This window comes from Onychostoma macrolepis, chromosome 22 (genome assembly GCF_012432095.1).
Source record: "Onychostoma macrolepis isolate SWU-2019 chromosome 22, ASM1243209v1, whole genome shotgun sequence".
NCBI classification, from domain to species: Eukaryota; Metazoa; Chordata; class Actinopteri; order Cypriniformes; family Cyprinidae; genus Onychostoma; species Onychostoma macrolepis.
This window is the reverse complement of record NC_081176.1, coordinates 6946830-7018918: the sequence shown is the minus strand read 5'-3', so window position 1 is coordinate 7018918 and position 72089 is coordinate 6946830. Positions and strand designations below refer to the sequence as shown.

The window sequence follows — 72089 nt, the reverse complement described above, 5'->3', positions numbered from 1 at the left end:
GTTAGGACCAGGAAGACGAGCTGCAAAACATGAGAGCATGAACTGAAATATGGATAAATTTACAATTTTCTGTTCAGTGTGTAGAGTGAGTGCTTATATGATCCATCACCTCACACTTTAAAACAAAAATATGTAAAAGACAGCAGAAATGATCTCTACTCACCATAGACAGAAACACTGAATGTTTTTGATGACCTTTTCACACCAATTATGTCTAGTTTATAGAGTCCAGCATGTTCAAATGTGATGTTTGTGATGGTCAGAGATCCAGTTTGATCATCCACCTTCAGTTTGTCTCTGAATTTACCATCAGTACCATTATATGTATAGAAGATTTGTTTCTCTCTACTGATTTCAGCTAAAAGATAGTTGTCAGCATCGAATTTCCACAGTATGTCATCATCTTCAGATATTTCAGTAACATCAGTGTTTAGAGTGACAGAATGTCCCTCCATCACTGACACTGACTCACTAAACACAACTGGAGAATAAACAGATTTTACACAGATTAAGGTAATTACAAAGGTAGAACACTGCATTTAAAAAGCAACATATATTCCATTAACTTTTTTTGAAAGACTAGCAGAAACTTTAAGTACTGTAGATCTTACAGATGAATAAAAATACAATATATACTGCCTTTATAAACTGCTAACATTAAAGAGATACTGTTAGTATAAAGCAGACAGAGAAAAAAAATTAACATCGCAGCAGTATGACGGCGTTTTAGCGCCACGTTAAAAAATGCTAAAAATCTAAGATTACAAGATTAAAGTCGTAATATTTCGAGAATAAAGTCGAAATTACAAGAATAAAGTCGAAATTACAAGAATAAAGTCGAGATACTACTAGAATAAAGTTTAAATATTATGAGAATAAAGTCGAAATATTACATGAATAAAGTCGAAATGTTTCGAGAATTTAAATTGCAGAAATTAAAGTTATAATATTTTGAGAGTATAGCTGTCAGACTTTTGTCCTGTCTTGTGTTTTGTTTTGTTCCTCATGCGCATTCCTTGCCCTAGTTTCTCCTTCTACAGTATGTCTTTATTTGGTTTGTTTCCTGTTTCCTGTTTTCATTTAGTTTACTCCTCGTTTAGTTCTTGTACTTAAGCCCTATGTTTCCTTGTTTCTAGCGTCCGGTGTTGAATGTCATTCTGTGTTTCCGTCGTTCCCTATGTGTTTGGATCAATAAAGTCTGTGTTATATGAAGAGTTCCTCGCCTCCTCGTTCCTTTGCTCCAGAGAATTGTGACAGAAGACCGGACCAAAACCGAAAGTAAGCGGCGCTCCCTCTCTCCCGTGTTTGTTTTCAGGTTTGGAAAGTTTTTTAGTTTTCCTTTTTTTTTTCCCGCGGCTATGGAAGTAGCCGCTCGGTTCATCGCCCTGGCTCGCCGAGATCTCCCGCTGGTGGAGTATTCGCGGGAGTTCTGTGGGCTCGCCGCGGCGACAGCATTCGATGACGCCACCATCAAATCACTGTGCTGGCACGGGGCCAACTTCCATCATTCTATGGACCTCCCAGACACCACAGGAGTAAGCTGGAGGGAAGCGATCCTCCGGTGTCTGGAGAGTGTCCTGCTCCGAGTCAGAACCAGCCCTCCTGATCCCCAGTTCAGCCCAGGGAGGGCTCCTGACCTCCAGTTAAGCCCCGTAAACTCCCCCAAGTATAGTATGGCTCCAGCCGTAGAGGCCGGGGCAGGGGCTGGGGTTGCGGCCTCTGAGGCAGATTCGCAATGGCCACCCAAGTCTCCTGCTCCGCCATGGCCTCCCGTTGGATATTGCACAGCACGGGATGTGCCTTCCGGGAGGGGGGAGTAATTGTCGTACTTTTGTCCTGTCTTGTGTTTTGTTTTGTTGCCCATGTGCCTTCCTTGCCCTAGTTTCTCCCTCTATGTCCTTATTTGGTTTGTTTCCTGTTTCCTGTTTTCATTTAGTTTACTCTTCGTTTACTCTTGTACTTAAGCCCTATGTTTCCTTGTTTCTAGCGTCCGGTGTTGAATGTCATTCTGTGTTTCCGTTGTTCCCTATGTGTTTGTATCAATAAAGTCTGTGTTATTTGAAGAGTTCCTCGCCTCTTCGTTCCCTTGCTCCAGAGAATTGTGACAATAGCCTATTGCGTATGTAAATGGCCTGGATTGAGAGCACCGGCAGAAGTTGCCTGGCCACCGGAATTAATTTGAATATTGTTGCGTCTGATCGGCCGCATCATCTTACTGGGATGAGGAAGAGTCAATTTGATCAATTTTATTTAATCTCGCGGAAACAGCTTAATATCAAGAATATGATATTTATTAACAGAACAGGAACAACTTTTTATCTTAACATCAGCTCACTGATGTCAATTGAACCTCAAACACCAATTATGAATGTTAATATCACAACTGCCGTACCTGAACATGTGTGACAGAGTTCGCTGATGTCCAGATGTCTGGTCTGGTTGCCAACGGGATTGTTGAGCACACAGCTGTAGGTGTTTTTATCCTGATATTCCACCTCCAGAGGTAGAGAGAGACTGATGCTGAGATCAGACACACTGATGCTGGACAATAAACTGTTTCCTTTGTACCAGGAGAGAGTCACATGACTCATATTCACCACTGAACACAGCAATGAACAATTCTGGCGTGATGATGATCCTGATGATGGTGGAGAACCGTCTCTGGTGATGTTAGGAACAGGCAGATGAGCTGAAAAACATGAGAGAATAAACTGAAATAAATAGATTTACAACAATTTTATTTTCTGTTCAGTGTGTAGAGTGAGCGTTTACTTATTCATTTCACTCTTGGTGTGAAAGGGCCAAAAATATAACTTGGGTTTTTTGTTATTGAAACAAATATGCAATCCCAGTAACTAATGTAATTAGGGAACTCTAATGTAATTAGGAAACTCTGTTTGAAAGGGAACTCTGCTTACATAAGTAACCGGAGCGTTATTAGTTACTTTTTTATGGAGTAACGCTCCGGTTACTTATGTAGCCAGAGTTCCCTTTCGAATGGTCTCTGAGGAATACCCACTACAAGGGAGATTAGGTGAATTTAAGCAGACAAAATCCATGCCTGCAAGGCAGGGCTGTCCAAGTTTTAAAATCTGGTGAAGGAGGACAGTGACAACCAGCTGGCGGCCACACAGATATCACCAATAGAAATCCCTCTGGACCAAGCCCAAGAGGAGGCCATTCATCTGGTGGAGTGGGACCTCATTTCTTGCAAGCCTGCTGAGTCGTAAACTAGGGCTATAGCATCGACTATCGAGTGAGATAGTGTCTGCTTCGTAACTGGCAGCCCTTTAGAGTGGCCTCCAAAGCATACAAATAGCTGCTTTGAGTGCCAAAACAGGCCAGAATGCTCAATATACACTCTAAGAGAGTGGATTAGGACCCTGCTCACCTTCTCAATTGGGGAGCTCTAGAAGGGTCAAGTTAAGTCACCATTAGCGCTTTTTACAATGCAAATTGTGTCAAAGCAGCTTTACAGTATTAAATGGGGAAACAGTGTGTCATTATCCTATGGCCAGACGTAACCAGCAGTTTAATTCTAGGCTGCAACAAAGTCAGATTGCACAGAGGACTCATCTGGTTCCCATGGTCCCAATTGCCGTCTAGGTGACGAGGTCTTCGGAGGGGATCATTCTCTGTGGCTCATCTAGTTGTCCGGGTCTCTGCTGACATTCAGGGCTGTAGAGGTCATCTCTAGGTGCTGATCTACCATCTGATCTGGGTACGCACTGTATCCAGGTGGCTGCAGTGACAATCTGATCCGGATACGGTCTGGATCCGGGTGGCTATGGTGGCCTCAGAATAAGAATGAAACAGACTAATATTAGCGTAGATGCCATTCTTCTGATGATGTAACAAGTACATCGGGTGTTATGGGAAGTGGTCCCAGTTCTGGTTAACCTAATTAATGCAGCCAAACAATTCTTTAACGGATTTGAATTATAGAAATGTGATAGTGTATTATGTGTAAGCCAAGTTAAATAGATGGGTTTTTAATCTAGATTTAAACTGACAGAGTGTGTCTGCCTCCAGAACAGTGTTAAGTAGCTTGCCCCAGAGTTTGGCTGCTAAATAGTAAAAGGATCTGCTGCCCACAGTTGATTTTGGTATTGTAGGTATTATCAAATGGCGAGAATTTTGAGATCGTAGTGGACGTGAAGGACTATAATGCGATAAAACCTCACTCAAATACTAAGGTGCTAAACCATTCACGGCTTTATAGGTAATTAGCAAGATTTTAAAATGTATACAATGTTTAATGGTCGTACTTTCTCTAGCTGCTGCATTTTGAACAAGCTGGAGTTTGTTTATTAATCACGCAGAGCAACCACCCAATAAAGCATTACAATAATCTAACCTGGAGGTCAGGAACACATGAATTAATGTTTCTGCATCTGACATTGAGAGCATAAGTCGTAATTTACCTTTAACATTTTTTAAAGGTGCCATAGAATGCATTGATACAATATCTCTTTGGTTTTGAGACTTTAGTCTTTGCAACTTCAGGGATCTTATCTATGCACAAACAGCTCGTAACACTCCAAAGTAAAAGGAAATCTTGAAATCGCATCATAGGACCCCTTTAATACCTCTGAGTTTTTTTTTTTTGTTGTTTTTTCAGAATTTAGCAGTAAGAAATTACTAGTCATATATAGATTTATATCAACTATGCATTCCATTAGTTTTGCAAATTGGTATGTTTCGTCAAGCTGTGAAGAAATATAGAGCTGAGTATCATCAGCATAACAGTGAAAGCTAACACCATGTTTCCTGATGATATCTCCCAAGGGTAACATGTAAAGCGTGAAAAGTAACGTTCCTAGCACTGAGCCTTGAGGTGCTCCATACTGCAATTGTAATTGGAATGATACCTCTTCATTCACTGCCACAAATTGATGGTGGTCAGATATGTATGATTTAAGCCATGCCAATGCACTTCCTCTAAAGCCAACATCATTTTCTAGTCTATTTAAAAGAATCTTGTGGTCGATAGTGTCAAACTTGATGCTAAGATCCAGTAGCACTAATAGAGATACAACCATGATCGGATGATAAGAGCAGGTCATTTGTAACTATGATGAGAGCAGGCTCAGTACTGTGATACGGTCTAAATCCTGACTGGAAATCCTCACAGATACCATTTTTCTGTAAGAAGGAACATAGTTGAGATGACACTACCTTTTCTAGTATCTTTGACAGAAAAGGGAGATTTGAGATCGGTCTGTAATTAATTAATTCTTTCGGGGTTAAGTTGTGTTTTTGTTTTTTGTTTGTTTTTTTAATGAGAGGCTTACATAACAGCCAGCTTGAAGGTTTTTGGGACCTAACAACATATCATAATGACAATGACGAGTTAATAATATTCAGAAGAGGATCTATAACTTCTGGAAGCACCTCTTTTAGTAGCTTAGATGGAATACGGTCTAACATAAATGTTGTTGGTTTGGATGATTTAAGCGACAGGGGCCACAAAACAGCCAATTTGAGCAGCTTGAAGAGAGGGCCCTGTAGGGCTCTGAGGACTATAGATAGATTCCAAGTCGGCACCATGTGAGGGTGAGTTGGATTCAATCTGTGAGCTCCCCTCAGAAACTTAATGACCAGGTCATTTCTGCCGATTGACTGGACAGCCACAAGAGAATGATTTGCCATGATGGCTTCCTCCCATCATTTGAGCATAAACTTTTTGGAAGGGGTGCACCCTTTATCCAGCAGCTCTTGTAGAAAGATTACCACGTAGGACATGTCGCAAGAGGACAGGACCTCCTTCCATGCTGCATGCCAGTCAGAGAAAACCGAATATTTAAGGGCGTAGAGGTGTCTCGTAGACAGGGCCCTACCCTCCACAATGGTATTAGTTGCACAAAGACTCCCAAACATGGAGGCTTCACAGATCTGTCTGGGGATGCCAAATCATGCCCTTCACTTGTGAGAGGATGTCCTTCCTCCAGTGGTATCGGCCAGGGGGCTGCTGATAGCAGCTGAATCATCTAAGGGAACCATATCTGGTAACTCCAGATTGGGGCCACCAGAAGGACCAAATATCTGACTTCCTTGACCCGTCTGATGACCTGAGGAAGTCGTCATCGGATTGGTTAAATTACACAGGATTTCCGGGAGATGTGCGTGTTGCGTTTTTTAACGTTCCACCTGGAAACAAGATGCCATGATGCCAAACCCCCTGATGCAGCGGTTCCCAATCCTAGTCCTTGCGCCCCCTCACTCTGCATATTTTGCATGTCTCTCTTAGTTAACACACCTGATTCATATAACCAGCTCGTTAGAAGAGAGCTATGTGCAAGAACTGTGTTCCGATTGATATGATCGCTACACCGTGTTCATTGTTCCCTACTCCCTGAGCAGGGGAAATCCGTTGAAGTTTACTTCACTTCAGAACATTCATTCGTGGATTTGAGCTGCGCCGCTGCCTACAGCGTCTTCACCCACGGACGAGTGTGACATCAAACAACTCTGTAAATAAATACAATTTAAATTCTCGCCTCACACACTTTAATGCCCTTTGAATGGAACATATACACTCGTTTCGAACTGGAATCATGCTGGAATATTCGGTGATGTCCACTTCGCAGGGCACTTACAGTCGAATAGAACAAATATCATACATGATAAGAGATACTGGGATTGGGAGACGCTGCCCTAATGGAAGAAGAAAGCTTTCGTGTTTACAACTGTGATGATGAGCTCTTTTCAGGATCAAATAAATTCTGGATTTTCAAAAGTTTGTGGAATATTTAAAGTTCGATCTTATTTAAAGTAATGATCTTTGATGTAAGTTATTGAGGCTGAGTTACAACAGTAGACGGAGATCAACTCAATGAATAAATATTACTCTAGACCACAAAACCAGTCTTAAGTAGCACAGGTATACTGTATTTGTAGCAAAAGCCAAAAATACACTGTTTGGGTCAAAATTATCCATTTTTCTTTTATGCCAAAAATCATTAGGATATTAAGTAAAGATCAATGATCCATGAAGATATTTTGTAAATTTCCTACCGTAAATATATCAAAACTTCATTTTTGATTAGTAATATGCATTGCTAAGAATGTCATTCTGACAACTTTAAAGTCGATTTTCTCAGTATTTTGATTTTTTGCACCCTCAGATTACAGATTTTCAAATAGTTGTATCTCAGCCAAATATTGTCTTATCCTAACAAACCATCCATCAATGGAAAGCTTATTTATTCAGCTTTCGGATATTGTATCAAATCTCAAATTCAAAAAAATTGACCCTTATGACTGGTGTTGTGGTCCAGGGTCACAAATGTTAATATCACTTCTGCCGTACCTGAACATGTGTGACATAGTTTGCTGATGTTGAGATGTCTGGTCTGGTTGCTGATGGGATTGTTGAGCACACAGCTGTAGGTGTTTTTATCCTCATATTCCACCTCCAGAGGTAGAGAGAGACTGATGCTGAGATCAGACACACTGATGATGGACAATAAACTGTTTCCTTTGTACCAGGAGAGAGTCACATGACTCACATTCACCACTGAACACACCAATGAACAATTCTGATGTGATGATGATGAAGAACAGTCTCTGGTAATATTAGGAACAGGCAGACGAGCTGCGAAACATGAGAGAATAAAATGAAATATGGATAAAACAATTTACAACAATTTCATTTTCTGTTCTGTGTGTAGTGAGTCTTAACACAAACTGCAAAAGACAGTGCAAATGATCTATTCTCACCATAGACAGAAACACTGAATGTTTTTGATGACCATTTCACACCAATTATGTCTAGTTCATAGAGTCCAGCATGTTTAAATGTGATGTTTGTGATGGTCAGAGATCCAGTTTGATGATCCACCTTCAGTCTGTCTCTGAATCTTCCATCTGGAACATCATCATATGTGGAGAAGATTTGTTTCTCTCTACTGATTTCAGCTAAGAGAGAGTTGTCAGCTCCAAATTTCCACAGTATGTCATCATCTTCACGTATTGCAGTAAGATCAGTGTTTAGAGTGACTGAATCTCCCTCCATCACTGACACTGACTCACTAAACACACCTGGAGAATAAACTGATTTTACACAGATTATGGTAATTACAAAAGTAAACCACTGTAATTAAGAAGCAACACATATTCCATTTTCTTTTTGACTGACTACACTGTAAAAAATTGCTGTAAAATTTACAGTAACTTACTGGCAATTTTGGTTGCCAGTAAGACTGTAAATTTACAAGAGTACTGTAAATCAATAATTACAATTGTACTGTAAAAATACAGCAAACTCTTGCATGCTGTAAAATTGTTATGATGGTGTGTAAACATTTGGTAAACTTATTTCATTTGATTCTACTAAGAAGGAACATTTCTTAATATAAAACTGCAAACACTTAATTTGTAACAGTAAAGTTACTAAAAACATGACTTTAACTCAAATTGTTGCAGTTTATCATCAGCTATAGCACACACGCATGTGGTAAATCACTTAACAAAGAGATCATCACTGTATCAGCAACTCTACAGTTACTGTCTTTAAATAAAGCAACAGAACATCAGAATTTGTGGCTCATCATTGACTGAAGCACAGGCTCTACTCTCCACCACAATGGTGACCCACAAAACTAAATTAGATCTCTCTTGTGCAAAATAATACAGTTCAGTTAAAAATTTACTCTCCTTATAGATAACACCTGCTGTTAACAAGCAGAATCACTGAATGAAAGAGAAACAAGAACTACAACTGTCTTCAGCCACAGCCTTAGATGAACTCAGCTCAAATTTCCACAGTATGTCATCATCTTCACGTATTGCAGTAAGATCAGTGTTTAGAGTGACTGAATCTCCCTCCATCACTGACACTGACTCACTAAACACACCTGGAGAATAAACTGATTTTACACAGATTATGGTAATTACAAAAGTAAACCACTGTAATTAAGAAGCAACACATATTCCATTTTCTTTTGACTGACTACACTGTAAAAATTGCTGTAAAATTTACAGTAACTTACTGGCAATTTTGGTTGCCAGTAAGACTGTAAATTTACAAGAGTACTGTAAATCAATAATTACAATTGTACTGTAAAAATACAGCAAACTCTTGCATGCTGTAAAATTGTTATGATGGTGTGTAAACATTTGGTAAACTTATTTCATTTGATTCTACTAAGAAGGAACATTTCTTAATATAAAACTGCAAACACTTAATTTGTAACAGTAAAGTTACTAAAAACATGACTTTAACTCAAATTGTTGCAGTTTATCATCAGCTATAGCACACACGCATGTGGTAAATCACTTAACAAAGAGATCATCACTGTATCAGCAACTCTACAGTTACTGTCTTTAAATAAAGCAACAGAACATCAGAATTTGTGGCTCATCATTGACTGAAGCACAGGCTCTACTCTCCACCACAATGGTGACCCACAAAACTAAATTAGATCTCTCTTGTGCAAAATAATACAGTTCAGTTAAAAATTTACTCTCCTTATAGATAACACCTGCTGTTAACAAGCAGAATCACTGAATGAAAGAGAAACAAGAACTACAACTGTCTTCAGCCACAGCCTTAGATGAACTCAACTGAAATACAAGACATCATTAAATCTCTCAAGATCTGATTAAACAACTCCTCAAACAGCATTACCAGCTTCACACATTACAATTTGACTTTATTTCTGTCATATGGCTATAAAAATTATTTGAGAATTAACAGAAGTTTAGTTGTTTTATTGAAAACATTTAGTTTGACCTCACCATTGTGGCGGTCAGGGTTTGCTTTACTTGGGCTCTTGACCATCAAATTTTAGTCTTAGCTTTTTTCTGGCTGCTGTAACTGTGTTTGTAAAGCACATTTGTTATAACATGAAAAGCCAGAAAAATTTGTGTTTACGTTTTTTGTTATGCTTTTTATTGATAATGATATAATCATTATCTAGAGGCCTGATTCACTGATCTCATTCAGAGCCTGATCTTTAAAAACATGGTGTGGATATCTTTTTTTTTTGTGTGTGTTTACAATCGCTATATGACCCTGAATGAGACAACAAACTGCTAATGAAAAATTTTAAAGATGTCTTCTGCACAAAACTTTTAGTACTACGGCAACAGCTAGACACACACAGACATCAAGAATCAGTGTATGAATCTCAACAACGGTGACAATCAACAAAATAAATAAACAGATCAACTCTGAACATCACAAAACATGCTACTAAAACTCAACACAAAAAAAGGAAAAAAGAAAAGCACATAGTAAGAATTAAAGACAATAAGTGGACAATTCAGCGGCATAATTTATTCATGCCGGAATGCATGCTGGGATTCATGGGTGAGTTTTGTACTGTGCTGGTACCCAGCATGAATTGCAGCATTAAGCTTTTGATTGTCACCGTTGTTGAGATTCATACACTGATTCTTGATGTCTGTGTGTGTCTAATTGCTGCCGTAGTACTAAAAGTTTTGTGCATAAGACATTTTTAAAATTTTTCAGTAGCAGTTTGTCGTCTCATTCAGGTTCATATAGCGGCTGTAAACACCAAACTAACAAATAAAAGAATCCACACCATGTCTTTAAAGATCAGTCTCTGAATGAGATCAGAACTAAGCCACTAGACAATGATTACATCATTATCAATAATCAATCAAAAGCACATAACCACACATTTTTCTGGCTTTTCACGCTATAACAAACGTGCTTTACAAACACAGTTACAGCAGCCAGAAAAAAACTAAGATTAAAATTTGATGGTCAAGAGCCCAATTAAAGCAAACCCTGACCGCCACAATGGTGAGGTCAAACGAAACGTTTTCAATAAAACAAATAAACTTCTGTTAATTCTCAAATTATTTTTATAGACATATGACAGAAATAAAGTCTAATTGTAATGTGTGAAGCTGGTAATGCTGTTTGTGGAGTTGTTTAATCAGATCTTGAGAGATTTAATGATGTCTTGTATTTCAGTTGAGTTCATCTAAGGCTGTGGCTGAAGTCAGTTGCAGTTCTTGTTTCTCTTTCATTCAGTGATTCTGCTTGTTAACAGCAGGTGTTATCTATAAGGAGAGTAAATATTTAACTGAACTGTATTATTTTGCACAAGAGAGATCTAATTTAGATTTGTGGGTCACCATTGTGGTGGAGAGTAGAGCCTGAGCTTCAGTCAATGATGAGCCACAGATTCTGATGTTCTGCTGCTTTATTTAAAGACAGTAACTGTAGAGTTGCTGATACAGTGATGATCTCTTTGTTAAGCGCTTTACCACATGCATGTGTGCTATAGCTGATGATAAACTGCAACGATTTGAGTTAAAGTCATGTTTTTAGTAACTTTACTATTACAAATTAAGTGTTTGCAGTTTTATATTAAGAAATGTTCCTTCTTAGTAGAATCAAATGAAATAAGTTTACCAAATGTTTACACACCATCATAACAATTTTACAGCATGCAAGAGTTTGCTGTATTTTTACAGTACACTTGTAATTATTGATTTACAGTACTCTTGTAAATTTACAGTCTTACTGGCAACCAAAATTGCCAGTAAGTTACTGTAAATTTTACAGCAATTTTTTACAGTGTAGCAGAAACGTCTGTCTGATATAAATACTGCGGATAATGAAAATACAAGATCAACTGTCTTTATAAACTGCTACCATTAAAGAGAGACTATTAGTATCAAGCAGACAAAAGCATTGCAGCCTCACTTACAGACTGCCTAAAAATTAATTGTCAAATAATGGAAATAGGACAGACAACTAGGATGCTTACGTAATCATATGAGACATAATCAGAGCACTTCCTTCAAGTAATTAAAGTAACACTTTACTTTCCAATTTACAGTGAAATATCTTGAAATATCTAAATAAGTAACACAGGATACTTTGTTTTTTTCTATTCATTGACTGACCGCTCTCCTGACCCCATGTTGAGAGAAATTGGGAGTAAGTGTAGAGGAAGAGGCACTTCCTTCATCCTGAGGCTTATTCATTTCACGCTTGGTGTGAAAGAGCCTTCACAGATGCCAAAAATATAGCTTTTATTGTTGTTGTTGTTATTAAAAACAAATAAGTAAGCCCAGCCCAGGTGACAAAAATAACGCAAAATAAACATAATGAATTACTTTCCATAAAAAGTAACTAATGTACGTAGTAACACAATATCATAATGGATTTCTTTTAAAAGCAACTTTCTCCAACAATGTAAAGAACACATTGGACCCTGCAGCTTTAACAACCATGAAGATCCTCATAATAGCTTAAAAGCCACAGTGTCTTCTACTGCAAGAATTGTTATTATAATTAATTTCACAAATGATCATTTTAAATAAGCACAGTATCCAAAATGCAGTAATATAGTGGATTTTCATACTAAACATTCCAGTCTATTCCGTGCATTAAAAACATAAACAATGCAAAACAAACATGGTTCCAAAACAGCAACAACTTTTGCAGTCATGTGACTTTCTTAATGAGATTACTTTGTAATGGAGAGACAGGATTAAAGTTAATTTAAATGTAAGTCTGCTTATTTTTAAACAAAGTTTAAAGATTTGTGCAAGAGAAATGTTAGTTAAATCATGATTTAATCTAGATTTAAGCTTAATCCTTATGGTGCAACAAATTTGTTTTAAAGTTATCTGTTGTAGAGGAAAATTAATGTACAACATTTTAAAAAAATACATCATAATTATTGCAGATTGAACTTAAAAATAGATAAATAAACAAACAGACAGACAAACATTTAACATAGAATATTAAATGTATTTTCATACCTAAAATGTACCGCCTCACTTACAGACTGCCTAAAATTAATTGTCAAATAATGGAAATAGGACAGACAACTAGGATGCTTACGTAATCATATGAGACATAATCAGAGCACTTCCTTCAAGTAATTAAAGTAACACTTTACTTTCCAATTTACAGTGAAATATCTTGAAATATCTAAATAAGTAACACAGGATACTTTGTTTTTTTCTATTCATTGACTGACCGCTCTCCTGACCCCATGTTGAGAGAAATTGGGAGTAAGTGTAGAGGAAGAGGCACTTCCTTCATCCTGAGGCTTATTCATTTCACGCTTGGTGTGAAAGAGCCTTCACAGATGCCAAAAATATAGCTTTTTATTGTTGTTGTTGTTGTTATTAAAAACAAATAAGTAAGCCCAGCCCAGGTGACAAAAATAACGCAAAATAAACATAATGAATTACTTTCCATAAAAAAGTAACTAATGTACGTAGTAACACAATATCATAATGGATTTCTTTTAAAAGCAACTTTCTCCAACAATGTAAAGAACACATTGGACCCTGCAGCTTTAACAACCATGAAGATCCCTCATAATAGCTTAAAAGCCACAGTGTCTTCTACTGCAAGAATTGTTATTATAATTAATTTCACAAATGATCATTTTAAATAAGCACAGTATCCAAAATGCAGTAATATAGTGGATTTTCATACTAAACATTCCAGTCTATTCCGTGCATTAAAAACATAAACAATGCAAAACAAACATGGTTCCAAAAACAGCAACAACTTTTGCAGTCATGTGACTTTCTTAATGAGATTACTTTGTAATGGAGAGACAGGATTAAAGTTAATTTAAATGTAAGTCTGCTTATTTTTAAACAAAGTTTAAAGATTTGTGCAAGAGAAATGTTAGTTAAATCATGATTTAATCTAGATTTAAGCTTAATCCTTATGGTGCAACAAATTTGTTTTAAAGTTATCTGTTGTAGAGGAAAATTAATGTACAACATTTTAAAAAAAAAATACATCATAATTATTGCAGATTGAACTTAAAAATAGATAAATAAACAAACAGACAGACAAACATTTAACATAGAATATTAAATGTATTTTTCATACCTAAAATGTACCGCCTCAGTGACAGCTTTTGTACATTTTTGGTTTGAGTGTAACAGCTACTTTATGGAAAAAAAATTAACTATATAATTCAAACTTACCAATCAGATTCCACCAGCACAAATATAACAAAACAGACATGCGAGACATTTTCTTCAAAAGTTCACCAGTATATCTAATAACACCATGTGCTGAAAACACAGTAGAACTGTCAGTGTGTTGTGTGAATCCTTCCCTGACAGAGTTTGACCCTCCTAGTTCACATGCTGTATTTGCATATGATATAATGTTATAGTTCATCTGGCCCTTATTGAGACTTTTAACTGTTCTTAAAGGGTGAATATATTGTTTATTTTTATAATTTAATATACTCTTTGCAACATAGTTGCCTGGCTTTGCAAAATGGCTAAAAGCAAAATAATGTTGTGTGAATAATGTATTAGGGATGCAACAATACATACCTTGGTTTTTTAACCATGTAGTGACATGTGTGCCTTATTTACAAATGATTGGAATTCATTAACATACACTTGTTTATCTATCAAATCTGATATTTATGAAGTGTTTGTGAATCCAGGCAAATTACTCTTAATTTACTCATATATATGCAAGTTTCATGAACGAGGCCCACTGAACGCATGTTATATGTAACCCTGGACCACAAGACCAATCATAAGTAGCACGGTAGAAATAGCCAAAAAATACATTGTATGGGTCAAAATTATCAAATTTTCATTTAAGCCAAAAATCATTAGGATATTAAATAAAGATCGCGTTCCATGAAGATATTTTCTAAATTTTCTACTGTAAATATATCAAAATCTAATTTTTGATTAGTAATATGCATTGCTAAGAACTTAATTTGGACAAATTTAAAGGCAATTTTCTAAATATTTTGATTTTTTTGCACCCTCAGATTCCAGATTTTCAAATAGTTGTATCTCGGCCAAATATTGTCCGATCCTAACAAACCACACATTAATGGAAATCTTTCAGATGATGTGTATTTTTAAAAAATTACCCTTATGGCTGTTTTTGGGGTCCAGGGTCACATACAGTATATATATACATATAAATGTTCTTAAGACTTTAAATGTTTTTATTAGCGGAAAACACTCTTCATTTTTATCATTTAAACTTAGGAAAGATTATGTTAAACAGCTAAAAGTAAGGCTGACATAGAAGATAATGTAGGAAGATTATAAATATGCTACTGAGGCTTCTGGAGTTGTTTTTGTGAGAAAATGTTAGGCTACTTAAGCATCTGAAAAACGGTTGGAAAAACGGCATTGATGATAATCCTCCGGTTGAAAGTGAACTCTCTTATTTGTGTCTGTGAAAGCTTTATAATGTTTGAATTCATCCAGATAATTAATGTCTATAACCAAAATAATAAAACGCCAAATTATACTAGCCTATATATTCATTTAAAAATCAGCAGCCACCAAAATGAAAATAGTAAACTAAAACATTAAGAACTGTTTTGCTCAAAAGCCTTCAAATTTACCACGAAACCAATTATTATGAACTAACGCCATCAAAAAGCACTAATGCAGATTAAAGAACGTGACTACACGTATTATCTTCGCGCTGCAGTGAGTAGGGAGCCTCCCAAGTTATATTTTCACTTTTCATTCATGAATGCACCAGTACGCTGGATGCCAATGCCGTAAAACAATAAAAATAATAAGAAGAACACAATGGCCTCGGGTTTACTGAAGAGAAAACACATTTGTTTAAAATGTTGTTGACGGGGAAATAACTCGATAGCAGGTTTTCATGCCATTAGCTAGCAGCGCGAGACAAAACCAACCCAACCAGGGCTGCATTTCCCAAAAGCAACTATGGTCGCAAATTCCGTCGTTACCAATAGTGTTCAATGGAACTAACGACCACAGTTAACTAACAATGCTTTTGGGAAACGCACCCCAGGGCTGCATTTCCCAAAAGCATCGTAAGCTTAAGTTGATCGTAAAAACTATCGCGCGAACCATCTTAGACTTGCAGACCATATCCCAAAACCATCGTAACTTAAGATGTACTTGAAAATTTTCGTAGATCTACGAGTGCTCTGGAGTAATCGTTTTTTTGTTTGTTTGTCTGTTTGTTTGTTTGTTTGTTTGTTTTTTTAAATGAATTTATAAATGAAAATATTTAAAATGGCAGGAAAAAAAACAAAAAACAAAAATAGAAATACACATTTAAATTAAATGACTGAAAATAAAAACTGAATAAAATAAATAATATAGGAAATATGCTTCAAAGACATGGGAAAAATAGGGATAAACTCAAAAATAAAAAATAAAAATCTGTCGACGAAAACCAGCCATGTATTGGACCCGGAAATAACATCTCTACAGATATTATATTATATAGAATAATATTAATCTACAAATATAATATTAATGTACTATATATATATATAACAGATAATAATAATATAATATTATTATATATAGTAGATTAATATTATACTTATCACTTATATACTTATATTATATTATATACTCTAGCACTCTCTATTCTAATTCTATCTATGTCTTCTTTTTATTAAACACACACACACACACACACACACTTGACCCTCTATCAATTGCATATTTATTCTCTAACTGCTAGCTTTTCTTGAAAAACTAACACTAGCTTTATTTTTTCTATTCTATCTACTTGTTTCTTACAAAAAACAAACAAAAAAAACACTAGGTTTCTTTTTTCTATATTCTATCTACTCGTTTTCTTTATAAGCATTAGGCTAACCGAGACTTGTCATAACACTTTCATGTTGTTGCTCTTTTGTTGGTTTTGATTGCTTCTATTGTCCTCAATTGTAAGTCGCTTTTAAGCGTCTGCTAAATGACTAAATATAAATGTAAATTATATTAGGCTATTTTATATTATCTGAGCTGTCTGGAATGCAACATTAGGTTAACATTTCAATAAAGGAGCATGTACTACAAATACGAGCCATTCTATAAATTGACATTTCAGCACTTGACCAAAGGATACACAGTGAAACCTCCAGTGTTAAATCAACACTCCCAGTGTATATATAATCCACACTCAGAGTGTTAAAAAAGTAACACTGAAGCAGTGTTAAAGTTAATGAGATAATTAGTTTAGTAATTGAGTGATGATTGAACATTAGTGAAGAACACCTGCTGTTAACAAACTGAACCATTGAAAGAAAGAGAAAGAAGAACAGAAAAAAAGAGACGAGATGAGCATAAAAACAAGAACTACAACTGACTTCAGCCACAGCCTTAGATGAAATCAACACAAGATAAAAGAAGACATTAAATCTCTCAAGATCTCAGCAGAGGATTATTAAACAACTCCATAAACAGCATCACCAGCTTCACACGTTACTAACTAGATTGACTTTAGATGTTGATGCTTTAGTTTTGTTTAAATTACCATTATCGAGGTCAGTGTTTGCTTTAGTTGGGCTCTCGACCCTTGACTTAAAACATTACAATTTCGTTGGCTGTTATAACTGCGTGTTTGTTTAGACATGTTAGTTATGGCATTCGGGTGTTGATGGTTAGACTTCTATAAAGAAATCACCAGCATTTAGTGATTTCTGTAACAGATTTCATTCAGAGCAGGTCATTGATTGATTACTTTTTTTTTATTTTGATCGCATATAATATAAAGCTTCATCCATCAGTTTTAAGATTAATTTGAAAGACTTTTAAAAGTAAATCAGCACTAAAAGGTCCAAACTGCATTATCATACAGGCATCAAGACTTAGCGTATGAATCTCAACAATGGTGATAATCAACATATTCAGATAAAAAGATCATCTGTGAACATCACAAAACACGCTACTAAAAGTCACAACAAAATAGCAAAACAAAAGGAAATAGTAAGAATAAAAGAAAATACTGAGACAGCTGCATAATTTATTCATGTCGCATTGCATGCTGGGAGCCATGGATGAGTTTTGATTGGTGCTCCCAGAATGCACTGCAACATGGAGCTTTATGTTGATTGTCACCATTGTTGAGATTCATATGCTGATTCTTGAAATCTGTTTGATGAAGAAAAGTAAACTTTCAGTGCAGAATAAGTTTCAAGTCTTTTAGATTAATATTAAAACTGTCAGGTCTTAAACTACACAATCTCAAAATTAATTAATAAATCTACTAGTGACTATATTCTGAGTAAAACCAGTTATTCAAGCCACTATACACTGATTATGTCTTTAGTAACATAACCAACTCCTGATCACATTTTCGCTTGGCTTTTTTTCTTTGCGCCATAACTAACATGTCTAAACAAACACGCAGTTACAGCAGCCAAAGTAATTGTAAAGTTTTAAGTCAAGGGTCAAGAGCCCAACTAACGCAAACACTGACCTCGATAATGGTAATTCAAACAAAACTAAAACATCAAAATCTAAAGTCAATCTAGTTAGTAACGTGTGACGCTGGTGATGCTGTTTATGGAGTTGTTTAATCATCCTCTGCTGAGATCTTGAGAGATTTAATTGCTTTTATCTAGTGTTGATTTCATCTGAGGCTGTGGCTGAAGTCAGCTGTAGTTCTTGTATTTCTGCTCATCTCGTCTCTTTTTTTCTGTTCTTCTTTCTCTTTCTTTCAGTGATTCAGTGATTCAGTTTGTTAACAGCAGGTGTTCTTCATTAATGCTCAATCATCACTCAATTACTACACTAATTATCTCATTAACTTTAACACTGACTCAGTGTTTCTTTTTTAACACTCTGAGTGTGGATTATATATACACTGGGAGTTTTGATTTAACACTGGAGGTTTTACTGTGTAGCGACTCCTAAGTAGCACTTAAAGCACGGCTACGTGCGATTGTGTTTTAACCTCTTAACTGTCACCGTCCACCCTGTGGGACGCCTACCTTTACTTCACTATTTTACAATTAAATCCTAATCTAATCATGACAAACTATATATCGTTGGAAAGGTCTAAGACTCCTAAATAGGTATTTTACCACTTTTTCTGTTAAAAATTATGTAGGAAAAGTAATAGATTAATTTATGACCAGAGGTCTCAAATCCAGGGTCAGAAAGTAAAAGTCCTGCCATGTGTTTATTCCACCCATGAACTCAGCAGCTGATTTCACCAGAGGAGGAACCAACTCATTCCTTTCAAGTCACAAGCAAGTTTCGAGTCAAATCCCAAGACCTCAACGAGTTGAGGTAATTAAGAGATAATTGAGAGACTAATTAAATGTTGATTGTGCATTAGTGATGAACACCTGCTGTTATTGAGAATTACAGAGGATCAGATGTTGATGTTTTATTGGTTAAAATGATGCCACCATCATGTAGATCAGTGTTTGCTTTAGTTGGGCTCTTGACCCTTTTAGTAACTGAGAATGGATTGCTTTTAAGCAATTGCAATATTGCTTCACAACAAACATTTGCACATTGCTGAATTAAAAGCTTGAGAAAGCAGATGAGCTTACACTTTTGGCTTTTATGTCACTTGAATGAACATCATGAAGATGTCTCTCTTTGGTTTATTTACTGATGTTCAGCTGTTACAGAACTGCAGGAATTTACTATTAAACAAATGCCATCGTAATATTAAATATTGGAAAAAATTAGGAATTACATTGCTCAGGCTTTTAGACATGAACACTTATCATACGATCCTCAACAGTGGTGACAATAATTATTCATACTGTGGTGTTACCCAGCATGCATTGCAGCATGAAGCATTTTGTTGATTGTCACCATTGTTGAGATTCATACGCTGGTTCTTGATGTCTGTGTGTGTCTGAGTAGGACTGGAGTTTAAATATTTAAATACTTAAATACATTAGATTTAAAATTCTTTCTCTATAACTACTACAGCAGTAAATTCATTGCGTACTGTGGTTTCACAGAGTTGTTTATTCAAAAGCAGAACATAAATTCAAAAAATGAAAAGTGTTGTATGTGTATATATATATACACACAGTATATTAGATGCAAACAGGTAAGCACCTGATGATTACCTCATCATATGAAAACAACAAACAGTTGCTCACTGAACAGCACTGATCTCTCCGCTTTACAACAGCACATGCATTGCTACAGAGAGATCTAACACAGGAGTCAAGGGTCAAGAGCCCAACTAAAGCAAACACTGATCTACATGATGGTGGTATCATTTTAACCAATAAAACATCAACATCTGATCCTCTGTGATTCACAGTAACAGCAGGTGTTCATCACTAATGCACAATCATCATTTAATTAGTCTCTCAATTATCTCTTAATTACCTCAACTCGTTGAGGTCTTGGGATTTGACTCGAAACTTGCTTGTGACTTGAAAGGAATGAGTTGGTTCCTCCTCTGGTGAAATCAGCTGCTGAGTTCATGGGTGGAATAAACACATGGCAGGACTTTACTTTCTGACCCTGGATTTGACACCTCTGTTTATGACAAGAGTGCACCTGAAAAAAATCTACATCATGACATGAATTCTGACCTTTGTCACAGAAAGTCTTCTTAGTTGCCTTTTTCTCTATCACGAATTAGAAATCATAAGAAATTATTTATCAGTAGAAAACTTAAAATTTCAAAATTCATCCTTTGAAACCCATTTTAAAATCAGACATTGCACTACCATGTAAATGGTACATTAAAATCATGTTACAAAATATTTTCATTCATGAATTATAAAATTAAGTTTGGATAGTGCACTATAATGTTTCTGTTCAAAACTGTGGGTGACAGTTAAGGGGTTAACACTTAAAAGTGCATTTTTTGGGAAACGGTGTTTCATTTCCAACTGGTTAGGTTTATTTGGAAATTAAAGTGATTTCTATATTTTATCCATTCAAAAGACTATGAAAGTTATCCCAGTTCTGCATATAAACATAGCGCTGTGTTTATGGTTCGCTGCGCAATGCATCTTTTGCCATTTAATCAGTGTTGGGCACGTTACATTAAAAAAGTAATTAGTTATAGTTACTAGTTACTTCTCACAAATAGTAACTGAGTTAGTAACCGAGTTACATCATTATAAAATTAACTAATTACCAGGGAAAGTAACTATTGCTTTACTTAAAAAAAAAAAAAAAAAATGTTCAAATGTCATATAACTTTGGATGCCCCCAATATTAAATATGTTAAATTAATGAAATTAACACTAAAAAGAATAAATTATTATTATAAAACATTGTACATTAATCTACACTATTTATCTACTGACACTTAGTATCAGTCAGTCAAGCATTATAATATAATATTATGATAATTTAATATTATATGATGATAGAACTTTAGTAATTAGAATAGCCAAGTATAAATGCATATTTGTCATCAATATAAAACGCACTAAGGATTAATGAGCTGCTGGGTTCATTAATCATGTTGTCTGCATTCGCTCGAATTGATTTGCTGAAATCAAAACAGGGACGATAATAGGTGAGCGCCAGCCAATGAGATTGTCGTTTGCGCATTAGTTCCGCCCACTACCAGAGAACCGGCAGTTCTTAAAAGCTGAAGAATTCCAAAGGAACTCCGTTATTTTGACAGGAAAATACAACAAAGAATATCCTTTGCATGTAGCGCGTCAATTCTGCATGTTATGAAAGACTCTCTTGCTCTGTATCTTTGTTTGCGTGCGTGTATGTGAGAGAAAGCGACGGCGAGCCGTGCGCTTCACACTAGAGTTTATGGTACGTCAAATACAGCTACACTGCATCCATTCAGATGAACTGAAAAAAATACATTCTAATAATATAATATAGTAACGCCACATTTTATTGTCAGTAACGGTAACGGCGTTGTAACGGGGAAACAGTAATTCGTTTGATTACTCGTTACTGAAAAAAATAACGCCTTTAGTAACGCCGTTTATTTAAAACGCCGTTATTCCCATCACTGCATTTAATATCTGCAGACTGCAGCCAATAGAAATGCTTATCTATCGCTGAGTGTCCTGCTCCTCACAGCACAGACCGTGAAGGCAGACTGCAGTTGTTGTCATTCATTGTAATGAACAAAGTGTAGAAACGATGTAAATAATATATTTCAGTGTGCAGTGTAGAGAGCTTCATTCATTAAAATGGAAGTTTGTGAGAACTGAGGGTAACAGCTTTTTAATGGTTATAGAGACTTTGCAAATGTGAAATTGAATTTATACAACAGTTTATACATTTTGGATTTTATACAAAAGTTAATATTAAGTGACTTACATTTTAGGAACACTGTCTATTTTGCTCTATTTCGTCAACAAAAATATAGTTAAAAAAAAAAACAAAGTCACAGCTGAGCCTCTGCGGAAGTCTTTAGGCTTGTTTGAGATGAGCCTCGCCTCGCCTGAAATGTAGGCGAGAGTAGGCGGCTGCAGTGAGGGGAGGAGTGAAATAAGCACAGTAAAGACGGACAGTTCAGAGCTCTTAAAGTGGAACGAGATCAAACGAGATCAAAGGCAGATATCGCTTTATTTTCACTCATATGCTGTGCTGCTGATAAACATGATATAGTTTCAGTTCTGTTGCTTTTATATGAATATAAATATGATGAACAAGACACTCAAAGTGTTTGCTATTTAATTCCATAGGAAAGGCGTAATTATCCTCCATTTTTATTTTAATTCAAACATGTATTTTAGATTTTTATAGAAAATATGACAACAATCACATCTCACACAGAGATCCGCACTATATAGTGTTTGGGAATATTCATGCACAATTTAAATACATAATAGCATGAAATCAGATTAAAAAAATAAAACATTTTAGAAGAGAAGGCAGCATCACGGTTGTCTGAACCAATAAGCATTAAGCTGTGTCGTCAGTCAGTCATTTCCCATCATGTATGGAGTCAATTTAATGCCGAATATATATGCAAAAGAAAATAAAGTTTTGCAAAAGAAAATAAGTTTTGCAAAGAAAAATAAAGAATTGCAAAAGAAAATGAAGTATTGCAAAAAGAAAATAAGTTTTGCAAAAAGAAAATAAGTTTTGCAAATAAAAATAAAGAATTGCAAAATAGATAAATAAAACAGAGCAAAAGCAATGATTTTGCAATACATATTTTCCATGGCCATATCTACTAATTTATTTGCAATGCAGCTTTTATTTTGCGTTTCAGTCAAGTTTGAGCTTGCGATACAGTTTTCCTTTGCTTCACGTTTCTGCGCGTCTCACTTTGTGGCGCTGTTTTGACATGGGGGTGGAGTCAGGGGACGGGGGCGTGTTTAACAGGCCTGGGCATGCCTCCCTGGAAGTGACGTCATCGGCCCGAGACGCAGATCACAGCTGATCCAGGCACCGTCATTGAGCAGAGGCATGCGGGTGGATCGTTTCCATTTATTCACTAGCTTTAAAACATGCATGTTTTCATTTTATTAACAAATGTATATGTGTATTAGCAGCGTTTGCTCAAGTTAAAGAAGTTGTTAATATGAACATCTGCTGTTTATTTCTCTCAATGTGTGCACACTTTTATAGCATTAAAATGTGTATTGTTTCATCTGGTTAACTAAATGTGCATTAATAGTGCTTGTTTAAAATCTCTTAACCTGTGCACAGCGCTCTTTGTTTACATTAGTTCAGAGTTACTGCTAGTTTTAATGTAAAAGAATGCAATTAACTTCATAAACTATACATCATTAAAAAGGTCTAAGACTCAAGCTTCATATCCATCTCGACTTCGTTTTTCATTTACATAACTCCTGGCATAAATTAAGAAATGACTGGCACTGGAAGTTTAAAAAAAGATTAAAAAGTATTTTTGGTTTAGTTTTGTCGTGGCCACGAGATATTAAGTCGTGGGAACATGATAATACTGTATGTCGTGGCCATGAGTTTAATCATGCATAAACAAACCCGTGACCATAGCAACCTGGGATTATCAGAGACTGATCAAATATATTTATCCATCCCACAGTCCGTTGATCGTGTCTTTTTATTTAATATATGTGTATATTAGGCTATTATTATTATTATTATTATACAGCCCTGAACGTTAAGAGATCGAAATGAAGGGAAAATAAATCAAATACATAACAACGAATATAAAAATATTACCAATACTAATAAAATACATGGAATTACAAGACTTGTGGGATGGATAAAAATGTTTTCTTGTCGGCCTATTTTATTATACTTTATGTAACATTTATTCATAATAAACTTAATTCGAATGTTGTCTACATCGCGATACAGTCCAGTACGTAGCCTATGGTTAACACTTCAACCACCAGAGGTCGCTGTATAGCTAAAAGCGCCAGCGGGTCAAATTCACCCATGCCATGACTACTGTTTTGATATGGCTAAAAACGTAGTATGTCACTGTATTATGCCACTGTCTTCACAATGTCTAGAGTCTAAAATTATTATGTTTAGTCATCAGCTATGTTTTTGTGTTGTTTTAAGTTCACAGCTATTTTTAAGCAGGTTACACTAATCACTTTTCTTAATGATGAATATAAACCAGTCTGCAATGACAACGAGAATTATGAGGAAATAAATACATATTTGGGTGTTGTAATATTATAGCTAATAAAATGTTTCAAGATAACCCATGTTATTTAAATGACTAAAACACCCTAAATAGACTATTATAAGCAATACTAATTCACCACATTGCAAAGGATGTACAATGACAGACTCAAGTGCACAGTTTCACCTAATTAATTAATTTGTTTAGTTAAATAATTTATCATTTGAATAAGAGAACAACACCAATAAACTTGGGGTAATCATAAAAATTGTTTTATTCATTACATCATAATTCAGATTTTTTTTTCAGGAATAAATAAGCAACACAGTAGTGAACCATAAACGATAAAAAATTGCAAACACAAATTAATATTTAATCCAAAGTTTGAACATTTATGAGAAGAGGAATAAACATCTAAAACATCTTCATTTGAACGTGATGACAGGAATTATGCGTAAATTTGTCCTGATGGCGCTTATAGGTATAAATGCCCCATTTTTGTTCTGGTTTTATCTAAACAATTTTTAACAATAAACAGGGATTGTAAATAACACAATTTTAGTAAAAGTCAATGACTGTAAGACTTGGATATTTTTAATTGTAAATATATTATGTAGCCTATTTGAAAAACAGCCATGGGTAAAATTACCCCGTGGTGGTGTTAATATAATAATTTAATAATGTATTTTTTTTTGTATAATTTCTTAATTAAAAATAAAATATTAATAAATACATCTCTGATAATCCCAGGTTGCTATGGTCACGCTGGTTTGTTTACCCATTAATATCTCGTGGCCACGAGAAATTTAAACCAAAAAGACTCAAGCTTCATTTTTTTTTTAAACTTCCAGTGACAGTCATTTCTTAATTTATGCCAGGAGTTATGTAAATGAAAAACGAAGTCGAGATGGATATGAAGCTTGAGTCTTAGACCTTTTTAATGATGTATAGTTTATGAAGTTAATTGCATTCTTTTACATTAAAACTAGCAGTAACTCTGAACTAATGTAAACAAAGAGCGCTGTGCACAGGTTAAGAGATTTTAAACAAGCACTATTAATGCACTTTTAGTTAACCAGATGAAACAATACACATTTTAATGCTATAAAAGTGTGCACACATTGAGAGAAATAAACAGCAGATGTTCATATTAACAACTTCTTTAACTTGAGCAAACGCTGCTAATACACATATACATTTGTTAATAAAATGAAAACATGCATGTTTTAAAGCTAGTGAATAAAAGGAAACGATCCACCCGCATGCCTCTGCTCAGTGACGGTGCCTGGATCAGCTGTGATCTGCGTCTCGGGCCGATGACGTCACTTCCAGGGAGGCATGCCCAGGCCTGTTAGACACGCCCCCGTCCCCTGACTCCACCCCCATGTCAAAACAGCGCCACAAAGTGAGACGCGCAGAAACGTGAAGTGCAAAGGGAAAACTGTATCGCAAGCTCAAACTTGACTGAAACGCAAAATAAAAGCTGCATTGCAAATAAATTAGTAGATATGGCCATGGAAAATATGTATTGCAAAATCATTGCTTTTGCTTTGTTTTATTTATCTATTTTGCAATTCTTTATTTTTATTTGCAAAACTTATTTTCTTTTTGCAATACTTCATTTTATTTTGCAATTCTTTATTTTTCTTTGCAAAACTTATTTTCTTTTTGCAAAACTTATTTTCTTTTGCAAAACTTTATTTTCTTTTGCATATATATGCGGTATTAAATTGACTCCATAATCATGCTTTTGATCAGCGCAGTCGGTGGAGAGCAACTGTGCGCGACTGCTCAATCCGACACAGCCGCCTCGCCGTCGCCAGAGTTTGTTGGCACACGTCAGCATGACATCAGAGCAAGGCGGACGTAACTCGGACACTTTTCTAACCGGCATGCATCTCGCGGCGATCACCGGTGATCGGCTCTGCGCAGATTTTGTTCATCTCAAACAAGCCTTTTGACACAGCGCTGTTTCGTTTATGAATGAATCTTTGCTTTTGAACAAATCTAGTGAGTCAATGATTCAATTCCATTCATAAAGAGAGTCACTTCGTTCCTAAATGAATCAGCCGTTTGAACGAATCGATTGAATGAATGATTCAGTGACAAAGACAGTGACTTGATGCCACCTACTGGCAGTTTCTGTTTCATTTTTAAAGTATAAATTGAGTCATTTAATTCATTGAAATTTATATATTTAAAACATTAATCTCATAACATTGTTATTATGAGATGCATTAATGCCACCTCTGAGTCTTCTGTAAATATTCCATAATGCCACATTTGTGCTCTTCTGTGCCATGCAAAGATGAATTGTTGATGCTGATTTCATTTGACTGGAAACTTATTCTTCCTGATTGTTATTGTTATATCTTATTATTTTAATTGAATTTATTGTGTAGTTAAAGTTTTTTGATAAAAGTTTATATATCTAATTTTTTTGGCACAAAAGATGACATACATTTAATAAAGTTAGAAAAATGGCATTACAAAGGTTTAAAATAAAAATAAAAAAAACAAATAATTATTACATAAATCTTACTTATTTCATTCACGTATGACTGATGGATATGAATCATATTAAGTTTATTGATTTTGTTTATGTTAAAGCTATGTAATCTAAATGTATGGGAAATTGTTATGCAATTGAATTACATAAAATGTCAATTTAGACCGAATCATTTTTTTGAGTCTATCTATCTATCTATCTATCTATCTATCTATCTATCTATATTTATTTAATCATTCATTCATTCTTGCATTTATTTACTTATTTTCTTGAGCATTGCTGAATAGTGTTTGTCTGTGAGTCCTTCAGTTGTCTTCAGTAAGAAGATGGATCTCAAAATCATACAGTCACTGGAAAGCGTTAAAATATGCAGGAAATGCTGTAAAACTGTGTTTAATTGCTCAGGACAAGCAAGGGACTCATGAACAATTATCACAAACATAACAACTGATTTTGATCATGGTACTGTAGAACAGTATTAAGAATCAAGGGTATGTAAACTTTTGAACTGGTTATGTTATTATAGTACTCTCATCAAAGCATCTCAAACACACCTAATAGTGTTGCCATTAATGCAGAAAAACAGTTTTATTTCATAGAGCCTGCATTTATCTGGGAGAAATGATCAATTGATTAAAAATTGTGATTCATTTCTTCTGCAGGTGCATCTGGTGTTGACACAGACAGAGTGTTTGTGATGGAGGGAGAATCAGCTACTCTACACACTGGTGTTGAAACAAACCAACAAGACAGACTCAGGTGGTATTTTAATGGCACTCGCATTGCTCAAATCACTGGAGATCTCAGTAAGTTCTGTACAGATATTCAGTGTAATGAAGGTACTGAGAGATTCAGAGACAGACTGAAGCTGGATCATCAGACTGGATCTCTGACCATCATGAACACCACAACCCCAGACTCTGGAGTTTATAAACTACTGATGATCAATGGCATCATAAAGACATTCAGTGTTACTGTCACTGGTGAGTATCATTTTAGTCATTCAGTGCTTTTTCACTTCAACGGATTTAGAAATCTGATATATTTAAATCGACCCTGTAAATGTTTTCACTGTGGCCTGTTTGAAGAAGTGAGCTTTGATTCAATATTACATTCACGAGTTCACACATACATATGATAAATTGAATAAAGTTTATGCATATTTGGCGTGCTGTCCAAGGGGAGGGCTCCGAGCTCGGAAACTGTCAAGGAACAGAGGTGAGTCAGCTGTGTATATATACACACCTCTTATCTTGTTAACTGGGTTGATGACTGATTATGCTCCTCTCGTGTTAATTAGGTTAATTATCTGAACGTGCTCCTCCCGAACTTTGTTAATAAAACATCATATATAACTCAGATATAATCCATCATATTCACCTGTACTTAACATCAAACTGACAGACAATTGTCACACTGAGTTTTTGTCACCTTATGAATTGTAAAGTTTTGAAGTCTATTGCTATTAGAAAAAAAATCATAATATTATTCAGTTTTCCTGTAAACACTGCTGTTTCTTGTTGCTGTTTTAGCTGCTGTTCCTTACAAACCCACAAGATGGCACCTTTATCAAATAAATCAATGTCATACAACTTTCTATTAAATATCAGTAAAAAGTATAGGCAAAGTTGTTTATCAGTCCATCTCTAGTAATAGTGAGTGTCTGTATTTAGCTGTTCCAGATTCAACTGCTGCTGCTGTTGTTGTTGTTGTTGCTGCTGCTGTTCTGCTGGTTGCAGCTGCTAGTGCGACTTACTGTTGCCACAAGAGATCTATACAATCGAGACAAAATGGTAAGTATTGCACATTATTTACAGCTGATTTGACAAGCTGGAATAGTGAGATTTATTGTGCCAAAAATAAATAAATTATTTTTATTAGTGCTATCAATCAATTAAAATAAAAATCTAATTAATCACACATTTTATTCTGAAATTAATTGGGATTAATCTCACCTAACAGTGAAGTTTCTGAAAATACAATAATTTTACATTGCAATAATTTCACATTCAGTCTGTACAGTATAATGGCATCTTTTTATGACGGAAGGCCAGTATCACTGATACCAATACTGATGTCTGTCACACTTCAAGGGAAGCATGGGAACCAGGAACGAGAAGACGTAGGAATGTCACAAAACTAGAGATTTTAATCCACACGGGAACACAGATCACAGGCAGGGAAGACATTCAAAGACCGACAAACACTAACTGAAAGGACTTAGGCTTTTAAAGACAGGACAATAAAGGAACTAAGGAGACACACCTGGAATCAAATTAACAATCAGTCAGGGGAAAATGAAGGGTCACAGAACACATGCGGAGCAAAAACACAACAAAATCAGTCCAGGGGCATGAAATTACTCCCCCCCCCCCTACCAGAAGGTGCGTCCTCGCACCGTGGAATAACTGGGAGGGGGCCGGCAGACAGAGACCAGGGAGGCGACGAAGGAGTGAGGAGCCAGGGAGGAGACAGGAGGGACCCGGAGCAGGAGGAGCCTGGCAGGACCCAGGCCACAGCCATGATGATGGCCCATGGTGGAGCCGACGGAGGGAGGAGCCATGGAGGAGGAATGGCCGCCGACTCCAGGGGGCCGACCAACGGCAGCGGAGCACTTGGTGGAGGAGCCCGAGGCGGAGACGGAGAGCCAACGAGCCAGGGGGATGCCGAGGATCCGGGGGGCCAGGGTGGAGCTGAGGGCTCTGGCAACCGAGGCGGAAATCCAGAGATCCGTGGCGGAGCCAGAGCGACTGAGGACCAAGGTGGAGCTGGCGGGAGGAAGGAGCCCAACGGTGCCGGTGGGACGGAGCGACGAGGTGCAGCCGGAGGAGCGGAGTCCCGAGGCGAAGCCGGATCGACGCCCAGCCAAGGCGGAGCCGGAGGGACGAGGGAGCCCGGTGGAGCTGGAGGATCGACGGGTGACGGTGGAGGTGAGGGAGCTAGGAGCCAAGGTGGAGCCGCTGGGTCAACGGGCCAAGGCGGAGTCCGGGCCGAGGAGGCTGGAGGCGGAGGTGAGGGATACTCCAGCCCTGGCAACGCTGGAGGATGGCAGTCCCGTGGGGCTCGCACCACATTGATGGTGGGCTGAGGGCGAGCAGAGGGGCTGCCAGACGACAGTGGTGGTGGTGGAGGAGGCAGGAGCAGGTGAGAGGGTGGGCATTTTCGAGGAGTGGGCACTGGAAGGCATTTTCAAGGAGCGGCCACTGGAGGATCTGAAGCCCCCTCAGGGCTGGACTGGACCAGCGGGGACGACGGAGAGAGAAGAGGGGGCAGTTCGAACTCCAGCTCAGTTTCCCAGTCGATCAAATCCCCCTCCATGTCCAGCAGTCCCAGCTGTATAATCAGCTCACCCTCAGCCACGGTGCGGAGCTCCACTCCGCACTCACACCGTCCACGGCTGGCTCCCTCGTGGTGAGCATTGTCGCCGGCTCTCGCACCTGATCTGACGTGTTGGGCTCAACTTCCGGGACGATCTTCCTCTCAGTCACTCGACTTTGCACTGGCTCGTTGATCGCAGCGGGAAATGGCTCTCCGTCATCGGTGAGCTTGGGCTGATGCTCCGCACCGCAGGGAGTTGGTGGGCTGGGCCCTGGGTCTGAAGTGGCTCTGGCGAGGTCATCCTCAGGAGAGACGGTGAGGGGCGATCCATTTCTCACCAGAGTCCACTCCACGAAGGCCGCGAATTCCGCTCGAGGACCATCTTCAGATGGCAGCGCTCTGCACACGGCGTTCAGGCTTTACTTTAAGAGCTGCCACTCATCTGAACATGATACGGATCTGACATGCATCTCTTTAGCTTTTCTGACCCACTTCAGGTTTTAAATTCTCTACTAATGAGCTGAGGAGTGGAATTGGGTGTATTAGATGAGGGAGACGATGCTGGGCTGCTCCGGCACAGTTCAGAAAAGTCAAGTCAAGTCACCTTTATTTATATAGCGCTTTTAACAATACGGATTGTGTCAAAGCACTTAACAGTATCAAATTGGAGGATAGAGTGTCAGTAATGTATAATGATAAGATTAAACACTCAATTTTCAGTTAAAGGCATTTCAATATTGAATTCAGAGATGTCATTGTTTAGCTCAGTTTAGTTTAAATAGTATCTGTGCAATCAAATCAACGATAATTACGATAATCGCTAGAAATTAAGTGTCCCCAACTGAGCAAGCCAGAGGCGACAGCGGTAAAGAACCAAAACTCCCTGCATTTCAGAGACATGTAGATCATTCCACGAAATTGGTGTCTTTTGCATTCTTAAGAAATAATCAAACATAGAATTAATCTTACAACATAAATCTGTGATTTAAATAGCATTTATACTTATAAGGGTAAGGTTTTTGGCCTGTCCCTCACTATGATTTTTCTTTTTCAGCAGACTTTTAATTTGAAGGCAAAATGATACAAAAATCACATTTGCATATTGTTCTAAATACATTGTACATACCTTTCACACACACACAGGGCTGAGTATTGTTTGTCTGTAACTGAAATGTCTTGCCTTTCCTAGCTTGCGTGTTTTTCCTGTGTTTTTCTTGTTTTTTAGTTTTTGCCTTGCCTGTGTTTTGACCCTGGACTGTTCCCTTGTTTTCATAGTTTTGTGATCATTTGCTGCCTGCCCTGACCATTGCCTGTTATTTGGATTACTCTTTTGTCTCGTCCTGGCTTCCTGCTCTGCTGGCTCTGCCTTAGTCCCTAGGTCCTCGACTAGCACATGGACCTCCATCTCTTCCCCTGTTCCGCCTCCTTTCTGGACTTCTATGACCCTTTGAGGAGCGTCTGGAAGCCACTGTCACGATCTCCAGTGGGAGTGCTCATGAGCTCCTCTAGAGGGCACTCCATCCCATACCTTTACCACTCAATTCCAGACTCCATTTCCCATAAACCCTGCCTAGGAACTCATCGTGCAATGTCAATACTGTTAACATTTTTAAAATGTAAATTTAAACAATTATTTATTACATTTAATATAATCGATATCTACAAGTAACATCCTTTCAAACTGTACAACGTGCTTTTGTGAACTTGACTATTAGCTAGCAATTAGCAAATTGTTTTGAAATTGTCTAACCTGTTACTGTCAGCCCTGTTTCTTTTCAGAGTGATGACATAAATTAGGTGTCACCCTGTTTTTAAAGATTTTCTGTGTAAATTAAAACATTTTAAAGGTCACCCTGGGTGTACAGTATTATTGAGCTAATGTCTATATCATTCAGTGTGGTTTGCATATGAGCTAAAGTTACATTTTTAGTTAGAATTGTTGGTATTGTTACTATTACTATTGTTATGGTTAATGACAGGATAATATGATCAGTTTCAATAAAACTATTTTTTTCCCATAACTCATTGTCAATAATGCATCCTAATAATCGAACCAGATAAGTATATTATTGACACTATTTTCCTGTTTAACATTGTAAAACTGCTTTGACACAATGTGTATTGTATAAAGTGTTTCATAAATAAAGGTGAATTGACTTGACTTGACTAATACAGCTATGCCAAGTAAGTGCAAAACAATATAACAATATAATTTAATATGGTAGAACTTTACAGTGTCATGTAAACAAATATGTGCACTGTGCTGAAGAATGTGTGTCCTGTCATCCCTGTTACTCTGGACAGTCCTGTGACTATGACGTCAATCCTGTTGTTGTCATTAATTTCATAAAAACTGTAAAAATTATGTTTGATACAGCCTTCCAGGTTTTGCCATTGTAACTTTAATTACATTTTATTTTGGACAAAGCCCTTTTTTAATATCGCTCTTGCAAAAAAATACATATTTTTCTTAATTGGCATGTGGTCACCCTCCAAAATTAGGATGTCCTTAGTCATGTGAATGACAAATATAAAAATATAAAATAAAATAAAAAAAAAAAATAAAATAAATACAAATTTGAAACAATCCCAGTGAAAAGAAAGACTAAAATGCTGCTCATATATGTGAAAACTATCTCATAGTTCTAATTAAACTATAGTATATAGTAATGCTTTCGTCTCTAACAGGGTTGACAAAAATTATAAAACATGAGGAAGAAAAATTGTTGAAAAAAAGTCAAGGCAATGATTTCGAGGAATGATGTTCCTTTGATATGAAATGATACAGGCATCAGCACACGCCGGCACATTTGTGCGTGCAATTGAAGAATGCGCTATGAGTTCAGTACCTTTTCTGCACTTGTTTGACTCGAATCTGGTGCAGAGACGAAGTTGGAGCACACTTCTGAAACTTCTCCCATTTAATGTGGTTGTAAAGACTTTCTGTGTCTAAATAAACAAGAATCTTGTCAAGAAAAAATAGACAGAAGCAGCAGTTGTGAGTGGGGTGGCCAATCCTAGCTCCGCCCCTACGTCAATTGTGCTGACATGCTAATTTTGATGGCAGTAATATTTATGAAAGCATGTATTTTTATACTAATTGACCAAAGTAAAATTTTGTTATTGTTTAAACAGGAAAAAGGACACGCCACAATGGTCAAGATCAGGTGAGATACTACGTGCACAAACAATGTATGTAAATACCTATGAATTTACAAAAGATTGACATCTTTGAGAACTGTTAAGGCTCCAATATACGTCAAGCAAAATCAAAGAAATGACTGGTGTGATGTCATTTTGAACAAAATTAGGCCAAACAAAGTTTGTTTTGGGAATTTGAAACAGCTTTCTTTGAACTACCATTGGTCTGTGTGGCAATTACACAGTAGGTAGGAGTGGCTCTGAGGCTCCACCTTCATTTACTCTATTCAGTTCCACAATCATTTGTTTTATCATCTGGAATTCTGTTTTCTTTCTTTCAGGAGAATGTTGAAGAAGCATCGCCGCTTATTCAGACAGACACTCTGCAGATGGATGTTGCTGATGGGCCAACCGTGGATCAGTTTGAGACCCCGCAAAAGGATGTTGCTGATGGGTCATCCGTCAATCAGGCTGTGACTCTGCAGAAAGATGTTGCTGATGGGCTGTCCATTGATCAGGCTGTGACTCTGCAGAAGGATGTTGTTGATGGACCATCCATTGATCAAGCTGTGACCCCGCAGAAGAGTCTTGTTGATAGGCCAGTTGTCAATCATGTAGAGACCATGCAGACAAATGTTGCTGATGGGCCATCCGTCAAGCAGACTGTGACCCCACAGACGGGAGTTTCTAAAGGGGCACATGGTATTCAGGCAGAGACCCCGCAGACAAATGTTGCTGATGGGCTATCCGTCAAGCAGGCTGTGACCCCACAGACGGGAGTTTCTAAAGGGGCACGTGGTAATCAGGCTGAGACCTTGCAGACGGGTGTTTCTAAAGTAGCAAGCAGTAATCAGGCTGAGACCCCTCGGACGGGTGTTTCTAAAGGGGCACACAGAAATCAGGCTGAGACCCATCAGACAGGTGTTTCTAAAGGGCCACATGCTAATCAGCCTGAGACCACTCAGATGGGTGTTTCTAAATGGGCACGCAGTAATCAACCTGACACCCCACAGATGGGTGTTTATAAAGGGGCACACAGAAATCAGGCTGAGACCCATCAGACAGGTGTTTCTAAAGCGCCACGCAGTAATCAAACTGAGACCCCTCAAAGGGGCGTTTTTAAATGGGCAAGCAATAAACAGGTTGAGACCCCTCGGACGGGTGTTTCTAAAGGGGCACAAAGAAATCAGGCTGAGACCCATCAGACGACTGTTTCTAAAGGGCCACGTGCTAATCAGGCTGAGACGACTCAGACGGGTGTTTCTAAAGGGTCACGCAGTAATCAGGCTGAGACCCCACGGATGGGCGTTTCTAAAGGGTCACGCAGGAATCAGGCTGAGACCCCACGGATGGGCGTTTCTAAAGGGTCACGCAGTAATCAGGCTGAGACCCCACGGATGGGCGTTTCTAAAGGGTCACGCAGGAATCAGGCTGAGACCCCACGGATGGGCGTTTCTAAAGGGTCACGCAGGAATCAGGCTGAGACCCCACGGATGGGTGTTTATAAAGGGGCACACAGAAATCAGGCTGAGACCCATCAGACGGGTGTTTCTAAAGCGTCACACAGAAATCAAGCTGAGACCCATCAGACGGGTGTTTCTAAAGGGTCACGCAGTAATCAGGTTGAGACCCCACAAATGGGCGTTTCTAAAGGGTCACGCAGTAATCAGGCTGAGACCCCACGGATGGGTGTTTACAAACGGGCACACAGAAATCAAGCTGAGACCCATCTGACAGGTGTTTCTAAAGCGTCACACAGAAATCAAGCTGAGACCCATCAGACGGGTTTTTCTAAAGGGCCACGCAGTAATCAGGCTGAGAACCCTCAGACGGGCGTTTCTAAAGGGTCACGCAGTAATCAGGCTGAGGCCCCACGGATGGGTGTTTTCAAACGGGCACACAGAAATCAGGCTGAGACCCATCAGACAGGTGTTTCTAAAGGGCCACGCAGTAATCAGACTGAGAACCCTCGGATGGGTGTTGGTAAAGTGGCACGCAGTAATCAGGCTGAGGCCCCTCAAACGGGTATTTCTAAAGGGGAATGCAGTAATCAGGCTGAGAACCCTCAAACGGGTGTCTCTAAAGGGGCATGGGGTAATAAGACTGAGATCCCGCAGACGGGTGTTTCTAAAGGGGCACGCAGTTGTAGGATATCAGAGCGAATCAGACCATTTAAGAATCGAAGAATCGATCAGATTGGTGTTAGAACCACCAAAAGAGCAAATTCCACAGAGGGGCCCCAAGAAAACAAGGTAATGTCATAAATCTGGCCAGATCCTGGCGCCATGAGTCTGGAGTAAGCTTAACCAACAAGCCTCTTTCACAGAATAGCTTGCAACATTAAGACAAAAGAATACTTTTTGATAAGTCCAACGCAGGAAGGAGACTGTCAAATTTGGGGCAAGTAATCAAGACTGATGGTCAAAGAGATGGCCATCACATGTGTTCCACGAGAGAAATCACGAACTTCCTTAGATTGACTTTTGCTCAATCTACAGCTAACAGCTGCTACCACGATGAGAAGAAAAACCACCTAGTCTCATTACATCATTTTATTCTTTTACTTTAATTTATTTTCTTTCTGTTGAGTTTCGTGTTCAAAAGTTAAGTTTGCCACAAAGTCGAGCTCCGACTGCACCAAACTTCAACTAGCAACGGACTCCGAAACCATCTTCAGCCAAAGTCCAACGATTGGCTTCCTAAGACATCACTACAAATGACCACTGAACTGTCAGCCAATCAGCAACCTCGGGGAACCCCCTTTCTGCAAGGACAAAGACAAAAAGGGAATCCCTTAACACAAAAGCAACACAACGCAAGTGACCTCCAGATTCTAACTGAGCTGGTGCATATAAATTTTAGCCTCATTGAGAAACTCAATGCGAGGGTTAATTAAGTGATTGATGGTTGTTCAGGTCTATGCAATAGCACATATTGCTATAAACTTGGGATTTCACATTTTCATTCTCTTAAACTCATCCTTTCCTCACTTTCTCTCTTTCTGCAACGTGTGAATGTGCGAATGTGTGAATGTGTGTGTTCATGTGTTAGATTAGTTTATGTCTTAGGTTTATATAAATAAAATCTTATTTATATTGAAGAGAAGAGTATCTTGGGTTTTGTGCTTACAAGTTAATGCCTTAAACTGTCGGTCTTGTTACTGTGCTATTAAATAGTGTTTTCACTATATTTTGGATTTTAATATCCAGTGCAGAGTTGATGTTACACGGCTCATTCTGTGAATCGCTGGCCGACTCAGTGATCAGCCGTGAAACAGTGAGTCTGTTCAAATTCCCTATAAAATCATAAATTATTCCCTTTGAGCTAAATTGACTTATTTCCCTTACATTACATATTACCTTACACAGTAATCAGGCTGAGACCCCTCAGACGGGTGTTTCTAAAGGGACACGCAGTAATCTGGCTGAGACCCCCCGAACAGGTGTTTCTAAATGGGCACGCAGTAATCTGGCTGAGACCCTGCAGACAGGTGTTGCTGAAGGGGCACTCATTAATCAGGCTGAGACAGGGTGTTACTTGCAGTAGTGGATTTTGAATTCAACTTTCATAAGACAAAAAATAACTGAATAATATTTGTATATTTGATATACAATCACACCAGTGCGATTAGAACGTTCAGTGTGGCACAGCATAAGATGCCAAATGCAAATCTGCATTTGTGCTTTGGCTGGCGCCAAGCCAGTGACAGACGCATTTTTACAGCGCTGCACATTATAACCAATCACACAATTCTGTTGAGCTTGGATGCAGTAGCCAATCAGAGGCATTCAAAAGAGTCATCGCTGAAACACTGGTGTTTTGTTCAGTGTGCACTCTCGCTGACTGAATTCTGCTCTCTGGCGAATTCTCTCATCAGAAACAACAAAGATGCAGATGTGTGTACAACGTAAATAGGATATTAATTTCACAGTGTAAACAGCCACCGTGATTATTACAGGAGTTGTTGAGAGTGCTTGAACTCTCAATGAAGTCAATGAAAATGTTCTTTGACAATGTAAATATTATTTTCTCTCTTTCTACACAATGAAAGTGTAACTTAAAATGATTTTATTAAATTCATGTTAAATACAAAATCAGTCGTATTAAAAATATTTTATGACATGACACCCATATTTGGTACAAGTAAAAAGACCTACCTGGTCTCATGGCATTTACGTACCTGTGTGCACTTTTTAGCGTGACATGAAATACGTACCAATAAGTACATATCACTGCAGTTTCCAAAATAAATGAACACTTTCACACAAATATACAGAGTTGCGAATAAAGCGTAATTTTCGCACAATTACTTGAAGAATATCATGCTATGACTTCAAAACAATAATATGCTGGGAGATTTAAAAACTGATGCTTTTGAACGTTAGCATCGCACACATCCAGCTTCATATCTATGGGTTTTCATAGATGACAACTTTGTTCGGTAGCTCACGGAGTATGGAGACGGATTTAGGAGACGAGAAGCACCGGTTTGAATCCCGTGTAACTACGGTTTGACAAAGCAGTTAAAATCTGCGTAAAAGGAAGTTCAAATGGCACAGCTGCATCAGCTAATACGTTTTTATATCAGTTTTGCATTTGTTAACACTATTGGGTAGGTTTAGGGCTGGATTTGGTGTAGGGCATATTTCCAACACTATAGAGCATTAACCTTCAGCGACAGTCCCCGGATATTTAAATTCTGAACCGCCACAATACATATCTGAAGCAACATAATAAAAAAACAGTAATATGTACCAATATCTACGTAATAAAAACGTGCCAGGATTCACATATTGAACCTGTGTTTTAGCGCCACTCAGTGGACATTTCTATTTGAAACTGTGGCAAAACGTGCAGCAAGGTACGTAAAACGGTGTCGCACAAAAAGTGCGCAGAGGTACGTATTTTTATGAGACCAGGTTGAAAAAGACGGGTTTTTTTGCATAGTTAATAGACTACGTTAACATTAGGCTACTTGCCCATCGCCCATTATAGATCAACTAACATGATCTAAAATCTGCAAAATGCATTTACTTATATTTGAGAATCAAGATATTTCATGATATAGTTAACAACTTTGGGAATATTTCAAATTAAAAAAAAGGAATGCAATTTCAGGAAGCAAAGCCACTTGTTTTGGTTTTGGTTTTTATGAAAGGAACATACATGAAATGAGAAAATAAAGTGTGGGACGTGCTCAATGTTAACGAGAATTATTAAGTGCAATAAGCCACAGAAACGATCTCAATGTGTTACTCACACTGACTGACACACACCTGAATCATGCACACAGAAAGCCTTCTCTCTCAAATAGCATGTTGTAACGGACGTTGTCTTGTCCCAAAATATAACAAAGGTTAAACACAAAAAAAAAAAAAAAAAACTATCTAAAGCCGGAAACTGAACCCAGGTCACCCATGTGATGAAGCAGAGGCCTAACCGCAAGATCACGTCTTCTTGATAATGATGGACGCACTCAGACTTTACTCGATTCTCAGACTGAAAGCCTTAAAAGAAAAACAAAAAACAATCAGTTATTGTTGTTCGGGCGCCAGAAAAGTATATACCTGACATATTTTTATATGAATTTCATTCATCCCGGATAGCAACAGACAAACAAAACCATCCGCTACATACAAACAAGATGAAGACGGAACAAATGCAACACTACAAGAAGAGTTATATGCAACTTTCTTTGTTTTTAACTCTCATGTACTGTTCAAAAACAGGTGTGAAAAACAGGTATAGTCCGGGTCAAATTGAGCCGTATTGGATTCAATGTAATTCCACAAAAATTATGACATAAAAAAAATACAATCAAGTACAATCAATAAACTTTTAATATCAGTACTTTTCACACATTTCAATGAATGAATATCTGAATTTATGATTTATAAAAATGTTTTTAACCACTATTTTTGACTGCCACTCCCCCAGACCTGTGAGATGTTTGCAATTGCACATTTTTTAATGATAATATATTGGTCTAAACCTAAAGTAATCTTGACAAATTATATATAATTTGAAAGGTTTTGGACTCTAGTTCTCATATTTGCTGACTGTTTTTCAAAGAAATGACAGAGCAATAGATAAATAGCGATACATTCTCCATTTGTGATATAGTGCCAAACACACTTTTATTCTATACGTATGTTTTTTATGTGTTTTAGAGAGAGAATTCAAATCTAATGTTAAAGTTACTGCCCAAACTATTTCTGAATAGGATGTCTACTTCATAAATATAAAAAAAATATATATGGAAATATATAGTTCAGAACACTCAAACATGGAAATCAAGAGTCCCTGTATATCACCTAGTGGACAAGTTTGGTACTGCATCCACAAAATCCTACTTAAAAGTTCATTTTTTGAGATATCAACCTAAAATTTGGCACAAAACTTGTTCAGATGATTGGTTTTGATTTTCTTGAAGATTTGGTGGTAAACATATTTAGTAAAAATTGCTATTTTAAATAAAATATTAAAAAAATATATTTTTATATTTTACATTTTCATACATTTAAACTTCTATAACTTTTTATAAATTTCCTTTTATAACTCTGTTTTTTGTTGTTGTTTTTTTTTTGTTGTTTACTTGTACAATAACCTGTGATGTTTCACCTTTAAAAAGATACCAGTCTTAAGTCTGTGCTCTGAAGTATTCATTTTTATGTCTATGCTCAAAAACTTTGACTTACAGTTAAAAGGCTAAACAGTTTTGTCTTCACAAACTTTGAAATTAAAAAGTTGTTAAACTCATCAAGCCACTGACACTAGGAGGCACTTCAGGACTAGAGTTGAGGAGCTCTGAAATACAACAAAGGAATTTGTTGTTATTTTATGTGTATTTCAGTTGCTTTTGAATGGATGCCTATGCGGGTCAAATTGATCCACGAACATCACAAACATATAATAATTTCTATATGTACATTTCACAACACATCAGAAATAGTTTGGACATGTCAAAACACATCAGCGTGTTGAAACTTTGCATGCATGTTCATGACCCTAAATGACTCGGGAACATCAGTGGCGGCAGCCTGTCTTGGCTCCTTCCTTTTTGACAGCTCTAAATCACAGATTTTAGGAGTATGGTGCGAAACTCCAGTTCAATCCAAGAATTTACAAAGAGGCATTCACTGGCCAAGAGAAATGACCGTTAGCAACAGGCTAAACAGGTAGCACCACCTCCTCTCCACTATCCGCACACTCCGAAATGAAAGATCAACCGCAAGGACTACCTCCAAAAGGGTACGTAACTGGTCAGACGAACTTCCCTCCAGTCTCGGAACCTCGCCCTATATTGACCACTCCTCCGCTTAATTAGTGCTCCTTCCAATCCAAATACATTTCATTTGGTAGGCGTGATAGAGAAAATGAAAATAAACAAAGGGGCAGTACAAAAAATATCTGTAATGCCACAATGTGATCCTGAATTCAGTATTCTTTAGTGGCGTATTGTGCTTGAACGGTCAGATGCACACAGAATTATTTCAAAATATCTGTCTTGGTGAGTTTTATAATTGAATCGTTAAGCTCTGAATTGTAATCGAATCATGAGACAAGTGAAGAGTCACACCTCTAGTATATACAGTACACTTTATTACGACGGCGTTTTAGTGCCACGTTAAAAATAAAAAAATCTAAGTTGACAGTATAGCCTATTGCGCATGCAAATAACCTGAATTGAGAGCACCGAGAAAAGTTGCCAGGCCACCGGAATTTAGGGCTATTTGAATATTGTTGCGTCTGAGCAGGCGCATCATCTTACTGGGATGAGGAAGAGTCAATTTTAAGGACTCACGGGAAACAGTTTAATATCAAGAATATGATATTTATTGACAGACTGAACAGGAACAACTTTTTATCTTAACATCAGCTCACACACCAAATCGACATTCCTTTGGGGGAGCTGTAGCTCTCTTATTTAACCCTTTTTTTAATACACTACAAATATATGTGGGATTATTAGCAGAAATCATACCTTGTGTCATACTCCCGGGGACAGTATGCTTGGAAATAATATTTCATGTCTTCCATTGCATTCGTTATTTGTATTGCACCAGCCACCCAATAGAAATAAGCTTTGTGTGTTTGGTACTTTTAATATAAAAGTCTCAGCTTACAAAATCAGTTTTATAGCGAAACACAAATTATGTGACTTACAATAATGTGTTTTTCAAGCTCTTTAATGATTAGATCGCTGTATTTATGTGAATCAATTCATTAAAGTATACTGTTTTCTTTGTGAAAATTCCAAAATTCCAAATTTGTGAAAATTCCACCACCTACTCCGCAAAAACGTCTGTGGCATCCAAACTTTCATTTTGTGCTTTGTTGCTTTTAATACACAGCTCAGCTTTCAAATTCTGTTAGTTTTATCATGAAATACAAATTATGAATGTGTTTTTCCTCATTATTTCAAGCTTATAGTGACATATAAAAGTGAAGGAACATCAGAAGGCATAAAAAAAAGTATAGCCTAATTTATAATGAAAATAATGTCTCATTATTGTAATCGGACAGATGATTGACTCACATGCCGCTTAAACTGAAGCAAATACAGCGATCTGTCATGCCACATTAAAGAGCGTGAAAAAACACATTATTGTAATAGGCCCATACAAATTGTCTGTATTTCGCTATAAAACTGACAGATTTTGAAAGCTGAGACTTTGGAATATCTCCCGGTGCTCCCAATCCAGGCCATTTGCAAAAGGCTAGAATATCTCAAAATATTATAACTTTAATCTTTATTCTCGAAACATTTTGACTTTATTCTCAAAATATTTCAAATTTATTCTCGTAATATTTCGTCTTTTTTCTCTAAACATTTCCACTTTATTCTCGTAGTATTTAAACTTTATTCTCATAATTTTGACTTTATTCTCGAAATATTACGACTTTAATCTTGTAATCTGAGAATTTTATTTTAGTACTATTGTTTTTATTTTAATTTTTTTAACATGGCACTAAAACGCCGTCGTACCCTATTTAACCAGCAAGCCTCACTTGTTTTGTCAATTATAAACTGGTGTTTTCAAAATCCCGCAGCCCGTACCCATGCTTTGGCTTTTGGTTCATATGTTATTTATTTGTTTATTTATGTATGTATGTACTTACGTACTTGTGTGTGTGTGTGTGTCAAAGCTTTGTGTTCAAAAAATGTTGAAAGTTCATATTCTACTCATTTGTATATTGTACACATTTTCAGTGTGTGAATGACTGAGTTAAATAAATTAAAGAATTGAGTTTGTGTCCATACCTCCACCTCTTGTCACCATTTTCTCATAGTTTCTCACAGGCTCAACAAACATGTTTTGTCTGTTTACGAGCGGCTCTTTGTGGGGAGTGCAAACTTTCCTCAAACACAAACAAGTTTGATGGTAATTTTCATGTTAGCTAGCATGTTTTGTTTTGGGTTTTTTTCATTTGAGCACAGCAAAAACCCCATTAAAGACAATGCACTGTACTGCCCTTCCAGCAGAGAAAGCGACCACTGTACCACAGTCTACTAATTATGGTGAATGCATTACGCTAATGTTAGGAAACATTTTATATATTGACAATATTGATTGAAATCTGGTGTGCTGCACATGTCCTGAAATGTGAAACTAACAGCCCCCTATTAGCTGATTGCTGTATAGGTCATAAACCCCACTCTCTCTATGTAAACAAATGGAACTTGAGCCAAAAAATAAATAAATAAATAAAACTTATAATAACAATAATTAGATGGTCTCTGCCATTTTAGATAGTTATTATCATGCTGATATATGTTCAAGTGTTCATTTTTCAAATGCATTTTGATTTAGTTATTTAGTAGTCATTAGTCATGGGGTGTGATGTCATGATTATATGAATCTACTGAGGTTTGGGCAGGAAGTTGATACCACAGCTACAGTGGTAGGCAGTGGAGATGAGTCTATGTGGAAACATTCTATGTTTGGAAGTTGAGGTTAATTCATCCTTTGTACACAGAATTGCCAGCACAATCACTTGTTGTTGTTTTTTTGTTTTGTTTTTTACTTTAACTGCAGTAACAACTTATGTGACTCCAGCAGGCCATATACTGTAAATAAAAGGAATAATTTTTTGTATAAGGGTTCTATAGGCTTAAGGTTTGTTTTTGTTTGTTTGTTTTTGTTGTTGTTGTTGTTTTCTTGTGAGATCAAATAACATGTGAGATTAAGAACAGTTCCTCTTAAAAAGTTTTGCTACCTCTTGCTATAGCTGCAAATAACTCCTGAAACTAGCACTGTTTATCTGCAGGGTCACATTCTGTGAGGTCATGTATATATAGAAATACATATGCCCTTGAATATAAATTCTGCTATTTGGTTTGAATGAATCTTTTATCTGGCAGATTTAGTATTTTGTAGTGAAACTGTAAACTGTTAAATGGTTTCATATGCACAAGATACACTATTCACCTCTTTTTATTATTCAAAGTTGATCTAGTACATGGAAACTATTTGAAGCTCTTTTAATCATAAAGTAGTGAAAACTGCATCTCTATGTTCGTCCTATGTGACCTCTTAAGGTGTACCTTTTTTAACCTGGCAACACATTCCTTACAAAAATGAACCAAAATTCACACACACAACAAAACTAATTAACTATAGTTTTGTAACACTAACCACAGTTTAACCACTTTTACTATAATAAATCCATGTTTAATTTTCTTAAAGGATATGTATTTGTGTATACTTGTGGGTTTTTCTTTGTTTTGTTTTTATAACTGTGCTGCCTTAATGGTTAGATGTTTTGTACTGTTTAATAATAATAACTGAAAAAAAAAAATGAAATCAGAAAAAAAATATTCGTAATACACGCTCCAAAGTCCCAATCTGAATCAAATGATATGCAATTCATGCTCTAAACTCCCTCACGGAAGTCCTGATTTGAATCAAAAGATTTAAAGTTCCAGAGGTAGTGCGCTCTGAAGTCCCAATCATGAATAATTATTCACAAACCATAATGTCAGATCGGGACTTAATTCGGAGAGCGGATCGCGAATCATTCAATTTGCGTAAAGATCTGCAAACCCGCTCTGAAGTTCTGATTTGAATCAAAAAGTTCATGAACCCGCTTCAAAGTTCCAATCTAAATCAAATGATTCACAATTATGCTCCAAAGTCCTGATCTGAATCAAATGATTGGCAAGCGCCAAAGTTCCGAACTAAATTAAATGATTCGCGAACCCACTCCAAAATCCCGATCTAAATAAAATGATTTGCGATACGCACTCCTAATTCCAATCTGAATCAAATGATTGGCAAGCGTGTGAAGTTCCGATCTAAATTAAATGATTCATGAACCCACTCCAAAATCCCGATCTAAATAAAATGATTTGCGATACGCACTCCTAATTCCAATCTGAATCTAATTATTTGCAATCCACGCTCCCAATTGCGATCTGAATCAACAGAGTTGTGAACCTCTTCGCAATGGTTTCATTGTTTTAAGAAGCTCAGTTTCACCCATTGTTGTTGCAGTCTCAACTATTTCGTTGTTGTTGTTCCGTCTCTTTAGTTTTGTTTTCTACTGTGAAACAACGGCCTAGGACAGTGTTGCCATCTTATGGAACAACTGATTACTGCAAAATAACTTAAATGTGCATGTGCGACCTACAAAGTATACGCAAGGTTACAAAAATCGGGTGGTGCACATACAGTGCACGCATACTGACAAAAAGTATACTTTGGGCTTAATGGTTAAGGGCTTGATATATTAACATATACACTCATATAGCAATCACGTGTAAAATAAAATTAATTAATTAATACATTCTTTAAAGGGTTTTGTGTGTGTGTGTGTGTGTGTGTGCCTGGGCAGTGCTTTTGTTGAACAGAGGGTAATGATGATGTTATTTAGACTGGATAAAAGAGGATGAATGTGATTAATGTGGACTGGACAGAATCGATTCCGCCAAAAGTGAACCCTTTCTTGAAGCACTACAATCAAACGAGGCTTTTAACGTCAATAGTAAACTCACTTTACTAAAATGATACAAGCCTCAATACAGAGCTCTGTCTGGACGTACTGACATTCTCATTAAGCTTCAAAGCCTCAGTAGCAGGCATAACATCACTAATGACATTAACTGAAATAAGCAGGAGAAGTATGATGTTTACAAATAAAATATCAATATTTCTATTCCAAATATCACATCCAACACAAAACTACGAACATAATCAGGTGAAGTTTCCAGTTTTCTGCTAACTAAAGGGAAAACACTCCATTAATATGATGAGCCGGAAACATTGAAACATTGTACATTATGATCGAGTTTGCAGCATAATTCATTTTAAATAATTTGACCACTTGCAATTCAGTTGGAAATCAGTTGAAAGCACTCACAGACATCAACCACAGTCATCCAGCATTAGACATATTCTCATGCACAAATTGTTTGTCTACCCAACAGATCAAACCATAATTCTGTTCAGATGTACATTAATGAGACAAAGGCAAATTCTTTTGTAGGGGATCATTTCAATAATCAGTCTTTAAGTATCACACGTGGTGATTTTCACCAATCCCTAAACTCATCCCAAGGCTCAGAGTTTGAGGTTGTTGCAGGAGGTTTCTAGTGAAAGCGATGATACAGATCTGATACTACTAACACACTGAAGACTGAAGATTATCTTCTCATGGTAACAGGTGCATACTCCACATGATCTTCCTCTTTAACATGCTGGAGGGGGAAAAAATCACAGAAGAGATGATAATACTAAAAAATAAGTCAAATGTGACTCTCTTAGAAATACAGATTCCTTTGGTTGTGACATAGTATGTGACTTTCTGGCTTCACTGATTCACATGAATATACAATGAATGTAAGTTAATTGTTGTCATCATCATTGTGCTGAAGAACTGCGCTTGTGCTTGTGGTGTAATGCTTCACTCAGTGAGGAAAAAAAACTCTGTTCGTTCCAAAAATAAATTCTAATAATTATGTTTACACTTATATGTGATACTGCAGAGTAACATGAATTAGGAATAATTTGTCTTACCGATTTCTGTTCCTTTCTTTTGTGGAATTTCAGATCAGTGTAAAGGATCTCTTCTGTACGAGTCTGAACTGTTTTGACAACAACAATAATAGATGCATTAAAGCAACAAAACACAATCTTAAGTAGATCTGTTTCTTTGCAACACATTAAAGGTAAAGCATTCATGTATGCAGTTAAATATTTAATGGTAATCTGACAGCAGGTAAATTTTAACTGTTTGACACACACACAAACATTTTTAACACTGTATGTCTTCATCATTAAATTGTTATTTATACATTAAACAGATTATTTATTCATTTTTTCCTACTAAATTTCCTTTTATTTCCTATGAAATCTCTCTCACATACGGACACACATTCACACACAGACAGAAAAATACACATGCACAGAAAATTGTAGCCACTGCTCTAAAACTGACTTTTTTGTTAAAATATTTTGCACCTAAAAAGCTACGTCATTTAGCTAACACTTGCCTTCTTGATCAGTTTCTCTGTGTTTCCTACAGAAAACCCCGACTGCAGCTACAATCAACAGAGATCCAGCAGCACAGATCAGCACTATCAGAGAGACTGAGCCTGTAATGAGAATCATTCATGTGTGTGAATGAGCAGTTTGATCTACAACAAAAGAGAGATCAGCTCAGTAAATAAAAATATATATCTGCGCTGCTGTACCTGAACATGTGCAACAGAGTTGACTGATGTCCAGATGTCTCGTCTGGTTGCTGATGGGATTGTTGAGCACACAGCTGTAGGTGTTTTTATCCTGATATTCCACCTCCAGAGGTAGAGAGAGACTGATGCTGAGATCAGACACACTGATGCTGGACAATAAACTGTTTCCTTTGTACCAGGAGAGAGTCACATGACTCACATTCACCACTGAACACAACAATGAACAATTCTGCTGTGATGATGATCCTGATGATGGTGAATAACAGTCTCTAGTAATGTTAGGAACAGGCAGACGAGCTGCAGAGCATGAGAGAATAAATAGAAATGTGGATAAATTTACACAATTTTATTTTTGGTTCAGTGTGTTGAGTGAGTGTTCTACAATCTGTCACCACAAACTATAAAACAAGATTATGTGAATGGTGAACAAATGATCTCTACTCACCATAGACAGAAACACTGAATGTTTTTGATGACCATTTTACACCCATTATGTCTAGTTGATAGAGTCCAGCATGTTGAGTTGTGATGTCTGTGATGGTCAGAGATCCAGTTTGTTTGTCCAGCTTCAGTCTGTCTCTGAATCTCCCATCTGGAACATCAAATGTGAAGAGGGTGTGTTTCTCAGTGCTGATTTTAACAATGAGAGAGTTTTCAGCTCCAAATGTCCACGTTATGTCGTCGTCTTCACGTATTTCAGTAACATCAGTGTTTAGAGTGACAGAATCTCCCTCCATCACTGACACTGACTCACTAAACACACCTGATGAACATGAATGGGTTTTGCCACAGATTAAAGCTCATGTTGGTTTACAAATCCTGAAATCAACTGTTATTATCATTTACATGAACTAAAGAACATCATAGAAGCAACAGAGGGACAAAATGGAAGTTTGCTGCTGTAGAGCAAAATCAGTGTGTCGACTTACAGTTTAATTGTGCTGAATATTTTCAACATGTAGTAAATGAGACACTTAGATCAGTATAATGTCAGTGTAAAATTCCAAATAATGATTGATTTGGTACAGACAGTAGCAGACGAAAAATAGTCTAAATCTTAACAATAGCAGCAGCTCAAAAAAAAAAAAAAAACATAGAAATGTTTTTATAACTTACCAATCAGACTGCACCAGCACAAACAGAACAAAACAAACATGTGAAACATTTTCTTCAAGTGTTCAGTGGCTGATCTATCTGATAAAAACACTCAAGCTATTTGTGAATCCTCCCACGACAGTGTTGGACCCTCCTCATTCTCACACATTACGTTTGCATATAATGTTATATGTCATCTGGCCCTTATTAGGAGTTTAGCTGTTCTTAATGGGTGAAAATATTTTTATCATTTAACATAAGCCTACTTTTTAAGGTAGCTGCTTGACTGTGTTATGGAAAAACCAAAGTACAAAGTTAAAACTGTCTGCCATCTCACACTATCAGTTTTACTGAGGTTCAGCTTCTGAGTCAAACTGAAGCTGCTACCTTTATAATGGGCCATGTATGAATGAGTTCATTAAATGCATGAACCAGACACTGACATCTTTCACATAATAAAGGGAGGGTCAAACTGTAAATGTAAAAAAAGGGCAAAAATAATACATGAAGTTTCCATACAAATGTGGCTGTCACCTGCATATTTCAAAAGTTCATTCAGTTGTACAGTGCAGTAGTCATTCCCATAACATGACTGAACTCTGTGTGTACAGAAGAGGAATAAGCACTAAAAGGTGACCTGTCAACCAAATTTAGCTGCACTGCACTCAAAAAAATGATTCGGTCTAAATTGACATTTTATGTAATTCAATTGCATTACAATTTTCCATTCATTTAAATTACATAGTTTTAACATAAACAAATCAATAAACTTAATGTGATTCATATGCATCTGTCATACGTGAATGAAGCAGGTAAGATTTATGTAATAATTCACAGTAAAGTCCCCACACTGCTCAGTGTTCATGTGTTTCCACACTACAGAGTGTTCAAGTAGAATTGAAGCAGTGCTGGAGTTAAGAAGATAAATATGTGATGATTGATCATTAATGATGAACAGCTGCTGTTATCAAGAAGAATCACCGAAGGAAAGAGAAATACAAGAACTACAACTGACTTCAGCCACAGACAAAGATCAAATCAACTGAAATAAAAGAAGACATTAAATCTTTCAAGATCTGATTAAACAGCTTCACAAACAGCATCAGATTGACCAGATTGACTTTATTTCTGTCAGACTTCTAGAGAAGCTCTTATTGAGAATTAACAGAGGTTTAGATGCTTTATTGTTTTGTTTGAAATCACCATCAAAGAGATCAGTGTTTCCTTTTGTTGGACTCTTGACCCTTGATACTTTGGTGTTGCTATTGTATTGGTTGCTTTAACTGTGTTTCTATAAGACACACTTAGCTTAGCCAGCAAAGCCAAGGAAAAAAAGAGTTGTGGGCAGATGATCCACCGATCTTATTTCAAGTCCAATATCTGATTGTATAGATGTCATACCGCTTTAGTTTTTTTTTTTTTTTTTTTTGTGGATTTAGATCTTGCAGTATTGTAAATATCAGATCATTTGAATAATTTACAAATCACTTTGTGCACACAATGTTTTCATCTGTAGCAATTCAAAGACCACAGACATCAAGAATCAGTGTATGAATCTCAACAATGGTGACAGTCAACAAAATATTCAGATAAAACTCTAAACATCACAAAACAAGCTACTAAAACAGCAAACGTAAAATAAAATAGTAAGAATAAAAGAAAATAACCAGACAATTCATCTGCATTGTTTATTCATGCTGCAATGCATGCTGGGATACATGGGAGAGTCTTGTACTATGGTATTGCCCAGCATACATTGCAACATGAAGCATTTTGTTGACTGTCACCATTGTTGAGATTCATACGCTGATTCTTGATGTCTGTGGTCTTTGTAGTGCTGCAGATGAAAACTTTTTGTGCACAAAGTGATTTGTAAATTATTCAAATTATCTTTTACAATGCTACTAGATCTGAAGCTATAAAACAAATCCACACATATTCATAAGACATTGGACTTGAAACTAGATCGTTAGATCATCTGCCCCCAACTCTTTTTTTTCTTGGTTTCACTGGCTAAACTAAGTGTGTTTTATATAAACACACAATTAAAGCAACCAGTGTAATAGCAACACCAAAGTATCGAGGGTCAAGAGCCCAGAGCCCAACAAAAGGAAACACTGGTCTCTTTGATGGTGATTTCAAACAAAACAATAAAGCATCTAAACCTCTGTTAATTCTCAATAAGAGCTTCTCTAGAAGTCTGACAGAAATAAAGTCAATCTGGTCAATCTGATGCTGTTTGTGAAGCTGTTTAATCAGATCTTGAGAGATTTAATGTCTTTTATTTCAGTTGATTTCATCTTCGTCTGTGGCTGAAGTCAGTTGTAGTTCTTGTGTTTCTCTTTCCTTCAGTGATTCTTCTTGATAACAGCAGCTGTTCATCATTAATGATCAATCATCACATAATTATCTTCTTAACTCCAGCACTGCTTTAATTCTACTTGAACACTCTGTAGTGTGGAAACACATGAACACTGAGCAGTGTGGGGACTTTGCTGTGAATTATTACATAAAACTTACCTGTTTCATTCACGTATGACTGATGCATATGAATCACATTAAGTTTATTGATTTGTTTATGTTAAAACTATGTAATTTAAATGGATGGAAAATTGTAATGCAATTGAATTACATAAAATGTCAATTTAGACCGAATCATTTTTTTGAGTGTGTGTACATGGCTGCACCATGAGGCAGCACGATCATCAAGCAGAACTGTGTCTTTATTGTGTGCATTCAGTATGTATTTATAGCACACTCTATCAGTAAAGCTATTATTAGAGATGTGGTTTTCCGCTTTGGCCACTAGGTACAATGATACACTTGTGCTACTTTTGCCAACAACAGAACAAACCATGTGTGATACTATACAGTGCACTTGATACTCCTTTTTATTTTGTAAAAAGAATAAAACAGGAACAGTAAATGACAGACAAAGGAGCAAGGTTGCGATTAATATTTAATAATGTGCGTTAGGTCAATTTCCAAGTGATCAGCTAAAGATAGAACATTTTAGTTGAGTTTCTGGATGATATGCTATTGGTAAATCACTAATTTAATTCAAATAACATTTTAGACATCACAACGACACCAAAATATACGATACAGACAAAACAGTGACATCCTGGAAGAGAATTATAGGGTTAGTTCACCCCAAAATGAAAATTTTGTCATTAATTACTCACCCTCATTCCTTCGTTCAGCTTCAGAACACAAATTAAGATGTTTTTGATGAAATCTGAGAGCTGTCTGACCCTGCATAGACAGCAACACAACTGTAATGTTCCCAGGTCCAGAAACATTGTAAGGACATCAGTAAAACAGTTCAAGTAACATCAGTGGCTCAACTTCAATTTTGTGAAGCTACGAGAATACTTTTTGTGCGCAAAGACAAGAAAAATAACATCATTTTTTCAACAATTCTTCTCCCAAGTTACCGTCTTCCACCATTTTGAAGAGTAGAACGATGCATGCGAGCGCTTTCTCCTAAAGATAATCAACGTAATCAGCGTTGTTTACATTCAGGGGAATTTTTTTTTTTTTTTTTTTAAATGCCTTTGGACAGACTGGCACAATAAATGTGTTATCTCCTGGGCGGGCAGTTTGTGTTTATGGAAATAAAAACAATACATATATTTCATATAGTAGCACATTAAAAGCTCTAGAATTAATAAAAATCATTAATAAAATCCAAATACAATATATACATCTCAATTTATTAAACTTAAAATATTAACGGCTATTTTCTGTTGGCCAATCACGTCGTGCCTCTTGTCTTTTTAAACTGCGGCGGATCCCGCCCTTTTCACTCTGACTGGCCTGCTTTGAGGGGAATCACAATGTTGTCGGACTAAGATCTATCCCTAAGTTACAGCAGATACTCTTTAAAATGCGTAGTGCTGCAAAAATCGATCATGGAAATAGTTAGCTACCAAATGCATTGTTAATTAGTTGGAAAGTGGCGACGTGCACTGAGCAGTATGCCGTTAGTGAAAAGTGTTAGCGAGGCAGAGCGCATACCTGGAAAAAAAGAGAGAGACGCTGAAACAGGAAAAAATGACCAAACAAGTTGTCCAGCGCACCAGGTCATTTTATAAACACCTAAAAGAGGATTATAAGTGAACAATTTAACGTGGAGCGTTTGCTTCGCTGCATCAGGTGCGTTCACAGTGCTTGTGATGTTTGATGCGTGTGACACGGCGTGAATGTTGTTTCTTCTCTACGGTATGAGTAACACTGAGCCTTATTTTCAAGAATTTGCTGATGACAGAAATTAAGACCGATTTCAAGTCTTCACGTCAAGCACAGGAGCCCTACGCCAAATGAATGCTGGAGAGGCCCCATCCAGGTATTTTGCTTTTGTTCCCATCCCTTGGCTTTATGTGATTATTATGAGCATAATAGCATTTAAAAGGTAAAGTTCACGGCGATCATGTCATGTTTGTAGCATGTTCCAGTGCCAAATTAACAGGGAGGCCTGCCCTGCACTCTCTACTTCAAAGCAAAGCAGCAGTGTTACTTGAGGAACACAGGAAAACAGGATCATTTAAGTTAAAGTCCAGGAGACTGCTTGTCAAAGTTTGTGTCAGTCACTTGGTGGAGAAGGGTGACTTGTAAGTATAAATTCAAAATAATATTCAACCACACTGAATTTTACTCAGGGTGTTTGCCACTACTTTCACATCTTTGCTGGGTCAGATTAAAGGAAAATGAGATGGATTTGTAAGTAATATGTAATTAATGTAAAAAACAGCCAAATGTGTTTTTTTCTGCATTTCTTGACTGTTGTCAGTTGGCCTTTAAATTTACAGTTTACTACATCATCTGACTCTTTGATAGATATTATATTGTTGAGATCAATACTTTGTTCTTAAATTATTTGTATCTTTTATTAAATCAGCAGTGTAGATGAACATTGGGCAGGTCGTGGATATCGAAGGGACTTCCACAATCTTTGAGTACCCATGCTTCTTGAATATGCCAAGTGTGGTAGGTCTCATGCAGTTCAGCCTTTACTTATTTTCTTCCATTACTTAAAGTGATAGTTCAACCAAAAATGAAAATTCTGTCATTTACTCCCCTTCATGTTGTTCCAAACCTGTACGAGTTTTTCTTCTGTTGAACACAAAAGAAGATATTCTTAAGAATGTTGGTAATCAGACAGTTGACGGTAGACACTGACTTCCATAGTATTGTTTTTTTCTTTGCAACTATGGAAGTCAAAAGCTACTGTCAACTGTCTGATTACCAGCATTCTTTAAAAATATATTTTATGCTTAGCAGAAGAAAGAAACTACATACAGGTTTGGAACAACATGAGGGGGAGTAACAACAACAGTAACAATAACATCATTTTCATTTTTGGGTGAAATATCCAGATAATGCAAAAGTTCTGATATTGTTAGTAACACTGTGTATATATATTCAGAGAGCAATACAAAATCACAAATCTGTCAAAAAAGTCAAGAAATCAATAAGTGAAAATGGAAAAACACTTGAAATGCATTGATGCATTGCATTTGATTCAGACGTACTAGCTTTCTAGTGATCTTAAAATACATTCATTAGCTGGTTCTGATGTGTTCGATTTGGCTTGGAGCTAACTCTGCAGGACAGTGGCCCTCCAGGACCGAAGTTTCCCAGCCCTGATGGGAATGAGATTTTACTCCGTGTTAAACTTCAAGAAGCCCTTCTTCTCTGTTGTGAAACAGAGGTGCATGTTACACTTTTTGCACATCACTTTGGGTGCTCCTGTGCACCAAGGAAACTTGCATCTTCCCTTTTTGTCATACATTATTTGCCTGTATGTATTATCAATGGGAAACCTTGGTTAGGGATGGGAGCTGTGGACCCCTGCTTCTTTACCCCTTACTGCATAACGTTGCCCTGAGGCAACGAAAAAAAAACTGAACATGCAAAATAAATTAAAAAATCATAAAACCTGACAAAAGTCTTCTTTACACATTCATACACATACATATTTTTTATGTACAGTTAATGTCATTTTAAATAAGATTACTAAAGCAAATAATCTTGCCTTTTTCTTTTTTTAAGGCTTAGCCATCCTGTGCAGCTGGATTGTCAGTATTGTGGTGATAACAACAACACTACTTAGGCTGCTCTTAATTCTGCACTTAAACATTTATTGTATCGCTAATCTGTTTTCATTCATTTTCAGACAAAAATTGCTACCCAGTGCTGGTTGTTCTGGCACATCTTCTGCCACCATTGCCTGGAAGTCACAGCCTTGTTAAATAGGAAATTTCTTTCCTTCAATTTCCTTTTGTATGTTTTACATGGACAGTTATTCTTTTAATGATGTCTTGATGCTTTCAACACTGTCAGAAAAAATGTGCAAAATTTGTACCTTCAGGGGTACAATGATAAGGGTACACCCGTTGTACCCTTTCACATGGGTACGCATCTGTACCCTTGCAGTATGTACCTTTCAAAGGCAAATATGTCCCTCTGCTGACTAAATTGTACCTTATACACTCTCAGAAAAAAGGTACAAATCTGTACCTTTTAAGGTACAAGTGGCCATCACTGGGGTGGTACCCTGAAGGGTACAATTTTGTACCTCTAGTTGTAGCTTTAAACAGAGTTGGATAGTCCAGGGATCAGAAAGTTTTATTGGTTAAAATGATGCCACCATCATGTAGGTCAGTGTGTGCTTTAGTTGGGCTCTTGACCCATGACTCCTGATTTAGATCTCTCTCTCTGTAGCAATGATTGTGGTGTTGTAAAGCAGAGAGCTGGGTAGCATCAAAAATTCCAACCATGATTTTTTTTTTTTCACCACTGTTGAGGATCGTTTGATAAGTGTTCATGTCTAAAAGCTTGAGCCTACACAGGTTTTTTTTTTTTTTAAATATTGAAGCATTATGGTGATATTTGTTTAATATAGCTTTTTTTTTCAATTTGGTGATGATAGAATGTCAGACAATAAACCAAAAAGAGACCACTTCATGATGTTCATTCAAACAAGTCATAAGCAGAAAGCATAAATTAATCTACTACTTCTAGGTTTGATTCAGCAATGCCCAAATGTTTGCTGTGGAACAATATTGCAATTGCTTAGAAACAAATTCAAACTGTGCTGGTGGAGATTGAAGGAAATTCTCCACTGGGATATACGTCATCCGATGCTTCCGATCCTGAACCCATTACTCCAAATTGCCTCCTAATAGGGTGGCCAGATGCTTCACTTCCCCTGATAGTATACCCCCAGTCCGAGGTGGTCAGCCAATGTTGATGGTGCGACAGCCAGATCCATTTCCTCAAATTCTACCTCCCAGGTCTTCAAAACCATCAAAAATGGCAAAATGATACTCCAGACATCCAGTTTGGCACTACAGTGTTGATCATTGACCCACAGCTACCCAGAGCTCTCTGGCCTGTGGGAAAGGTGTCAGAAATATACCCTGGAGCTGACACCAAATTGAGGACAGCCATGGTTCAGATGGGATAAAAGGCTTACACCTGACCAGTTGCATGCCTTATACAATTACCTGCCATTCCTGATTAAAGTAACTGTAAATCCCACAGCAGAATAGAAGCCTTTTGTATATGTACATATACAGGCTACGGGTTGCTATGATTCTAGCCTCTCTCTCTTAAATCTCTCCTCCTGCATGTTGAGACATGCACACATACAGAGCACTTCACCTGATTAATCTGTTCTTGTACATGAGTTATTATGCCCATGAGGTAATGATATGCGTATCCGTGTATTCATAATAAGCGTGCATGTAACCCTAGTTTGTATACAAATCTACACTATTGTGAGTGCTAGAGTTACATTTGTTGTTATGTTCCTATTTGAAGCAAAGTGCATTGTTTATCTCTATATTTAATGGGAAACTGTTGCAAACAACTTGCTATACACATGTGCCCTCATAGTTCAGACAGAGTGGCGCTATACAAGCGCCGCAGCGCTAACAAGGTGTCAAGTTACAGTTGTGTGCTGCATATAAGATAGAAGTTACAGCCTGCCTTGTATTGCTTCCAGTCTTTTATTTATGTTCATTTTCAATTATTAAACTTAATTTATTGTGCTGTGTTATTGCTAATATTTTCAATTGTTGTAATTTATTATTATTATGTATATTCATGTTCACAGTTTTATTTTATAGAAAACCACAACCACACAAGTCTGCTGAGTGGTGATAATAATTGGGTTATTCCCATAAAACAAGTGCATCTATGTTTCGTCTCTAATTGGGCAGTCTTTAGTGGGTCAGTACCCTGAGCTGGCAGATAGTTCTATATGGTGAAAAGCTACTAAAGCCAACCATTTTTTCATAAACATTCACAAATAATGTTGTAGTAATGTATATGTGACACTGCTAAAATTGTTGAAATATACATATAGTTTGTTTCCTCCAGGAAGCGCTCGACATAATACATGTAATAAAATATGGAGAAACTATTAAACCTCAGAGTGAGAAACTTTATTGATAAAGGCAAGAAAATACAGATGACAAATGGAAAGCAGTAGTAAAGAGAGATCTGTGTGTCTCATTTTTTTTTTCTGAGGGAAAAATGAACAATATAGCCTTTCAAATTTAATTCTTAGCAATCTGACTCTGAAAGAGAGAGCACAAGCTCAAATAATCATCAGCAGTTATTATGACAAAAAACATTGGAAGAACAAAAAACACTTGAACAGCCTTTAAAGTTCAGCATCTGCTTCAGATTCTTCAATATTTTCTGAAAATGATGAACATATAAAACCTTAAATTAATATATGCAGAAATGGTTTGTGATAAATGGCATCATTAGTCATGTACCTGATGTGTGAATATGTGCTTGATCTTGTTCAGCTCTTCTGGATCTGATGTCATAAACCAGAAGAATGGCAGTAGCCACGCCCACCAGGGCAGAGAGAACCAATCGGATCACAGCTTCAGTATAACCACAACAGTGTTCAGAGTCTGAGGAATAAAAACACCAAACTGAAATCAGCTCAGTCAGTAAACACTAATATCAGCACCGACATCAGGGACGATTCTAGGATTTTCATTTTAGGGGGGCTCAGCCCCCAATGAGGGTATAATAATAAAAAATGAATAAATATTTACAAAAAAATTGATTTAAAATTTGTACAAAAAATTATAGAACCGTTCTACATAAATTCAATTCAAACAATAAAAAATATATTTTTTTAATTAATACAAAACACACACACACACACACAGTTTCAATCTCTGTCAATCACTCTGATATGCAATTAAAATGAGTGCACTGACTGAGTGCTGTCTGTCACTGTCTTTAATTTCTATGCATAACTGTATGGTAGTTAATGCCACATGCACTGTATTACTATGTTCTATATTGAAAGCTAAGTTTTCAAATGAAAATAGCAATAACGTGATCGTTTTATAAAGTATGCGTTCATGTGTTAAGGGCTTTCGCTGAAGGAAACAGTGGTGTGATGAGTGGTGAATGCAGCGAAAACTTTACAGTAGATTGGAAACCGATTGCTCTCCCATGACTTTGTGTAAACTGTATTTATGACAAAGAACTGCATAGATGTAGATATTATAACAATCTATCGATAAACCTTGTCCTCTCCTCTGCGCCACCGCAGTCTGTGGATAGAAGAACGCGCAGAAAGATGGAGAGGAGCCGAAGTCTGCTGCCGTTTTCATTTGAAATTTAAAGGGAAAGAATCGCAAGATTTTTAGGGGGGCTGAGCAAAAATTTAGGGGTGCTAAAGCCCCCCTAAAAATGGCCTAGCGACGCCCATGACCGACATCAACTAATATCAGCGCTGCTGTACCTGAACATGGTTGACAGAGTTTGCTGATGTCCAGATGTCTCGTCTGGTTTCTGATGGGATTGTTGAGCACACAGCTGTAGGTGTTTTTATCCTGATATTCCACCTCCAGAGGTAGAGAGAGACTGATGCTGAGATCAGACACACTGATGCTGGACAATAAACTGTTTCCTTTGTACCAGGAGAGAGTCACATGACCCACATTCACCACTGAACACAACAATGAACAATATGATGATGATGATGAACAGTTCGTAGAGTTACTGCTGATGACAGGAACAGGCAGACGAGCTGAAAACATGAGAGAATAAACAGAAATATATAAAAAAAATAATAATAAAATCAAATCAACAATCATATTTTCAGTTCAGTGTGTTGAGTGAGTGTGTATACAGCCATCTGAAACTATAAAATGATTCAACAATAAATATGTAAATAAGAATATTTAAAGGAAAGGACAAATGCTCTCTACTCACAATTGACAGAAACCCGGAATGTTTTTAATGACTTTTTTGCTCCAGTTATCAGTAGTTTGTAACATCCAGCATGTTCAGTTGTGGTGTTTGTGATGGTCAGAGATCCAGTTTGATTGTTCAGCTTCAGTCTGTCTCTGAATCTCCCACCAAGAACATACTCATATACAGTGAATCTGTTATTAATTACAATCATTTCAGCTGTTAAACAGTTTTCACTCCCAAACCACCACCAAATCTGATCATCATCTGTTATTTTAGTAAAACCAGAGTTTATAGTGACTGAATATCCCTTCATCACTGATATTTCATCTGCATCAAACACACAAAGAGAACAAACAGAAACAGGGTTTGTCACGGATTGAGACTATATTAAATAACTTTATGATTGTTTATAAAAGTAACAAGTTTGAAATTTACATTTGAAATGAATAACATCATATAATATGAATAATATCATAAAACTATTCAACAGACACACAATAAGCAAATGTACAATACTAAAGATTACAATATTAAAATAAAATGGGTGAAACAAATATTTGACTCACCATAAACCATGACAACGAAAATGATGCTTATACGGTTGATCTCTACTTCATAATTTCCAGCATGTTGAGTTGTGATGTTTGTGATGGTCAGAGATCCAGTTTTATTGTCCAGCTTCAGTCTGTCTCTGAATCTCCCAAAAAGAGACCACTTCATGATGTTCATTCAAACAAGTCATAAGCAGAAAGCATAAATTAATCTACTACTTCTAGGTTTGATTCAGCAATGCCCAAATGTTTGCTGTGGAACAATATTGCAATTGCTTAGAAACAAATTCAAACTGTGCTGGTGGAGATTGAAGGAAATTCTCCACTGGGATATACGTCATCCGATGCTTCCGATCCTGAACCCATTACTCCAAATTGCCTCCTAATAGGGTGGCCAGATGCTTCACTTCCCCTGATAGTATACCCCCAGTCCGAGGTGGTCAGCCAATGTTGATGGTGCGACAGCCAGATCCATTTCCTCAAATTCTACCTCCCAGGTCTTCAAAACCATCAAAAATGGCAAAATGATACTCCAGACATCCAGTTTGGCACTACAGTGTTGATCATTGACCCACAGCTACCCAGAGCTCTCTGGCCTGTGGGAAAGGTGTCAGAAATATACCCTGGAGCTGACACCAAATTGAGGACAGCCATGGTTCAGATGGGATAAAAGGCTTACACCTGACCAGTTGCATGCCTTATACAATTACCTGCCATTCCTGATTAAAGTAACTGTAAATCCCACAGCAGAATAGAAGCCTTTTGTATATGTACATATACAGGCTACGGGTTGCTATGATTCTAGCCTCTCTCTTAAATCTCTCCTCCTGCATGTTGAGACATGCACACATACAGAGCACTTCACCTGATTAATCTGTTCTTGTACATGAGTTATTATGCCCATGAGGTAATGATATGCGTATCCGTGTATTCATAATAAGCGTGCATGTAACCCTAGTTTGTATACAAATCTACACTATTGTGAGTGCTAGAGTTACATTTGTTGTTATGTTCCTATTTGAAGCAAAGTGCATTGTTTATCTCTATATTTAATGGGAAACTGTTGCAAACAACTTGCTATACACATGTGCCCTCATAGTTCAGACAGAGTGGCGCTATACAAGCGCCGCAGCGCTAACAAGGTGTCAAGTTACAGTTGTGTGCTGCATATAAGATAGAAGTTACAGCCTGCCTTGTATTGCTTCCAGTCTTTTATTTATGTTCATTTTCAATTATTAAACTTAATTTATTGTGCTGTATTATTGCTAATATTTTCAATTGTTGTAATTTATTATTATTATGTATATTCATGTTCACAGTTTTATTTTATAGAAAACCACAACCACACAAGTCTGCTGAGTGGTGATAATAATTGGGTTATTCCCATAAAACAAGTGCATCTATGTTTCGTCTCTAATTGGGCTTGGTCTTTAGTGGGTCAGTACCCTGAGCTGGCAGATAGTTCTATATGGTGAAAAGCTACTAAAGCCAACCATTTTTTCATAAACATTCACAAATAATGTTGTAGTAATGTATATGTGACACTGCTGAAATTGTTGAAATATACATATAGTTTGTTTCCTCCAGGAAGCGCTCGACATAATACATGTAATAAAATATGGAGAAACTATTAAACCTCAGAGTGAGAAACTTTATTGATAAAGGCAAGCAAATACAGATGACAAATGGAAAGCAGTAGTAAAGAGAGATCTGTGTGTCTCATTTTTTTTTTCTGAGGGAAAAATGAACAATATAGCCTTTCAAATTTAATTCTTAGCAATCTGACTCTGAAAGAGAGAGCACAAGCTCAAATAATCATCTGCAGTTATTATGACAAAAAACATTGGAAGAACAAAAAACACTTGAACAGCCTTTAAAGTTCAGCATCTGCTTCAGATTCTTCAATATTTTCTGAAAATGATGAACATATAAAACCTTAAATTAATATATCAGAAATATTTATATATGCAGAAATGGTTTGTGATAAATGGCATCATTAGTCATGTACCTGATGTGTGAATATGTGTTTGATCTTGTTCAGCTCTTCTGGATCTGATGTCATAAACCAGAAGAATGGCAGTAGCCACGCCCACCAGGGCAGAGAGAACCAATCGGATCACAGCTTCAGTAGAACCACAACAGTGTTCAGAGTCTGAGGAATAAAAACACCAAACTGAAATCAGCTCAGTCAGTAAACACTAATATCAGCACCGACATCAGGGACGATTCTAGGATTTTCATTTTAGGGGGGCTCAGCCCCCAATGAGGGTATAATAATAAAAAATGAATAAATATTTACAAAAAAATTGATTTAAAATTTGTACAAAAAATTATAGAACCGTTCTACATAAATTCAATTCAAATAATAAAAAATATATTTTTTTAATTAATACAAAACACACACACACACACACAGTTTCAATCTCTGTCAATCACTCTGATATGCAATTAAAATGAGTGCACTGACTGAGTGCTGTCGGTCACTGTCTCTAATCATTTCTATGCATAACTGTATGGTAGTTAATGCCACATGCACTGTATTACTATGTTCTATATTGAAAGCTAAGTTTTCAAATGAAAATAGCAATAACGTGATCGTTTTATAAAGTATGCGTTCATGTGTTAAGGGCTTTCGCTGAAGGAAACAGCTGTGGTGTGATGAGTGGTGAATGCAGCGAAAACTTTACAGTAGATTGGAAACCGATTGCTCTCCCATGACTTTGTGTAAACTGTATTTATGACAAAGAACTGCATAGATGTAGATATTATAACAATCTATCGATAAACCTTGTCCTCTCCTCTGCGCCACCGCAGTCTGTGGATTGAAGAACGCGCAGAAAGATGGAGAGGAGCCGAAGTCTGCTGCCGTTTTCATTTGAAATTTAAAGGGAAAGAATCGCAAGATTTTTAGGGGGGCTGAGCAAAAATTTAGGGGTGCTAAAGACCCCCTAAAAATGGCCTAGCGACGCCCATGACCGACATCAACTAATATCAGCGCTGCTGTACCTGAACATGTGTGACAGAGTTGACTGATGTCCAGATGTCTCGTCTGGTTGCTGATGGGATTGTTGAGCACACAGCTGTAGGTGTTGTTATCCTGATATTCCACCTCCAGAGGTAGAGAGAGACTGATGCTGAGATCAGACACACTGATGCTGGACAATAAACTGTTTCCTTTGTACCAGGAGAGAGTCACATGACCCACATTCACCACTGAACACAACAATGAACAATATGATGATGATGATGATGATGAACAGTTCGTAGAGTTACTGCTGATGACAGGAACAGGCAGACGAGCTGAAAACATGAGAGAATAAACAGAAATATATAAAAAAAAATAATAAAATCAAATCAACAATCATATTTTCAGTTCAGTGTGTTGAGTGAGTGTGTATACAGCCATCTGAAACTATAAAATTATTCAACAATAAATATGTAAATAAGAATATTTAAAGGAAAGGACAAATGCTCTCTACTAACCATTGACAGAAACCCGGAATGTTTTTAATGACTTTTTTGCTCCAGTTATCAGTAGTTTCAAGACTGTATATGATGATCAAGAACATCATCATATACAGTCATGCTGTCAACCCATTTATTGATTTCAGCTATTAAAGTGCTTCCAATCCAAAACCACCACTGAATCTCATCATTCCTCATTTCAGTAAGACCAGAGTTTAGAGTGACTGAGTCTCCCTTCTTCACTGACACTGACTTCTCTACATCACCAAACACACCTGAAGAACAGAGTTTTTCACAGAATAAAGTTTTAAAATCACTTGATATTGGTTTGATGAAGCTTTAACAAAATACTTTTAATCATTTTAAAGTGAATAATATTCTGCAGCAGCACAAAGACAAAATATGATGAATGAAAAGAGAAATAGATGTATATATGTACAGGAACTAAATGAAAAAATCAGTTATTTCAAACCATGTTTTTCTTCACTGCAGTTTAACCTTTTAAAACTTAAGGGTATATATTGCCGAAAAGCGCATGTTGTCTGCTGTCAGGAATAATTTGAATTATTTTGATAGTGCAAACGGTAGAAGAGTTATGATAACATTAATACAGCTTGGTTTGATGTGTCGGCAACGACACAGCCAGTTTAAAAGGGTTAAAGGAGAAAATATTGTGTTAACTTCTGAATATGCACATGGTTTGCCTTAAAGCAGGGCTATTCAATTAGCTTCATCTGAGGGCCAGATTATCGGACTGAAAATTTGAAGGGGCCCAAGTGAGTTCAATTATATTTACAGTATAATTGAAAGCCATTATTTTTTAACACTTATTAGGCTCTGAAAAATATTGAAAACTTTTAATTTAAATGAACTTAAAACAATCTTCACATAAGCTATAAATTATAAACCATAAAATGAATATAAATTAATTTTCATTCAAACTATGCGTATATGGACAGCCAAACATGCAGCCTTTCAAACTATACTCCATTTGATAATTATCTTCGTCCAGTGTCTGCGCTATTTCTCACCAGACGTTATGACGATAACACTGGTCTTTATACTCGTTCAAACTAGAGTTGCAAATATCTCTTAACCCCCTCACATGAGCGCTTGTCTATGCTGCCGTCTATTCAAATCCTCATGAAATCAAAATGGACTTTATTTACTTTGTTAGTGCGCATTGCTAGTCTTTAGGAGAACAATTAATCTGTGCAAATTAATCTACTGAAAAAAATTCTTTGTATTGGTAATCTTTAATCAAAATCTGAACATTTGCTTCTGGTCTGGAATGACATTCCTTCTCTGATGGTGAACCACGCCCCTCCAGCTGTTAATGAGAGACGGAGAGGAGGAGCGCTAAAGTAAAACCCTGCCCCCTATTTAATATTCAGTTTCAGCTGGAAATAATGTTACTTCACTGCACTGAAATAAAGTCGGCAGCGATTTACGGTTCATGCGGACTTTAATGTTGCAATTTCTGGTAGATTGTTATTGTTGAGTGTCTTCCTTTTCTGTTTTGGCTATGAAACAATGGCCCGGGCCAATATTGCCACCTTGTAGGCAAACTAATTAGTGTTAAAACACTAAAAACTCGGATGAAGATGGTTGGTGGGCCGCCAATTGAATAGCCCTTTTAAAACATTAAGACGTTTTTGTATTTCTGTATGTAGAGTGACATTGTGGAACGGACTAAGTTTAGTGCTCAAGCAATGCTCAAATGTGACCCAGTTTAAAAAGCAGTATAAAAGTATGGTTTTCAATGTATATGGTGGAAGAACGGATTTGATTAGGCGTTCATACTGATTATTTAGTCATTGTTTTTATTTATGTTTTGTTTTCTATATATGTAGTAAATTGTAAAGAATGCATTAAAACAAGACTTTCATGACAAGGGGATTTCAGGATTAAAATCATGCCAGAAAAGGAACAGAAAAGGGACTGTAAAAGCATGGTCAAAAGAGCTCGCCACATGGTGCTGTTGATGGATAAAGAGCACAGAGTTGAGAAAAGTTTGGAGATATACTGTATGCTTTTAAACATGGATCAACTTCAATGAAATCGCTATTACAACTCAAGCATAATTGATTGAGTTTCTTCTGTGAAAATCAGCTGCCACTTAGAGCAAACCAGGACACATTATGTTCAAAACATGTGAGTAGAGAAAGAGTTCAAAGAGCTTTAGAGAATTAGCTGTGATCTGGTCCCAACCGAAAACAGACCAAACAAAAGAAAGACAAAATACGATGAGTAAGAACTTAAAGCATTACTCTGTTGAGGAAACGGTATTCTGCTGTCTCCAACTCTACTGAATAAATTTTACTGTTTTTTTTATTATATGGATATACCTGTATGCACCGGCTGTGGTTCTTTTCTGTGTCTGAAGTGGATGTTGTTGTGCACTGTATAGCAATTGTTCTAAATTGTATAACTTTGTCACCTGCCGAGTTTGGATTTTTCTGTCGGTTTGCTTTTGCCCATCCTTAGAAATTTAATGCCACCCCCCCATCAGTACTGGCCTGTAACAGTGAATGTTGATCCTATCTAACTAATCTAACCAGTAATTTCTTACATGGTACCAGAACAGAAGCAACTGAAGCCATAAAAACACATTTCAAACTCACCATCCAGACTCCACAAACACAAACAGAACAAAACAGTCCAAAACATCTTCAATGGTTTCAGTCCACAAATAATATAAAAATAAACTCTTCAAAACTGGTTCAGTAATAAAATGACAGATGAGCTGATGTGAGGCTGATCTGTAGTAAAATGAAGGGAAACTCCACCTTCATATAAAGTATCTGCTTATCTTTAAGTGTTAATGCATGTGACCATCTAGCACTTTTCTTTGCTGAATATTTCACACTCTGAACATTGTCACTTTGAGCTCCAGTTGGCGTTAACTTCCTGTAAGTCAATGGTGTTTTTTTCAACAGAAACAAACTGACCCATAACATGTGAAATGTGTCTTAAAGCAGCGTTTGATCTGCTCATGAGATCCTGAGAGTGTTTGGCTCTGGTTTCTCCTGTAACTGTCTTTAGCTTGTTTGTTGTTCATTTCTTAATTGTTTCTCCTCTCAGACTGATTTCAGTTTCTCTAATGGCTTTATGGAGCAGGAACAGATCACCTGCTAGAACTGTGTGGATAAAAGCGTTCTCTGATATGTTCATATGATTAATATTCAGCAGCTATGGACTACGAAGCTGATGTGACACTCTAAATACTTTTTACTTTGTTCCAACACTGCATTATTCCTTACAGCTGCTATTATAGTGTGAGACAGCTTGGAGGAAGTTTTTCAGTTGTCATGGTCTGACATTTACCATCAGATCAGACTGTGGCCTGATCATATCTGCTTAATTTCAACAGTTAAAATGTAATTTTGCATGTGAAGATAACACCAAAATGGGCACAGGCAAATGCTGAGGTGCATCCATATTAAACATATACAAATACAGTAGCTCAGGCAGAGGGACTAGACTGGAAACACACCATATACAGATCTACTGAACACAAAACTCCTGAAAAAAAAATGGAAAAAAAACGTTGTTTCTCCAACAGGAAAACCAGGGGAAGCTTAAGTTATCCATCAGCCCTCCTGGGACCCCACAGATCCCTCTATTTGAGAACCACTGCTGTAAATGTTTACTTTGCTTTTGAGTGAACACTGCATTAGTGAAACAAAAACAACATGAAATTGTGCAACAGTTTCTCACTCACTTCGGTCAAGCTACTAAAGACTGTGACTTCAGAGTTGATAAACATCAGTTGCGAGATGCTGAGACCAATTCCCAATTCATCTCTAGATGAGCTCCTTCAAGGTATGAATAGCTCCACTGTGTTCAGTAAACTTGATCTGAAATGGGTTTCCATCAACTGGAGCTCACAGCACAGTCCAGAGGAATCACAGCATCTGCTGTACATAATGGTACATATCAATACGAGAGAGAGAGTTTCGGCGAGCAAAATCAACATGAAGTCACATCAGCTCTCACAGGTATTGAGAGAGGGGAGAATATCTCTGATGATATTAGAAAACTTGCTCCAAACCAAGAGACCCATGATTAGAGATCACATGCAGTCCACAATCAGACACAAATCAGACTACAGAGATTTAAAGACTTTTCCGTTGCCTGTTGGAGGAAATGGAGTGCTGATATGTTGTGTATAACTATATATAACTATGTTGTATGCTATAACGTCTCCCAAATAAGCATTTTCTTAGGTTACAGGAGATACCAGAGAAGTCATTGGTTTATTATTGTGGATAGAAAAAAAAAGAAAATTAACGAGCTTAATAATAATGTAAACATTTACAAATTATGTTTTAGTAATGTAAATCTTTATATGTGTGCAATGCAAAACTATTAAACATATAGTTAGTATTCCTCCAGGAGGCACTCAACATAATAAATGTAATAAAACATGCAGAGACTCTTGAGCCTTTGAAAACTTTATTGATACAGTAAATGCAGGCAGATACAGATGACTAATGAACAGCAGTAGTAAAGAAAGATCTGTGTCTTATCTGAGAAAATATGAACAATAATTTTTTCATACTCGATTTCTGAAAATTCTGACACTAAAAATACAAGGATAGAGTGCTTATGTTTTATTGTATTCTTATTCATCCAGTAAAAGAGCTTCAGTATTAGAGACTTCTGATCTGTACAAAAATATTAACAATACTACCTTTAAATGTGATTTGAGGTGACTTTGAAAGGCTCCATTCAAATATGAAAGATTTGATTGTTAAAAAAAGAACAATAAAAAGGAAAGTATGCTATATCAACTAATCTAGCATAAGCAATTAAATATTTGGTAAGCATCAGTATTTATCATGACAAACACACAATTACTGTTAAGCGTTAATGAGAGACTGCATTACTGTGTGTTCTCAAATCATCTTCTAGAGTGGAAATGAGCGACCTAAAATAAACATATATACCAGAATGTGAATATACAAAACCATTACAAATAAATGAAGGTTAATAAATAATAAACTAAATAGTTCTATGAGAAATTATATCATCAGTGAGGTACCTGATGTGTGAATATGTGCTCGATCCTATTCAGCTCTTCTGGATCTGATGTCATAAACCACAAGAATGACAGTAGCCACGCCCACCAGAGCAGAGAGGACCAATCGGATCACAGCTTCAGTAGAACCACAACAGTGTTCAGAGTCTGAGGAATAAAAACATCAAACTGAGATCAGCTCAGTCAATAAACATTAATATCAGCACCGACATCAACTAATATCAGCGCTGCTGTACCTGAACATGTGTGACAGAGTTGACTGATGTCCAGATGTCTTGTCTGGTTGCTGATGGGATTGTTGAGCACACAGCTGTAGGTGTTTTTATCCTGATATTCCACCTCCAGAGGTAGAGAGAGACTGATGCTGAGATCAGACACACTGATGCTGGACAATAAACTGTTTCCTTTGTACCAGGAGAGAGTCACATGACCCACATTCACCACTGAACACAACAATGAACAATTCTGCTGTGATGATGATGAAGAACATTGTGAAGAGTTACTGCTGATGACAGGAACAGACAGACGAGCTGAAAACATGAGAGAAATAACAGAAATTAGGTTGAATGAAGGTGTTCAAGCAGACAAAGAAGAAACATTGAGAGGAACACTGATCAAAATAAGAGCATTTAAAAAACAATATAGTAAGTAGAATATAAATCAAGGCAATGAAATGCTGGAAACAATAAAATAATATCTTAAAATTAGAGAATGGAAACTAAAGAAGCAAAATGGTATTTGTATTTAATTTTTGTGGCACAGAGAGTTGAACTCACCATAGACAGTGAGAATGTATTCAATCCGTACATAGTTGATCATCTGTAATGTATAAACTCCAGCATGTTGAGTTGTGGTGTTTGTGATGGTCAGAGATGCAGTTTGATTGTCCAGCTTCAGTCTGTCTCTGAATCTCCCATCAAGAACATCATCATATACAGCGATGCTTTCATCCTGTTTATTGATTTCAGCTATTAAAGTGTTTCCATTTAAACATGTCCACTGAAACAGATCATCATCAGCCATTTTAATAAATTTAGCGTTTAGAGTGACTGAATCTCCCGCCATCGCTGACACTGCAAAGCGTGTACCTCTTGAATGAAGCGGCGCTGAAGAACAAACAGAAACAGAGTTCATCTCAGAAAGAGTTTTTAGGATGGTTTACTAAATTAATAAAGTTTAAAACATAATTTTACATGAGTAACATCAAAAAAAAAAAAACAGAAACATGAAAATCAAAGAAAAAACAGGTTAAACTAAAATGAACTCACGAAGGACGGTGAGATTGAAACTCTTGCTCACACTGTTGATCTGTAGTTCATAACGTCCAGTATGTTCAGTTGTGGTGTATCTGATGGTCAGAGATCCAGTTTGATCGTCCAGCTTCAGTCTGTCTCTGAATCTCCCATCAAGAACATCATCATATACAGTCATGCTGTCGAACCGTTTATTGATTTCAGCTATTGAAGTGTTAAAAAACCTCCACTGAATCAGATCACCATCCATTATTTCAGTAAGACCAGAGTTTAGAGTGACTGAACGTCTCTCCCGCACCGACTTCAATTCATCACCAAACACTCCTGAAGAACAGAGTATTTGATGTTGGTTTAATGACGCGTCACTAAAATACTTTTATTCATTTAAATGTGATATGAAAAACATTCAGCAGCAGCACAAAGACAAAAGCCATAAATACTCTTTTAAAACTCACCAACCAGATGCCACAAACATAGCAAAAATAATTTGAGAAACATTTTCTTCATCATTTCACCAAAGAGCCCACAACAGCGATGCTTAAAATGTGTGAAAACACTCACGTTTATCTGGCTGTGATATTTATCTGATTGTGACCCCAGTCACAGTTTCCGTTCACACATCCATCTCCTTTAACATCATGAGAATCAACAAGCTTTTGCTGATCTTTCAAATGAATTCTGTCCCTGTGTAAAAACTAATAGCAGAAGAGTGAAATATTGGAATAGATGTCAGTATCTACTGGTCTGGTGTGTTATTTAGTGTTGTGAACTCTATCTAGGGTGTGCAATATTTACAAAATATAACAGGCCTATCTCAATATTTGTTTAGATCTTGTATTGACAAAATCCATCTTTGCACATCAGAAGTGGCAGAAGCAGCATCTGAGAAGGAATTTAGATGTATTTACAGATGATTAATGATGCTCAGATGTTGCGGATATAAAATGTTGAATATTAAATGAATGATTGTTTGGAACATATTCATTATATTACAATATACAACATATTCATTTTAGACAATACTGTGTCTAAAATGTAAGTCAGTGTTAACTTCTTGTTAAACTGTGAAATAATAATCACATTTGCAATCACTATTGGGGATAAAGAGCAGTCTTGTTTCTGTGTTATTGCTTAACTCAGTCATATGACACAAGTACATCTTTTTTTCCCCCAAATCATATAATACAAGTAAATTTTTCCCCAAATAATTTTATTTGGCCTCAAATCTTGAATTTTGTTGTCATTCTTACAGCATTATAATAGGCTACATCACGCAGTGAAAATGTTCACTCTTACAGCACATGCGCGGGAGTGACACACACACACACACACATCCAGCAGTAGCTATTTATCCACCCGACAGATCAAACCACATTTCTGTACAGATAAAACAAAGAGGAAAACCATTGCAAAGTCCACTTTGACTTAAAACACAGTGTATTACATTTCTAACGTTTGCCTGTGTTGTTAAAGCACAATTCATGAGTGAAAATGAATATACAGTAAACTGTAAATGTAATTCTTACTTTAAAGAAATGTGCATTTGGTTACTTGTGTGATTTGGTCTTAGTGTAGTATTGAGCGCTCTGGTTAAGCGGGGTGGGGGGAAGAACTATGGGTTATTTAAACACGTACATACATGGAACAAATTAAGTGATGCACAGAACAATGAAATGCGGTGAGAACGCCACACAGGAATCGTGAGAGGGTGAGTAAAATTGTAATTCGGGGGGCTTTGTGGGTGACAACGGGACTAGTGTGCATGGGTTTAAGGATTTGCATTTCTAGATTTGATGTGCGCCGTGAGAAACCTCCGTGACCAGAGCGGCTTAGTTTGGATATGCTGTTTACAGGTATGAAGCGTATTTGAAGTTATTTATGAATGATTTAGATGTATTTTATGTGACTTAACTTTGATGGGAATATTGTGTATGGGTTTACATGTGTATATTTGTAGATTTGATGCACTGCAGTGAGAACCTCAACGACCAGAGTGGTTAGAAGTGAATTTTGCTGTGTTAACAGGTATGAAGTGTATATTAAGTTATTTTGGAATGATTATTGAAGAGGAACTGATTTTATGTGATGTGATTTTGTTAATGTTTGTATTTTGTGTATGTTTGGGACAGATTGCCATGGTTTTGATTTAATTTGTCTCATTCTTTTTAGTTTTTTTGTTCATTTTAAATTGATCTGAGTAATTGCCGATCGTGATTTGTGCATCATGTCCGTTTTCCTACCCGGTGAGGTGGGGATTGGTAAAGAGTTTTAAAGAATTTGTTGGCCCATTTGGCCCATGTTTTTTTCCCTCGGATTCTGTGAAGCTGTGATCCGTTTGGTCCTCTGTGCTCTGGTGGACACTTCTAATGTCTGTTCTTCTAGTTTATGACATCAGATCCAGAAGAGCTGAACAAGATCAAGCACAAATTAGAAACATAAATGATGTAATTTCTCATATAACTGTTTCAATCATTTTTTTAATCTTCATGTATTTTAAATGGCTTTATATATTAAACTGCTGCATCAATGTTCATTCATTGGTGGCTCATTTCAACTGTTGATTTGTGAACAAAAAGTAACAAAATGTGAGCGTTTGTCTTGATAAATACTAATGATTACTACTTTCTATTTGCCTTTATTTGTACCATCTAATCTTCATATTTGATTGAGGGATTTAAGCACACTTTCTTGTCTGAAGCTACTCCTGTCTGACCATAAACGAATGAAAACAAACATAGGTCTCTTTTTTCTTTGACTATTTTTTTAAATCTAGTTTGAAAGGTTTTATATGTCCCTCATATAAATCTCACTTTACAACTACTGATTTACGTAATTCTGATATGGTTTGATGGACAAACCGCTTCTGCATTATGCCGTTAACACAAAAAACACATTTTTGCATAACTCTGCTTTTCCGTTCTTAAAGTGTCACGAAACCCCCCTGTTTCAGCACTGGTCTTTTACACCTTATATTTGAAAAAGACTCCAGAATTGGGCGTGTAAACCGGTGCACTGTAATGAGTGTGCAATAAACCACTTTACCTCACACTGACCACAGTATGAGCGCACAGCGAGCGTGCAGTGACCTCACATTGACCACGGTGTGAGCACACAGTGAATGTGCTGTGTGGTTACACTTTTAGCTCACTGTGACACACACATTGTGACCACACCATGAGAATCATGTGAGCTCATGGTGACATCATTGTGAGATCAAATTGTTGACTGCGGTGTCACCTATTTATACCCGTATGCACGGGGAGTGGCTCAGTTATGCAAAATCCACTAACCAAATTTCATTGGCGTTTTATCTTAAAGTCAGAGATGATTGGGGCTCCCAAGTGAATCCCCACAATGTCGTCACGACATAATGTTTTTCATTTGGAATGTAAAGATTCAATAGTTTGTGTCTTTTCACAGAGGTACTACATATACACAGGGCCGCTAGCTATAGGCAGAGCAGGCGATTGCCTAGGGCCTCAGGCTTTGAGGAGGGGCCTCCACAACCGT

At 36.9% G+C, this 72089-nt stretch overlaps 3 protein-coding genes across 3 annotated transcripts in view; all 3 read right to left on the bottom strand.

Annotated features, from left to right (window-relative positions):
* The window catches only part of LOC131530952 (uncharacterized), a 9265-nt gene extending 6754 nt beyond the window's left edge, over positions 1-2511 (bottom strand). Inside the window, exons 1-3 of the mRNA XM_058761506.1 lie at positions 2393-2511; positions 164-481; positions 1-20 (exon numbers count right to left, since the gene is read on the bottom strand). The exon at positions 1-20 is cut by the window's left edge and continues 277 nt beyond it. Of these exons, the coding sequence (XP_058617489.1) occupies positions 1-20; positions 164-455 (312 nt within the window). The 5' untranslated portion in view covers positions 456-481; positions 2393-2511. The remainder of the gene's footprint in view (positions 21-163; positions 482-2392) is intronic.
* Positions 2512-45882: 43371 nt separating this feature from the next.
* Positions 45883-48094, bottom strand: LOC131530241 (SLAM family member 5-like). The gene is made up of 6 exons (XM_058760391.1): positions 48049-48094; positions 47378-47695; positions 46933-47229; positions 46732-46833; positions 46256-46323; positions 45883-45936 (listed from the first exon to the last, which is right to left on the bottom strand). The coding sequence occupies exons 1-6, from the start codon at positions 48086-48088 to the stop codon at positions 45883-45885; spliced, it is 879 nt and encodes a 292-aa protein (XP_058616374.1). The 5' UTR covers positions 48089-48094.
* An 8607-nt stretch (positions 48095-56701) lies between these two features.
* On the bottom strand, positions 56702-69089 carry LOC131530240 (SLAM family member 9-like). Its single transcript, XM_058760390.1, has 5 exons — positions 69035-69089; positions 68595-68903; positions 61824-62117; positions 56820-56963; positions 56702-56739 (listed from the first exon to the last, which is right to left on the bottom strand). The coding sequence occupies exons 1-5, from the start codon at positions 69087-69089 to the stop codon at positions 56702-56704; spliced, it is 840 nt and encodes a 279-aa protein (XP_058616373.1).
* Positions 69090-72089: the final 3000 nt, after the last annotated feature.

Excerpts from the sequence above, each read along its gene's own strand:
- LOC131530240 (XM_058760390.1), bottom strand. The coding sequence starts at position 69,089 with ATGATGAAGAAAATGTTTCTCAAATTATTTTTGCTATGTTTGTGGCAT. Across the intron at positions 68,904-69,034 it reads ATGTTTGTGGCATCTGGTTG|GAGTGTTTGGTGATGAATTG; the intron begins GTGAGTTTTAAA and ends TCTGTTCTTCAG. Across the intron at positions 56,964-61,823 it reads ACTCTGTCACACATGTTCAG|ACTCTGAACACTGTTGTGGT; the intron begins GTACAGCAGCGC and ends TTTATTCCTCAG.
- LOC131530241 (XM_058760391.1), bottom strand. The coding sequence starts at position 48,088 with ATGTTTGTTTTGTTCTGTTTGTGCTGGTGCAGTCTGATTG. Across the intron at positions 47,230-47,377 it reads ATTCAGTGTTTCTGTCTATG|CTCGTCTGCCTGTTCCTAAC; the intron begins GTGAGTAGAGAT and ends CATGCTCTGCAG. Across the intron at positions 45,937-46,255 it reads AAAGAAAGGAACAGAAATCG|CATGTTAAAGAGGAAGATCA; the intron begins GTAAGACAAATT and ends TTCCCCCTCCAG.